Here is a 71,298-nt window from a genome sequence, read left to right as displayed (position 1 = left end):
TTGAATAAAAGAAGTTAAGAAATAATAATAAGAGTAAAATGAATTTAATACTTTATGGCTTAAAACACAGGCAATTTTATTTACTTTTTTTAAATTAAATACATCCAGCAATGAATCATTCTTGCCGAACTGGCAAAGCAAAGAAGAACATGTTTTTGTTCTTCTGTATTCACAGTTGATCCTCAATTAGGTGATATTAAAATACCCGTCGTATCTCCGGTTATAATGTTATTAATTCTGTTATGCATTTCCTGTAAGAAAATCCAATTAACTCTTATAAGATGAAAAAAACAATAATACATTGCTTCTTTGAAACTCTCACTACTGTCTGAATCTTTTCATGGAAAGCTTAAATAAAGAATTGTAAGCGGTTCGCTTTTCATCGACTCAGCTGCACCCAGGTACCCAGGTTTAAGATCAAATAAATTACAGCAATATTTCTGGAAGAAAGTCGCTATGTTTATAGCCGATTCAGTAGTCGGTAATGCATTAACGTATGGCTATCATGTTAATAATGGACCAATTTTTTGAAGCAAACAGGAAGAAATAAAAGTGCGTAAATGTAATCAGTAATTTTATGTACCATATTATAAAAAAGCAAATAAAATTTTTTAAGCATAAAATGAAATTATTTTTAAAAAACTAAAGGTTATTAAAAAAATTTACAAACATCAAGTAATTGTAATGTACGTCATGTTATCCTTTTGGATATTTTTATTGGAAAAGTTCAAGGGCGGTAACTGATTGAAATGAATACCCAACAATAATTCCATTTAATTCATCGTGAATGCCACTTCCTCCATGAATTCGTAGCCAACTCAACGCATTATACTCAGCCTCGCCAAAGTGTCAATTAGCCAAAGTAAAATGAGAGAAAGCAATAAAAGAAAAGACCATTTCTCCTATTTGTTTTGAAACCGCGAGCTTTCCGTATAAGGTAGTGACTGTTTATCCCGTTATACACCTTGCACAGGGATCCAATCAGATTCCCATCTTGTTGTGATTTTTGTTGCCCTTTCCTTTAAAGGCCAAGTAATACGGGCAACATTTTCTTGCTATTTATCGCGCAACAAATGCTGCTTTGCAAGTTGCGATTGTTTGTTGATCGTATTAAGGGACTATTATCACCTTCGCGCGCAACAAATTTTCATGTTGCAGAAACAAGGCATTGTTTCTACTTTCTAACACATGAAAATTTCAGCGCTGCACGTGGAGGCGGGTGATAATACGTGTAACAAACGATCGCAACTTGCAAAGCAGCATTTGTTGTGTGACAAATTGCAAGAAAATGTTGCCCGTATTACTTGGCCTTTACGAGATGTAGCCCTCCCTGCATTCTGTGGGTTGTTTTGTCTTGGCTGAAATTACTGTCTGTCTAGCTTTGGCCACATTTTTTCACTTGTAAGAATAGTCGCTCAAAAATCGTCTTTTTCTTCTTCGTTCAAATACATATTTCCTTGCGTAACATGGCTTGTAAACTGTCAGGATATTTGCTTTCACAGCGTACCCCGTCAAGATTCGTGCGTACAAACTGGATCTTATGCAGCAATTTAAATTGCTTTGGTAACCGCCAAATCTGCCGAGGGCTTTGTGGTCACTTCTTTATCTCACATTATAATATTTTATCAGGCAAGTCGTCGAATTTTCTTTTTCTGACAAAAAAGGAATTTTTGATAAACTAATCAATCAGGTACAGTAAACAACTTTAACTCGAGCGATTAATATAAGTTTCCCATAATTTATCCGAACCATGCCAAGCTACAAATAAGACGTAAGCGAACTCTTTGGAAAGTATTTCGGAAATAATTCCCGTAGTATTTTAGATACCAAGCTTGAGCTTAAAACTATATTATTTTACTGAATCAAAACTGACCTTTCTCTCTCTCCAGAAATAATATACCCAACATGGCCATTGAATTTTCCTTTTCAACGCATATATTTGTTATATGTTGGTGTCGACTTCAAAGCATGTACCGCAAGGAAGGGACTACCAGAATATCTTAGAGCTGGAATTGCCTTTTTTCTGTTATCGATTAAAACCGATCGATAGAAATCTTATGTTACCGTTATCAGGTCATTCGCTTCCGTCGAAATTCATTAACGTTTTGAAAGCTTTAACTTCCTCAAGATGCATTGATCGTGATGTGCCTGCATGTCTCTCTTTGAAATGTACTATGGGTCTATACTCAGTTCTGCTTAAACGGATTTTCGTTTGTTTTGAAATGCGGACTACGGCTCATATTCTGATATGAGCTGTATCGGCACTGGAAATGCGACTGTATGCTACATCACTCCGCAAATTATATGAGGAAAAATCTCCTGCCTACTACCTCACGCTTATACACGAAGTAAATATTCGAGAAATCCAACCTCTTTAACCGCCCCGTATTTGTGCACTTTACAAACTGGCGAAACGCCCAGAAATAATCCAGAGTTAACAACGTAAAAAAATATATATAGATGATTTGATCGAAAAATATATATTTTAAACACCGAAAGTTGAAGTCTTACCTGTAAATTAGAGACAAAAAACGCCTCAGTAAAGAGGAAAAAAATGATCCACAGCTATGAAAAAAACAACGCCGCTTACAGCAAAACCTATAGCTATCTGACGAATAAACGGGTTGAAAATCTCAAGCGGGTAAACAAATTGCGAATAAATCCCCTGCAGTTTACTTCCAGTTTGCTACAAAATGATTGATTTAATTCTCGCACAGTGGTTCGACTGTTCCTTGCAATACGTTTTTCAAGATGACTGCTGACATAGTTGCAAAACAGAATCGTGCTACCCGTTGCTAATCTCCCACTCAGATTTTCAAAGTTGATTGATTTGCCTTCAGCGGTCCCGTGCCAAGACACTCCACTAATTTAAAAGTGAAGATAAGCGGGCTTTTAGAAAATAGGTTTTACCTTGGTGTCAAGAAACTGAACAATATTGTACCGCATGTCAGAAAGAAAAAAAACGAATGTCAGATTGCCGTTTGTTGGTCCTTATATTCCCAAACTAAAACTAGAAATCTCGGAGCAGGTGTTTTTAAACCAGAAATCCAGCTGCCAACTTCGAAAACCGATCTCCTCATTATGCTGGGCTTTCTAATACTGTAAATCATAGGATTTCGGAACATAAGTATAGCATTGCCGTGTAATATCAATTGCATTTGTATTTTTGTGGGACTTTTGGTGTTAGTTTGTGAGCAATATAGTATTGATGCCATATTCCTGGGCGATATAAATATATTTTCATCATTGTAAACTAAACAACAGAGATCGCAGGAATATATTCTTATTTTCTTTTCTGCATAAGCGCCCCTTAAATCATTAAGCTGGCATTAAATACTAAGTAAATATACCAGATACGAATGAATTCAGTTACAAATATTTACCGTAGGATATAGACATTTGGACCATTTTAGCTCGTCGACGGTTAATCCCTCAGTGTGACGCAGTCCAAAATTCATTTTACGCGAGTTTCGTGAACTACGACCCACACTAAGAACCATACTTCACACTGGGCGTTATCTCTTTAATCAAACTTCCCTCTGTCCAACTTAATCCACAAATATAATTACACAACACATGAGTCTTTTGTCCTCACCGGGCTTGTCTTCTGATGAAATATAGGGTGGTGGTTTGTATGAAAGCTCGGGTTTATAATTTAGCAAGGACAAGGACCTCTAAATCGCTTATATTTATTTTTATCTCCATCTAATTACTTTTAGTAGAGAGCAGTTGGAGTTTTAGTTGGGTTACCCTATGGTTTGCTCGAGCAGTTTGTGTTGAATCCTACTGGGCACATTTTAAAGGACTTCCTTTCACTTTGGGGAATCGAGAAAGCCTTATTATAATTCTCCTACAAAACCTCGTGGATTTAGTGAAACATCTAGCCAATATTTTCTAAACCTTTTCTTCAATTTTCCACCTTTCTTTCTTTGTTTAGGTCAGCTCCATAAAGTTGTCTGTTTCCCATCGCTCGGCTATCCATCCCAAAATTGTCCCGATCAGTCGACTAAAACAAGATAAACCGAGGAAAGACCTGACTTTAAGTGTATATGACAAATTTGTTTATTTGCTTGATCAAATCTTCATGTTGTTCTCGTATGAAAATCGAAACAAAATTCGTTATCAATTTGTCTTACCCGCGTTTAAGGCGTATGTCAAATTTCACTTCTAGTGCGCACAAGACGAGAGACTGGGATTAGTAGGACCGTGACGTCAACACAGGAACGCTATTGTAGTCTCGCGATTTCTTAATTCCTCAGTTGTTTTTTCGTGTGTAGAGGACTGAAACTGTGTGAACGAAAATATGAATGGGATTATTGAATACTCAGAATTAAACAACTGAGGAATAGAGAAACTGCAGTCATTCCCCAGTCTCGACAATTATATCTTTCCTGTGAATTCCAATTTCCCGGCATAGTAAATCGAACGTTCGAAAATCGAACTCAATCGAACTCAATCGAACTCAATCCGTGGATTGAGTTCGATTGAGTTCGGCAATCGAACGAAATCGAACACCAGACTTTCAGTGAGTTCGATTTCCGAACAAATCGAATTCAATCGAACAAATCGAACTCAATCGAACTCAACCCATCTGATTGTGTTCGATTGAGTTCGGAAACCGAACTCAATCGAACACAATTTAATTGATTGAGTTGGATTGGCTGTGGTAAACCCATACAAAGCAAGCCCAAAGCAAGCCTTTCTCGCCTATTTTCTTTTAAACCTGGAAAGCTTCGCCATCCTTGACGTCAAAGCGACATTCCTGGTAGCTTTTTTGCTACGCATTTGAACCTTACAATCCACAGCGCATCTGAAGCCATTTCTGCGTAATTTCTTCGTTTACGAAAAACACGTGCGCTACACTCCGGACTGAAGTAACTCGAGCTCCCAAGATGATCTGGTTAGGGATTTTCAAAGCCTGTTTTACAGAAATCACGAATTCGAAAATCGAACGTTCGATTGGGTTCGATTGATTTTTTGTCTTTTCGGTGAGTTCGATTTCGTTCGATTGCCGAACTCAATCGAACTCAATCCACGGATTGAGTTCGATTGAGTTCGATTGGGTTCGATTGAAATTTAGTTCGATTGGGTTCGATTTACTATGCCGGGCAATTTGCACTGAATTAAATGTGTTCGCAGACGTCTGATTATGAGAGGTCATTTAGATAGGGCCAGTTTGAGATGTAAACAAAGCATATTAATCTTGGAAACAATCGAGAATAGAGGGTAGACAAATGGAATAAGAAATAACAGGGAAATGGGAACCAAATATTTTGTAGGGATGGCGTTAACGATTTCAAGAAAAGATCCTGAGATCTAAATCTCCTTTGTTCTTGTTTCGTGTGTGAGCGCCTTTCCTATTGAATAACAATACACAAAACCTTTGTAGCGGTTGGTGTTGGGCGAAGAGATCTTTTGGATTAGATGATTTTTTATATGGCCTTCTCTCATCGATTTCACCGGATCATAACAAAATATTAACTAATCCGTCTGGAAATTCCATGTATCTGATCATCAAAGCTTCCTATTTTTTTTTTTGAGAAAAATTTTATACAATTTGCCCGTCAGACTCCTGCCAGACTCTCCGGATTAACATGTTAGAACAAGACCACAAGTTTACTATACAATACACAATCAGCTGGCTATAAGTTTAGCTATTTCTTCGGCTAAAAAGGCAAGCCCTAATTAGCTCAAATGTTGATCACTGTCAAATTGACGTATATGCCATAGTGACAAGTTATTTTACCTTATTGGTCACGCCATGCTTTACATCAGTAACCGTAGTCACACATCACTGGATGTTGCTGTCAAAACAACGCAAGGAAGACTATAAATTTGCGATAGTTCGCTGCAATGTAATTCTCAGTAGAGCAGAGGATAAGCTCCCAACTTCGGATTGACAACTGACACCGGCTGTGATTGTCTTCCTGTCACAAGTACAATCAGGATTTTGGTCACGCCAGTTGATTCGTGCCGCCCTTGATACAGTATACTGTCTACCCACCCATCCGGTGACCGAATCAAAAGGTCATGGGAGCATTACTAGTGGAGTAGTTTGAACCATTTTCCTCCTCATTGGTACGTTTTTTTGGCGAGGGCTTGGTTTCTTGATGCAATATTTCTTCATGCGGTCTATAAAAATACAACAGGATCTCGTCGGAAAGGCAAGGCGGGGGTGGGAGGGCTGGATAATCGCAATTACTCCTTATAATTAAGAAGAGTTAAAAATCCCTTATTCCCAAAATAACAAGGCTGTTACATGTTATCCCTAAAATGTCAAGTTATCCGTAGAAAAATTAAAACTATCGCTACGTGCATTCGCGGTCGCTTCCGGTCGCCAAACAATACGCTTTTGCTGTTGATTAAAATGCTTTGTTAGTGTTGCTTTATTTTATACCTAAGTTATATTGTAACACGGATCCCTTTTGCTTTCGGGGGAAAAAATGGCGTGTAGAGAGTAAACTGAATAAGGGCGAGCTGCCGTTCGCTTTTCGAAAATCCTAGCCGAAAATGAGAGATTCCGAAGATAAAATTCCGTTCGCAATAAATTTCCCACTTACTGCTGTATTAGATGTATTAACTTGTTCAAACATCTCTTGTAACTGAGCTCCAAAAAGAAAACGGCATTTTCCCCGTTATAATTAGGTTAGGTGACCTCGAGTGTTGGCCTTTGTCTCAGCTTATTTTATTGCTGTTTTTAAACCCAATTATAAACAGTGAATGTGCATTTTCAAATAGTTAAATGCTGATAAAATCGGCTTCTAACTGTCTGAAGTCACTTGAAATTAATTTTAGTTAGAAATTAAAATTTTGTGTTTACTCACCTCTCGTGACTAATTTAGCTGCTGTGCCATACTCCAGGCCATACTTTACTCGGTTTTAGTTGGATCAGTGCCTAGTCTAGCAAGGAAACAAACTTTGACCTCCCGTGAAAGACAGGATCCACAAGTCCAATAATAAAGGGGTGGTTATAAAAACCTTAGCAAATGTGGCGAAACCAAGAACATTCCCTGCGCTGGCACAGTAAATACTTACAGTAACCAGTGGAGTCATTGCACTGTACTTATCAATATGAGGGTCCATATTATGATCAATGCTCATATCGATTTTGTGACCTCTGAGTTGACTCGTCTCAAGTCATCTCTAGCTCTCTTGTCTTTGAGGAGAAGCACGCGCGAGGGAAATGCGCGTTCGAGGGAAGAGAAGCACGTTGGAGTGAAAGGCCGAGTGACCGGTTAGCTCAGTTGGTAGAGTGCCGGACTACCGTGCGGGAGGTCGCGGGTTCAAACCCCGGCCGGACCACCACTCAGGGTCTTTAAAAAGTGCTGCCTTTGTTCTGACATCTGCAAATGGTTAGACTTTCTAGTCTTCTCGGATAAGGACGGTAAACCGTAGGCCCCGTCTCACAAACCTTATTTGTAAATAACTCTGTGGGACGTTAAAGAACCCACTAACTATTCGCAAAGAGTAGGGGACGTAGTTTCCGGTGTTGTGGTCTGGTCTTTGTGCGTATATTCCGTATATTCCGGGTCCGCAGTAATTGGCTTTAGCTGTTGCGGTATCCCTGTTCATATTGGACAAAGCTAAATAAATAAATAAATAAATAAATAAATAAATAAATAAATAAATAAATAAATAAATAAATAAATAAATCAATAAATAAATAAATCAATAAATCAATAAATAAAAAGCCTTGCATGACGATTGCGTGACACCTTGCCCAACCTACAGGGGGCGAGAAGATGAGAGACCCTGGGAACGAGGTTGCCTCATTGTCTTTTCCTGTGGTTGCTCTATCTGGGAACGAGGCTACCAACGGCGCCCCTTGGTCCGCCCCTTACATTAGAGTCCAAGCTACTCGGCCGAGGAAGGAACGCCTGGCTGTTATCTCACATGATCTCACATAAGGTCATCATTTTCGGGTGGGTATACAGACCTCTTTCAAGTATTGATCGCTTCCTGTCAACAACCAGGAGTTTATTTGGGACTTCCTTTATTTGTGTTTGGTTTCTTTGCTATGTCTTACGCACCTTTTGTTCGGCTGTGTCGTGGTTTTGTTAGCAGGCGAGTTGTAAACCCCATAGTCGCGCGAAACATGGCAAGTGAACGAAGACATAAGGTTCTTGTCACTCGAACAGTCCCACAAGCTGCTATTGAAATTCTCAAATCTTCTCAAAGGTAAACAATAATATTGGTGACTGAAGTTTTTCAATATCTTATATCAGGTGCAATTTTTAAATACCATTGTTATAAAACACACGTGTACTGTACGATCTGGCATACTGGTATTGTCAGCATACATGTACATCCTAATCACTGAATCAGACAAAATTCCAGACAGACAATAAGATAAACGTTACTCCCTTCAACGATTTATTTATTGTAGTTTTTCTTTTCTACTCTTTTTTTTACATTCTACTAGTTATTGAATATCAAAGGTCCAAATGCACTACTGATCCACACCATTCGTTTTCTTATTTTACTCAATATTATTTTGCTATAGTCTAGTCAGTGCAGCACATCAAATCAATAGAATCAGTCACTGAATAATACAGTGAATTTATTTATTTACCAGTGGATCCTATCCCTCAAATTTGAGGATTATTGGCTAGGGTCAGTATTACGTACAAATATTAATTAATATCAATTAGGATTAATGAGCAGGTATATGGTTTATACAACAACAACAACAACAACAACAACAACAACAACAGCAACTTTATTTGTACCCATTTTATACTGCTTATCTGTTGCTTGAATGACTCTAGATAATGCGCCGATCAAATCGAAACTTCAACATTCCCCGCCCGGGCAAACCCCGGGCATTTGACTATTTTCTGTGCCCGGGAGTGGGGAATTTGACGGGTAAGGCCTTCCCGGGGGTGGGAAATTTGACCTTGCCTGGGTGGGGTGGGGAAAATTGAACCGGAAGTGTCAGGTTTTAAATCGCTTTTTGGGGGGTTGCCGAAGTCGCTAACAGCTATAAACACGTGTTTGGACGAGATGGAAGAGTTTAAAGGAAGAGATACAGCATTAAAAAAAAAGCTTCAAAAAAAGGTCTTCAAAAGTGAGAGTGATTAAATTTTAATTATTTTTATAGATTGTATATAAACGATGTAGATTTTTTATACAATGAGTCAAGCTGCGGCTTTGTCCCGCAGTGAATAGTGAAAGAAATAAACACTGTCGAATGAAAAACCGCTTTGGCTTAAATTGCAGAATATCCTGCCACTCGAACAACATTCTACGTAGCCGGCTAACTAATTATTAACAACCTTTGCCGTTTTTTCGGAGTTAGAACAGCTTACACTTGCTGATTGACATTGTCCGACTTAATAAATTCAATTTCCAATCATTAGTTTCAATGTTAAAGTTGTGGTTTTTGTAGTAACTCATGACAGGAGCCGACAACGATTGTTCTTTAGGAGGGGCATTTGACAGACAAATCCGACGATAAGGTAGGGCATTTGAACACCATTTTGGCCCAAGGGGGCGGGAATTTGAACGATCTAATCTTCAAAAGTTCAAATGCCCGGGGTTTGCCCGGGGGGGGGGGGGGGGGGGATGTTGAAGTTTCGAGTTGATCGGCGCATAACAGTGATCATTGAAAACCAAAGCAAGTAGATTGTTCCACTGGATGACAATTTTGGGGGGAAAAGAGAGTTGCTCAGAAGTTCACCAGTGAACATGTAACATTAATAGATCTGAGTGGAGCAAAATTTGATGAGTTGCTAACCAAGCAGTTTAAAAACAGTTGAAATTACTATCACCCCTGGTGGGGTACTCCTCCGAGTTTTGGTGGGTGTGTGTGGCTCCATTCTTTCTCAGACAATTTTCAGATCTGGTTTCTAGACTCTACACCTGTCTCTGTAAAATCCATACCAATTTTCCGATTTTCAGACAAAAATGGTTAAAATCTACAATTAACACTATATAATTTCTGGGCATGAACAAGATTGTTGTTGTTGTTGTTGTTGTTGTCTGAACCCTATTTCAGGCCAAAATGGCTCAAAAACCCTTCTGTGGTGCCGCACATACCTATATGACAAGGAAAGGCCTGTTAATACCTTTAAAAAGTAGAATATTAACCAAACTTTTCAACTTCTCATTATTTAAAAGCTGTGATTTAGATCACTGGGACTCAGATGATCCTATCCCAAGAGATGAACTTTTGAAGCGAGTTTCTGGCCTGGATGGACTGTACTGTCTTCTTACTGAAAAAATAGACGCAGAGTTACTTGATGCAGCTGGTGAGTAACTGGTTAGGAAGAGTTTTCGGGGAAATTATACATTGTAAAGGTCAATGTAACTTTTCGTCTTTTTCATTTCCTTCATGACAAATTATTACTGCTTGAAAATCTCTGGTAGTTTCTAAGCAGAAATGAAAGCCACCAAAATTGGAGGGCCTGGTGGACTGAATTGACAGTGCACAATAGCCTTAGAATCCTGTTAGCTCTAGATTTGATATTTTAGCAGACAGACTGGTTATCATATTTGAGATGCATTTCTTTCTTTCCTTTTTATCAATGAAAAGACTTGAATATGAGGAATAAGCATTATTACAACACAAAATTATGATTAATTTCTTTAATTTGTTTTCTGTTCCCATAAAAAAAAATGAACAAAGCATCCGAGGTCCTCTATTGTTGTTAGTAGCTTTTTAAGTTTTTAGCAGAAGTCATCAGCTTACAATGTGAATTCATTGAATTCAGGCCTTCAGACCAAAAAAATAAATTATAGTCTAGAACTGCATTTCTTACAAACATGTAATAGCCATTCTGTGTGAAAAATAAAGCTACATGTAGTTTGAGGAAATTTGGAGGCTAATACCAAATCAGCACTTCAAGTGCACCCTTTTTCACCTAACTTTTTCAACTTGTGCTGGAGATCATTGGACAGGAGAATGAGTGTAACATGGGGTCACATTACTGGGGTGAGTTGCATAAAATGTAATGTTGGGCATTTGCTAATGCCAGACCTTCATCCCAGTCACATTCAGTATTTTAACGTCTGATGATAGCATTTACACCTGGGTTTAAGTTTTATGCAACTCATCCCCTGGAGTCTCGCACCTCCCTAATGCACCTCACGTGGGAGAAGGCAGTCCATTGAATGATAACAGAGGATAAGTTAATGTCAAATATATCTCCTACTCTGTGTATACTCTCGCCATCTCTTCAGAAACTCATCATTTCTTCCTCCCATCCTCGATTATTTTCGCTAACTGACACTCAAACATCTTCCATTTGATTTCTACCTGGTACAGTCAGTTTTGGTCCCATTCACTTAATAGTACTTTCAGGAAGACTACAAACTTTTTTTTACCTGCAGCACTGAGAAAAAGAGAGAAAACATTAAACCATTCCTATCACCTCTCATGCCTTCTCCCTTCCCTGTGTTTCCTCATCCCAGGGGAAGTTTGAGGAGTAACTTCAACAAACAGCCTACCAAAAATGAAACCTTTGCAAGTAGCTTTTCAACTAATTTTCAGTCAGTTGTGAAAATGGCTCTCACTGCCCATATTCTTTCATTAAAAAGTAAAGTTATTTATTGAACAACTCTCTTTTAATATAGTTTTGTAGATTATTTTAAAGGGTGCAAAGCATGACAAACACTACCCATTGCAACTTATTTTTATGTTAAAAATTATTCAGAATTGGACATTAAGATGCCTTGCCAGTTTGGTCTCAATATTTCATCCTTTTTTGTATAATTTGAACAGGTCCTCAGCTTAAAGTTGTAAGCACAATGTCGGTTGGGTTTGATCATGTCAGGTTGCCAGAAGCTGCAAAAAGGTGTGAATTTTATTCCAAATTGTTTAAATGTTGTGGTATTTCTTTAAGTTTGTTATTTGTTGCAAAAGGCTCAAATGGTATGATCGAATGTAACTATGCTAGCACTGCAATATTTCATGGCATATACAATGTAGTTTGCAATATGCAATTTGACAACATGTAATTTTCGGGAAATAATGTGATGGAACATGTCACATTTATTCCATTGCGCATATGCCACACATGACACTCCAATCCTAGCAGTATGCAGGATGTTTGTCCCATGAACCTAGTTTAATAGCCTTTAAGCTCCCACAAGTCTCCTGTAGCTCAGTGGTAGAGTATCCAAACTAGTAATCGGAAGGTCTTAGGTTCAACTCCTGATAGGAGCACTCAGATATTTTTTCCGAGTATGCCTGTGTCATTTGTTGAATAATATATCATTCTCATGTAATTTTCTGTTGTACTGTAGAGGAGTCACTGTTGGCCACACTCCAGGAGTGTTAACAGATGCCACTGTAAGTCATTCGTTACTTGTTGCTTCTAAAAGATGAATAAGTAAATATCCAACGTGAGGAAGAATGTATGATCTGATATCCAAACACTCTGAAAAGTGGGTAAAAAATGTGAGGCACGAATTCAGCTGAGTTTTTTTTAACCAACCTTGAGTTCTTTGGAAACTTGACTAAAGCACTCTTTTGGGTCTTTGATGTTAGTAGCTTCTCAAACCATTAATAGTTCTTGGAGAAATTCAGAGCAAAAGTTCACCAAATTTTTTGAGAACTAAGATCACATTTCCAAACCTTCATGGTAGTGATTTAAATTCCTTTGCTTTCTCTTCGTGAATTATTAATCAGTTTGAGAAGCGAGTTTCATTGCGTGCCCTTCTTCTGACATCGAAAGTGATTATGTTTTTGATAAACTCTTTATAATTATGTGACACAAGGTTGAATGTAATGCAAAACATGATTTTTTTTTGTAGGCCACTTTAACAGTAGGATTACTGTTGACAGTTCAGCGACGATTGGTTGAAGCAGCTGCAGAAGTCAAAAAGTAATTTTCAAGATAATCTTTTAATAATATTGCCTTTAAGTCATACATGTAGGTTAAACTATTCTTACATGTACGTAATACTTCTGATAAATTTCAATGCTGTCAATTTATTTTGATGACAGAGATACCGGTAATACTGAATACAGTGAAACATTAAACAGCAGCGGGATATGAGAGCCATGACAACCAGCATTGTAGGGGTCATGGGTTTGAATCCCATTTAAGTCTGAAGTTATTTTTCCTTGACATGGGCTTTCCTTTCACAAATGCTTTTACCCTATCTAGTCAGGAGGACGGGATTTTGCCCGCGGTGACTTTGAACCTGAATTCTTAAGTTTTTAATATTTGTGTTAGCACCATGAAACTTATTAGTAACTTTTTCAAAAATTTATCTGGGAAGAATTTAATGTGGTTGGTTAGTGTTCATTGACTTTGATATTACCATGGCAATCAGTCAAAATCAAAGTGATAAAAATTTTTATATCCCTAAGGGGTATAATGTTAAACTATTAAGGAGGCTCGAGGCAGTTTTTTTGGACTCAGGGTGGAAGTTTTGAAATTACAATCTCGCATACAAGATAAACTTTGATCTCCTTCATACTGCATCATCATTTCAACATATGATCAAAGTTAATTTTCTCATCGGTTTCCAAGCAACAGCTATTACCATAGCAACGGAAGCGCAGAGCCTCTCATTTTAAACATTGTCGATTATCTCGAAATCTAGTCAGACACTTTATGACGAAACTTTAGGGATTTAACCTACTCAATCTAGACAACTTGTAGGCGAAATTAGAAAAAAATCTGTAAGAATGTTTTCAAGTAAATAATGAATCAATTTTTACGGGGTGATTTTGTTTATTCCAGCATTTTTCAGCAATATCTTTGGCAAAATGAAACTTGACACTTTGTCTTTTCAGTCAAAGGGTCTTTCCTGATAGCAAAACATTCTGAATTTTTATTGAGCTTCATGGGTGTCTCTGATTTTAAGATATTTATGTTTGAAAACAGTGAAAATAAAGCGCATATGAATGAAAAAGTTCATACTTTGCAAAAATCGAGATATCTTTTAAATGCCCCCACAGATTTTTCTGTTAAATTACATGTAATTCTTTTCGATATCTACGCAAGTTTTAGGCTCAGGAACCGAAATTGGTGTTAGATAAGAAGGCTGAATCTTGGTCAAGTTTCAGTTGTTATTCGCTTTCTCCGAACAAGAATTTTATTTTTTTGTCCCGGTCTATTTCACTGCTATTCATGTGCAAAAAGTAACATTTACCTAAATATATGCTCCTGCTTCTCAAGTCTTCCATTGTAAATTCCAAGTCCAAAAAAACTGCCGTGAGCCTACATAATTATTATGTTTCCACTACCCTCTCCCCTCCCCTCCAGTTTTGGATGCAGGGCAACCCTAGTTTTCTGGGCCCCTCCACACAATCCATACATGTCATACATAAGTTCTGAAGGGATAATTTATCAATTCTTTAATCAATTTTGACAGTAAACTTGTTAGACCTGGTGAAAAACAATAAGTACACAAAGTTACTTAGTTTGAGTCGGATGCGCTAGTTAGGTTTAGCCCCATATCACAAAACACTGCTTGTTTGTTTTATTTGTTTTCAGTGGTGGGTGGGGCACATGGAAACCTCTGTGGATGTGCGGACCAACACTAATGGGAAGTACTGTTGGAATTGTGGGATTTGGAAGAATTGGTCAGTATTTTATTACAATAATTTGTATGAATTCGGCACAAAGAGCTCCAAAATGTGCTACAGTAAATATGATGTAGTGGTACATAGTTACCTAATACTTAACAATTATCCTGTGAAAATAACCATGCAAAATATCGCCTGATACTTAGCTGACAAGAACAACCAGAACAACTTCCACTTTAAATACCCATATAATTTTTGAAATACACTAATCATTATAGTTTCAAATGAGATAAATTATACGCAGGCAGTTTGTGTTAACTGATTTGAAAAAAACAATTGCTGTTTGCCGTAGGTTATAAAGGCCTGTGGCGTCACTGAAAATTATGTACTTATCAATTTATATTCCTTCAGGAGTGGCAGTGGCTCAAAGATTGGCTCCATTTGGTGTATCAAGATTCATTTATTGTGATACCCACAAAAAAACAGAGAGTGGTGAGTAAACATATTAGTTTGTAGAATGGAATGGATCACAGCGTGGACAGGGGTAACCCACTATAAAAGCTAAGTACATATGTGCAGCACCAAAGGGTATGGGTTTTTGAGCTGTTTTTGTCTGAAATAGGGTATCAATTTTAACCATTTTGGTCTGAAAGTCCCAAATAAAATGGGTAACTGGATTTGAGAAACGAGATCTGAACATGGGTGTGAATTTTAGAGGCCAGTTTTAAATGAAGGGTACGGCAAAAATACATATTTTGATCTGAAATAGGGTCAAGGTTTGGAGAACCAAGCCTCACGTCCCCACCCATGATTCCAAGGAGTTCACCCCTCCCCCGCCAGTAACAATAGCTACTTGGTTGATTCAATAGGGAGCTTAAGCAACGATGACGGCGACGACAACGACAACGCCACAAAACAATAGGTTTAATGAGCAAAAACAATCGCTCTGCACGTGCGTTTTACATTTTGGTACATTTCTTCACTGTCCTCTGCAAAACAACATCATGAAATGACTAAATTCTAGGTTTTTTGGAGAACGGAGCACGGAGAATTTTTCATTTTCTTTCTTCATGTTTCTTAACTTGAATGCCACTCCTACCAATTTGATTCCTGGATAGTTCGCCATTTCTGTAGAAGTTGAGCGAGTTGAAATAATCGCGAAGTAGCACAAATGAAATAAAGTTATATTTTCAGGTGACGTTTTCGTTGCCGTTACCGCCGTCGCATCCCATGAATGATTGTGAATAAGCAGGGTTTTCATTAATTTTTGTGGTGGGAGGGGTTTTAACAGTGACTAGAATGTCACCATTCATTAATGTGTCTTGTTCAGACTGGCTTTAAATCTCCCCAAAGGTAGGTACCATGTTCAGAGTGAATGGACGCTAGTACCTGGGTCTGATATTAAGACTCCTGGATAGGCCAGCCTACAACATCACAGACCAACTAAACTAACCAGAAATAGTCTTTATAATATTTAGCTCCTTAAAACGTTGTTTAATTTTGTTCCAGAGGAGAGAAAAGTGACACCAAAGGCACAACACGGTAGGATTTCCATCTTTCTTCCACTGTCAGAGTACGCAGTAGTCTAGTACACATGAAATTCAAATAATTATTAGCGTCACCCCATGGTTCATTTTGGTGGATATCTGTTCAGAAGGTCTTAACTGACTCTGAAATTCAGATTTAGTCGTAATTAATGAAAAGCTATTGTCCTGACGCTTTAAAATCGCGTTCAAAACGCGTTTCAAACGCGTTCAAAACACGTTTAAAGCACGTTTAAAACGGATTAAAAACGCATTTTAAAAGCGTACAAAACGCGGTCAAATCGGGTTCGAAACGCGTACAGACAACGCGTTCAAAACCTGTTTAAAACGTGTACACAAAACGTGTTTAAAACGCCTACCAAAAACGTTTAACACGCGTTTAAAACGCGTCAAAAAAAGAATTACCCCTTTAGCAAGATGTTGGCTGAAAATTTCGTAACACTGGAAACCTAATTCCTTTCGATTTCAGAGGGGCAAATATCTGACCAGTCTCGTTAAAAATGCAAAATAAGGTCAGCTAGCATTTTCGTAACAGCTCATAAATTCGGGAAATAAGATTCCGTTTCCTAAGTGTAACATGATCAGAATTGAACATGTCTCGCAATCTTTTTGTTCTCGCAGCCATAGTGAGAAACAGAAGTCGGTTCTACTTCGTGCAACGGTGGCTGCAAACAAAAACGTTGCGAGGCATGTTCATTTCAGGACATGTTACACTAGGCAACGATTCATGCAACTTGTGTCGCAACAAAACTGCGAAACAAGTTGCAAGAAAAATTGCCTTGTGTAACAGCGCCTTAATGACCCAACGCGTAAACTGCAAGTGTAAAAGTGTTTTTAACTTCGTTGACCCCCTGGATTACCTAAATCCTATTTGATCACCCATGTTGGGTAACTAATTGTATCTGTGCATTCCCATATTCCATATTCCTACTTGAAAGGCCTTGTGAACAAATATTTTATCTTGTGTTTTGTAGTTGATATGGACACACTTTTTAAGGAGTCAGACTTCGTGACCGCGCATACTGCTCTAACACCTGAAACAGCTGGTAAGAGAAAAGATGGGTCAACATTCACAATCTCCCAGAGCATGAACGTACAGCCAATATCCTAGGCCTGCGTAGCTGGCGGTATTGTCCGCGCGTGAACATAACGTTTTTGCGCGTCAACGAGCGAGTAAATAAAAGAAAGTCAAATCGCCTTTTCCCCATGTCTCTCGCGGCTTCACTGTTCCTTCACCCAATTTTCGTCTGTGCCGAACACCCCGCCAGCTACGGAGGCCAGGTGGCTGGTGGAATTTGAAGGAGAGGGCATGCAAAAAGAAATTGTCTTCTAAAGAGGGAATGGGGAGTTACCTAAAACAAAGCTGGGTGATTTTTCTCTGAGAGAAATGCAACAAAAAGTTAAATACATGAAATATCATATATTTGAACTGCAGATGAAAGATTTATGAATGAAAAGCTGAGTAAAAAGTATTTTAAACGGACAACTTGATTCCACCCTCCCCCAACTCCCTTTTACCTCCCTTTTATATTATTATAGATTCAAGCTCATCTACTGTCATGCACTTGGTATAATTTGGGGAGTGGATACTTCCGTCTGTGGAATGCAATGTCGTGTAATATTAGAGGATTAACAAGTTTAGAGATTTTTATAAACGAGTGAATAATTTACAATCAATAATATTAATCAACTGACAGATATTATTTAATCTGACAGAAAGGTCTAGAGAAATTTCTGACAGAGAATGAAATCTATCGGTTATCGTTAGCTGTGAATGAAAAGGGTGAATTTGAGATTCTGACGCGTTTGACGAAATATATCTTTTTGTTTTAGAAATGTTCAACAAGGATGCATTCTCAAAGATGAAAAGTAATGCAGTATTTGTAAATACCAGCAGGTAATCAATTTTCCGGGAATCATTTAATCACAACTGATTAAAATGGTTCTACATTCATCTGTAAATGCATTAAAAAAACAGCGTTTACTTCATAAAGCAAAACAATCTCCTCCAAAATTGACTCTCTTGCGTTTGGCTTCCCTCTTAATTGGATTGGAAGAACTTAAGTTCAGGAAGAGGGTGTTTTTCTTGTTTGTTTGTTTGTTTGTTTGTTTTGTGTCTGGCTGCCATCTTGTATTGGATTGGAACACTTTAGGGGAAGGAGTGTTCGTTGTTTTCGCCAGCATTTCCAAGCTAGTAAACAGAGCTCCAAGACGCTTAGCCTTCTTCTTAGAAGACTCGAGGTTTCCCACGCTACGTTGGGTCACGTGACTACATTTCCGTAAACATGCAAGCAATCCGTTATGGAAAAAATAATTTTATCAGGAATGGAAAGAGCATGGCTAGTATGCAAATTTTCAGGCCGATATCCCAACAGGGGAATTTCTATTTGCCGTTTGAATTTGAAAGGATTTGTATGGGAAGACGAAACCTCGCCCTCGATCGCTTCAATGCTTTTCCGTACAAATTCTTGTAAACCTTCAAATTGCCATAAAATCTCACCCTTGTGGTATAATGGCTTAAAATTTTCTCGTATAGTTAATTTTCTCACACTATTTTTTATTTCTTGCGGTAACAGCGCACCCGTTTCTCGTTTAGACGATGAATTACGGAAAATTTATTTGGAAAGAGCATATAGAAACGCAAGTATTCAAAGCGTCCCAAATAGCGCCTTTGTACGGCACTGGTCTGAATTGAAATGTGTTTTCTCGCTAATTGAAACATGCTCTTTCCATTACTGGAATTCATTTAGCTCCAGCTTCAAGTTTTACGGTAATTGATCACATGACCAATTGTTGACGTCATTTTGATTGTTTTAGGGGAGGAGTGGTAAACCAGAATGATTTATACGAAGCTCTCAAGACTGGCCAAATATGGGTAAGTTGGTATTGCTGTGACTCATTTGGAAGAAGAATTCTTGTAATCACAACCGGTATCTTTCTTGACTGTATTCGATGTTACTGAAAGGAAGAACAGACCTGTAATTACCATAGTAAATTGAGGGACTGGTTATAAAACTTTGCCATGAAAACAATGGTGCTGCAATTTATGTTGGAAGGGCCATGACAGTGCACAATCCTTGTTTGAATGTTCAAACTACAGTTGAATATTTTAACACGAACGTTTCTACTGGTCAGTTGCTCCAACACATTTCAAAATCTGGTGTCCTCTGTGCACTGTCAAGGCCAAAAATGCTAATAAAAACATACAACAAAGAAATTTGTCAGGCTTCATAACCATTGCTTTTTGTTAACTATGTTGTAACCCATCCCTTTGGCGCTGTGCAGCTATGGAAACTTTCAGAAAAAAAGAATCAAAAACTTTTATTTCGAGTGCTGATTTTACACCTTTTTTCGTTTTCTTTTGTCAAGTCTCTCTCGTTATGTTTCTTGACCATGGGCGGTCCTTCTTTGCTGTTCAATAGTAATGGTTCTGTGGGTGAGTAACGAGTGAATACGCGTGTAATGGTCCACCGCGTAGACACGGTGACGCACGTTGTCGCGAGAAGAGCAATTTCCATGTGTTCACAGTGTCTGTTCTTTGCTGCCCCGCCACTTTAGCGGAGAGAGAGAGACTGCTTCCGCTTGTAGTCAAACTTTGTCCCTCAAGACTTATTTTGCTAAACGGACACTGTACTCTAAACTGGAACTTTTACACTTGTTAGTTTGCAAGCTGAGCTACTGGATTGACACGCGGAGACAAAAAGAAACTCAATGAAGAATTTAGAAACTTGTTCAATAATCCTCGTTAAAGACTCCTTGCAATGTTTATTGGGCTCGTTTTCCGCGTAAGCGTGTAAGAACAAGGGTCGAGACTGTTAGTTACAGGTGTAAACTCTATTAAAGCGGCACCTGGTTAAAACTATTGTGCTCCTACTTCACTTTTTTAGGATGAAAAATGCGAGTATATGTGTTTTTTTTCTGTAATTTGTTTATTTTACCATTATTATTTTTTTTTATCGTTGTTACTGCTGTTTTCCTCTATTTTTTTCTTATTCTTTATTTTATGTAAACCACAGTTGTAACTGAAGCATCTCTTAATAAAGATTATATTGACAAAATAATATTCCAAAGTATTATGTGACTGGTTTGTTTTCCAGGGCGCTGGTTTAGATGTCACTGTGCCTGAGCCGCTTCCATTAGACCATCCACTTCTAACTTTAAAGAACTGTGGTAAGATAATTAAGATACATGTATAACAATCAACGAAACTTGCTTCAACGCCTTCAGGCTTCAGGCACCATCAAAAAGATCCCTTTTTTATAGGGAATCTCCAATTTTACAACAAATTGCTGTTAAGGTTTTTTCGGAAATAATGTCTAAATTTCAAAGCTCAGTTTAAAAAGTGGAGCTAGCATTTTAGTGTTTTAAAAATTGAATTTTATTATCGTGTGTTTCTGCGCGCCGCCATTTTGTATTCATGACGTCATGCTGTCGCCCAGTTAGTCTACTTAACAATTAGACGGCGAGCTCGACGAGCTTGGCGAGGGGCGAAGCCCCGAGCCAACTATCAAAGGCGATAGAAACCGAGAGCGAGCCGTCTAATTGTTTTAGCATACCTCAGGGATCGATCTATGAAGCAAAAAAATCTTTATATTTCATAAATTTTAATATATTTGTGCAATGATGCATGCTAAATCGCGCGCGCTCTGACAAACTGCCGTCTATCGATCGATAGACGGCACCTGTGTAGCCAATCAGATTGCGCGTTACGCGATAGTCGGTCACTGAGGTATGCTAAATAACGATAGGAGCAACCGTATGACGCCATAAAATCCAAAATGGCGGCGCGCGGGAAATTTAGACGTTAAAATGGGCGATAAACTAAGCTTTGAAATTTATAATGGATAAGAGAATCGACTCTGCAGTGTGTGTTAAAGTGCTAAAGTAAACCCATGAATTTCCCACTGAGCGTTAGCCCTGGTAAGGAAATTTGAGAAAACAATCTTCGACCTCGGTGGCGATCAAATTTTCGTGAGATAGTTATTTCTCACCTTGTTTATCTTTTTACTCCGCAGTTGTACTCCCTCACATTGGCAGCGCCGAAGAATCTACACGCGAGGCTATGGCGATTCTTGCAGCGAAAAATCTTCTAGCAGGGCTGGCGGGAGAGAGTCTACCCGCTCAAGCAAAGCTTTGATATGTAGGACTTGAACTATCTTTTATCTAGACAAACCACTGATGGCTTTTCTGCAGTAAGGAACAAAATGATAGTTGCATGTAGTGTGGGTTCAGGTTTTGATATTATGAGAATTGGAATTGCGTGTGGTTAAGGTACCGTTTCTGTGCCATGGTTAAATCGCGTAGCGTATGGGTGTTATGGCCGTGTGGTTATTAAAGATAAATCTCATTTATCTTCAAACAACGAAAATAAGAGTTTTCAATTTTGAAGTGGCTTGGTTTTTATTTAATAACGGCTTTGTTGTATTCCTGGGATAAGTATTAAGCAATTGTAATAGTTCATATATTCACTGCAATATTTCAGGAGAATATGTATTACACGGCCGGAATGCAATAACTATCATATCTGTAATAATATTGTCACATTGCAAAAGATATGCCCAGGTAATCAATAAGAAACTTAAGGTAAAAAGTGATAACATTATCTACGTGACTGATAAGAAATGTATTCTAGAGATACCGGTTAATATATGACCTGGCGGTATATACGTTGAGGTAATGTACTTTAACCACTTCAAAGATATAAATTAATATTTTGCATGTTAAATAAGATGATGATGCAGCATTGAATAAACTGCCTGATACCCTGATATTGTTGCAGTCGTTTCTTTTGTGAAAGTAAGAGGTCAAAAAAATGATTTATAACTCTGTGTTATTTGGTAATTAACTTAAGGATTCCTTTGCACTTGTCGCTGCATTTTACCCTAAATAGTTCTGATGTTTCGAATCAAAATTTTCAGGTATTCACCCAGAACGATGGAGAAGGATTTCATTTCTTGTAAAAGTGTAAAATGACAAAAACAAACAAACAAACAACGACTACGTATACCGCAAACAAAAACACGGAGAGCTTTTAAAAGGTTTTGGATTTTACTTATTCATTATAACTACATCATTAAGGGAACTTTCTTTAGCTACTCAATTGTGTTTTTTCACTTTTCAGTCACTGGTTATGAGCATGGCCAATATCCGCGTCATCTTGCCGCTCTTTACTGAAAGGTCTACGCCGACCCCCTTTTGATGAGAAGAGTTTTGTGTCTTGGAAACGAATAAACAAACAAATCACAAAACCACAGTCTTGGTATTAAAACCGACCGAGTTCTTCCTTGAGTGCTTTTTGTGGTTGTTAATTTTCGCATGCAATGCCCAGTTAGTTATGGAACAAATCGCTCGAAATCTTAAGCAATATGAATGTTTACGTAAAAATTTTTTAGGATAGTTCACAACCCACATAGACAAGCGCTCCACCTTCTGCCAAACGATTCTTAATGTTAAAAACTATCCGTTGAGTTTCCAGAGCACAATATGGGTCAGTAATCACGGTATGCTGGAGATCATTAGCGCAAGGCACTCGGAAGTCAATTGGCCATGAATTTCAGTCGGCATAACTGCTAATGGGGTATTACCGACAATCAAAGAAGACCTAATCTGGGTATATAGTTAACGATATCTATAAACTAATTATTACAACCATCGATGTGTGCGAGGCGGAAAAAGAATAGCATTGATTAGCGTGCTTTCTGGTAATGTCTATACACAGTTGAAATCCATTTTACCAGTATTAAAAGCCGCTAGCATACAAACTAACATGTTAATATCGCAACGCAAGCTAACTCTTTGAATTTGCGTGCTGATGCCAAAGAATAGACGGATCTGCTTGAGCAAGTGATTTCTAGACCATATTGGCGCCCTTAATTGCATGACTCTTCAAAATCAACTTGAGGTGGTCTTATCGATTGATAATTGAAAGCTTCCAATTGTGCATTGAGTGTATCACTGTATGCCTAATGACTCACGGTTTGCTGCGCTCGCTTGTGGGACACAATATCATGAGTCATCATGACAAGGCATTAAGTGTCGCACGCGTGCTCCACTAAGCATTTCTATTTCTCAACTTCTTTATTTCTTAATTGATACCCAAGCCGCCATCTTATGAATCTCTGGGAGTAAGCGAAACCATCGGAGAGAACACAAATTTTCAGGATCTGCTCCAAGCAAATCGACATGGTAGGCAAAAGACAATGACTATGTTTTTCTCTTGTTCATCCATTCACGTAAAGAGAGCCGGCATTATCTTTAACCAGGATAGAGTTTTAAAAACCCAGCGTTAGTCCTGTAGGATATAGAATACATTACGCATAGCTGCATTTGGCCTAAAAGGTTGCCTTTCTGGAAATGAAAAGCATTGTGGAAGTTTGCATGCAGTTGTGTCTATGAGTGCATGTACAGTATTTTATACCACAGCAAGCTGCTTCTGCTGTCATGCCTTAGTCTTAAAGCTGAGTTTTATTTTGGAGCGGCTGCATGCTCCAGAAATTGCAAAATCAGAAAAGCTCGAAATACTATGTATTACACAGCTGAAATCTTCTAACGGGATCAGAATCAGAAATTCTGGTAATATTATCCACTCCTTAATTTCGTGTAAAATTCGCCGTTTAGGGAACATGTTAACTGAAGATATCAGGTAAAAGATTTTACTGCTTGACTACAAACCTTGTAATCCTCCGCACATTTGTCTAGCAGTTGGCCGTGGGCTTTAAGTACAGGATTTCAATTTATAGACAAACGTGTGGACAAAGTGAAAAACAGCACTTTGCAACTCAACGTTATCTTTCACTGAGGAATGTTATATTTTTTGTCTGTTATTTAATTTTGTTTTATTATTTTACTTTTTTAGATTTCATTTTTAACGAAATGTTTTGACATATTTAATATCTATGCTTTTCAAACAAACATCATACTATTCGGTTTGTCGTATGTCCAAGACCACCGCAAAAAGGTCTATCGAAACATTCCGAATGTGAGTCCTTCAAGGATCGACTTTTGGGCTTTACTCGGGGAAGTTTACCATAGGAAGGAAACGGGAGTGAAGCGTTTCAGAAAGGGTTAGGCTTCTTAATTGAAGGTCCGATTAAGACCCTCGAAAGCTGACAAGAACATTTAAAACATGCCCGGCTTTCTTTCAACGGTAGCTATGTTGCTCTGCGTCTTAAAAAAATTCTCTGTGGGCGAAAGGATTATTGTCCTTCGAAATATGGCCAGAGGGTAGAACGGACCCCTGGAACGAAGGCAAAAAGCCAAAAAATACAAGTTCAACAGTTGCTGCTTTACGAACCAATCTGAGTAGGACTGCCCATTAATTAATTCAGAGGGCTTAGTTTGTGAAGGGAGTTTTGTGTTTGATGGTGTGCTTATTTTGCGAGGGCGTACAGTTTCGTTTGGAATTTTACGGTATTCCTCCCAAAAATGTTCCGATTTAGATACTTCAATTGTACTATTGCCGTTTGAATCAGTTTTTTGGTACACCGGCGCTAATATCAACAAGGTTTCCAACGTGCTTTTAAATTTTTTTTCCATCTCGATGTTGTATATTTTACAGTTTTTTCTTGTGTGTACTATCTGTCGTAAGGATATAAATGTTTTTAATATTTTTCAAGTAGGTTATTAAACAAATTCAGATAAGGGAAAAACACCTGTCTGAAAGCGAAAGATAAGAAATACAATCAGCTCGGTTAGTGGAATTTTATTCAGGACTAAAGTAAAACGAAAAATTCATATCGGTAATAGCTAAAGAGCCTTGCCAAGTAAGCGTTTATCGATCGTGATATTAAAAAAATCAGTATATTATCAGTTGAAGAGGGTTTTAATTTACGTAAACAATACTAGTGTTTTCTAATAACACGGAATGAGTTTAGAATAAACATTATGTTTAAAGAAACGTTTACTTTTAAAATATCGATTTCAAATTGTACACAAGGGTATTCCAGGGTTTTCGTTCAGTAAGAACTTTTTGACCGAGTTCAAATTTTAACGTAAGTTCTCCTTCGAGCTAACATTGTCATGATCGCACTGACTACAAATAGTCGTAAAATTGCAATTGTCCGCTGTTTTCGTGTGTTTTGTTAGTCACTCAAATAGGGCCTCTACAACTGAAATCTATAAATAACTTATCTCACAATATTGACCCATTCCGAACCATGTCACGCTCATGCTCAATCAGAAGTGTGCGAAATCATTCCAAAAACAGGACCTAATATTCTTGTGGTTCCACAGTGACAGCATTTCCTGAGGAACTTCCTTCCTACTTCAGAACCACCGAAAAGTCTTAGCCATAGGAAGCGGCTGGAGACTGAAAATATGTTTTGAAAGCGGTCATTTTCCTTCACACCTGTATATACGAGTTTTCAATGACAACAGCAAGTTTCCCATTTCAATTTGTGTGTGTTTTCCTAACGCACGAAGAAACTCTTTTTACTGACATTCGGAGTACGTTTGCAGTTGCATAAATTGGATTTTTCGTCAATCGAAACGTCAGAGGTGAGTTACCTTTACACTGAGGAGAAATTTAGATAATCCTGGTAATTTTTGCCCAGCTATGCCATGCGTTGTCACCAAAATCTAGCACCGTCTGAGGTTTCGATGCGTAGGCCATTATGTTTCCAAGAATATTAAGACCCGAAATTTTGGCAGCAGGTATGTGCGCGCTTAGGCGCTCCAGACAGCGAAAGATGTTCACGCGACAGACAGACAGCAGTCCAAGCGAAAAGTGTAAACAAAATACTGTATGTAAAAGTGCAAACTAAAGGCGTTTTAATGTAGAACCATGCAAATTTTGGCAAGGAATTGAACCAAAATGGATCCAAACATTTCCTTTAAAGCTCGGTGCTACAAATGAACACGGTCTTGACATGGTCTTCTCTGGAGAAAAAGCGAAATTCCCCACCAGAAGATATTACAAAAGCAACGAAAAAACATAGTTTGAAATGCAACACGCCGGTTGGAGATCAGTATTGAGCACCGCAGTTGAAGCTTTCGGCTTCATTTTCTTCCTCAGTCGGGTTTATTTAAACACCTCAAGCATTATAAAAACGAAATAATTTCTGATAAACTAGATTTATAGTTCAAACGAGCCTGAACTTATTAATGGTCTGGGCTCATAATATTTTGGGACTGATTTTGAATTTTTCGCGGAGGCATGTCGTGACGCCCACGAAACGGCAATGAACACTTGCACGTGGGTACTAGCGCTGACGACGCGTAACAGTTTTGAAAAATTATGCCGTCCCTGATCTGTAACAGCAATGAAAACTAAACACCTGTATGCTTTAGCCTTGGTCTTTAAAATAAAGGTCACAATGAGTGTAATTTTTTTTAATTCCATTCGAATCACTGGATTCTAATGTGAAAGTCTCTGACGCAAAGTATGGAATTAACCCGGCTAGAAACCACATTCTGCTCAGCACGAAAACTCTACTACATGTAAATTTACTTACTTCGCCCTTGTCTCTCAACATAGCCAGCAAGGTTATCAGCAAATAAGCATTTGTGGTATTTTCTCTAGCATCAATATTTGTTAACAATGATTCAAATGACTTTGACAGTAAGATCTCGATTTCACTCTCATAAAGTAAAACACTTGACACTTTTTTCCGAGGTGAAAACGTTAACGCTTTAAAAATGGAGAAAACAGGTGTTTCAGTCGTAAGCCGGGTTTTATTGATGAGGTCAGTTTCCCTTGCCAAGTCCTTTACAGAATTCAACTGTGAGATTTTGATCTAACATCCTTTAAAATGGCTGCCATGCAAGCTTGGCTTGATGATCGATGTTGGTTGTTGGACGGAGTTTGCCAGGGATTACTGAAACATTTCGTATAAAAGCGTCCAAGGTTTGTTATAAGGTTTGTTTTAAGTTAGCAAGATGTTTTTCCGAGTTGTTTTCCTGTTGAACTTCTTGCATTTGTCGGCGGGTAAAGGTTTGTTCTCTGACATCAGCGTCAACAACAAGATTCGTTCGAGTGGTTCGGCCAGTTTGCTCTTTTTCGGGTGGGTCTATGCAGAGAAGATTACCGACCGAGAGCTGAATATACGAGTTCATAGGAAATTCGAGCTGAAATTTGTAATAATAAATGGGGACGAGTGAATCAAGTGAATCAGGCGATCAGCTAAGGCCCTGTTCAGACTAGCTTCCCGTGCCAGGACCCTGTGCCCGAGCACTGAGAACGACTTTGATCGGACTCCTTGGTGCCCAAGGAACAATTGTAATTTCCTCGTTCGTCAATTAAGCGTCCGCAATTTTGTTTAATGTGTGCAGGGAGGCATGGGGAAAAAGCGCGGGAAAATACAAAATCCTGTTCAGACCAGTACCCGTGCCAAGGACCTGTGCCCGAGTACTACCCTTTGAGGAAGTCCCCGTGCCCGGAGACCAAAACAAAAGCCCTGTTCAGACCAGTGTCCGTACCCAAGAACCGAACTAAGGTACCTAGTCTGAACGCGACCTAAGGCGGCTTCAAACTCAATTTCTTTCAATAAGTAACAAGAGTAAGACAATAGATACGTTTGATTTTAATTTGATCGTAAACAATGTTTTCATTTGTTTATTGTTTATAACTGAATTGGTCAGTAATTATACTGTTAGGTTCCGGCACATTCTCGCACTGCATGAAATAACAATTTTAGGTGGTATAGCGAGTCCGTATCTGATAACGCATGCGTACAAGAATGTTGACGACCAAACTGTGCAATGAGCAGTACACAATTGATCGCTTATAGCTGCTCATACTTGTGTATGCGCAATACGCAACCTTGTTACCCGCAGGAGCCCATTACCATGGGCTCCTGTTACCCGTTACTGTAAGGTTGTTGACATCAAACTAGGTTTTTCCACTTTGAAGTTCATAAGAAATCTCTTTATATCTCTTTTTAATAACGAGGACGTTGTCTCAAGAAGGCTTCGTTCACACGTTGTGTACAAATTTTCCTGTGCAGGCTGTAATACCTCCTTCGTCGACATTTTTCTACGTCCCTAACCTCTCCAGATTGTTTTTAAATCATACATACTACCTTGACCAAACTTAAGGAGGCGATGCACTTTTAGTTGGACAAAACCCAACTTAAATCAACAGGCCAAACATATTAATTTAACACTTTCGCATGTAACCCTATTACTCATTTTCATATCTCCTCGTTGTTATTCAGCATTTGTCATCTTGGTTAATTGTGCATGTAAATTTTTGTTGCTCTTTATTCTAACGGTTTTCATAATCTTTTTACAACTGAGGATGACATGAGCCACATCAAAACGTGTATTGGATTAAAAGCTGTCCTGCTATCCCGACCATTCATGATACTTGTGTCTACTTTCGGAATCTTGTTTTCATCATACATCACTAATTACTAAAAACTGGATCATTGTATAATGCAAGTCCAGGGCCGGATTTGATTGGTTTAGCGGCCATGGTATACGAGCCATTTTACCATGCCCGAGAAATGGCGACCATTAAATTGTCTTCTGGTTGTTCTTGCAAAGAGAAATCATCAAGCGCTACCAATATTTCTTGATTGTGGAATAATTGTTAAATCTAGCTTTCAGTGACGGGGAAGCCTGAATTTTGGAGCCAGAGGCTTATAAGGTCTAGGCTCCCCCTATAGCTTAGGATATTACAAAAACAGTGACAAGAAGCCAAATTTATGATACGAGCTAACTACAAGGAAGGACGATATATGTGATTTTCTTGGCATGGCCTGAAGGCGAATACTTATCCCTCAGACTCAAACGTACTGCCTGAGTCAAGGTCCATACTCAGAACGTCACAGTCACCCTTTGCTCTCTTTCACTGAACTACAAACCGAGAACCAACTCGATGTATAGGTACGGCAGCTTGCCAAGGTCAACATTTTTTATTGCACGTATTATTTTGATGAGATTGGTATTTCTTTCATTTCTCTGTGATTGTTTTTTAAACTTTTTTTTTTGGTGGTCATTTTATCTGTAAAGCAAAAGGTGATTATTCTATTACTGATTTTCACTGAAGCATGAACAAAAGAAAGGTCACCACAGGAGTTATTTATCCCAAAGTGCACCTACGTCAATGAGTGCTTTCTATTCGACCAAAAATTCCGGTAATTCCTGATGAGGAATCCAATGGAACAGAAATGTCTTCAATTATTCCTCAACCACTGAAAATGTAGATTCGTAAATTTGGGTATATACCTCGCGAGGTTGTCCTGGCGTTACGGAAAATCGAAATTCATACTAAGACCAAGTTTCTACGACATAAGATGCATTGTGTTGTTCCGGATTGGGCAGAAAACTCTGGAAAGGTCCGTTTTTTTTTTTTTTTTCAACCATTGTCGTATGCGGTTAACCGTAATGCTATTCCATTCTGCAGCTAAATGTTTAAGACCTCAAACGCTGTTTGCATGTCCTAGAGTAACAGTAGGCAGTGTAGTAGACATTGAAAGTATTTAGTTCTTGCAATGATCAGTTTTCCGATCATGGCCGGTAAGACCATATGTTCTTTTAATAACAAATTTGCTCAGTTATCGCTCCTGACTGATCTCAATACTGTAAATTCAGAGATTGAGCGAATTAATCTACTGCTTTGTAGTCATCAGGTAATCGGTTCAGTTTCATTAATCAAAACGATCGCCCCGACGAGAACTAAACTCTTCGTAACCGCTCGATATGATGGCGCTAGTGAGAGGTTTCCGTCTGTTTCAGCGATCGTCATGGCCTTCTTTTGTTTTTCCTTTTTTTTTTTTTTTTTTTTTTCAGCAGGCTTAATTAACGTAGTGGTCAGTTCCGACAACCATTTAGAAAAAAAATCTGCCCTTTCAATTTCAATGCTAAAAGTCAATTTAGTTTCGCCATCGAGACGTAAACAAAATTTCAAAGGATAGGGCTCAATTGTGTTATAACGCCGTATCGATGATATTATGTTATTTGGAACAACGCAAAAACGCTGCAGGCAATATATCAGTTAGATTAAGACCAAAAATAGGATGTCTTGTTACTTACAAGCAGTGCATTTTGCTCGTTGCCAGGGAAGCGACCTAAAATATCATCAGTGATACATTAGTTTTAGTTTTAATATGAAGCTATGTAACAATTAGTTGTACACGCTGATGTACGGTACAATAACCATAAAATGTATCACTATGGGCGTGGTTATGGCCGGTGAAAAAGTAATGAGGCGATACAAGCGTGCCGTTTTAATTTTCATAATTGCTTCTACGTTGTAATCATCTCGATCCGACGAAATTAGATTTTAAATCTACTGAAGTGGGTACGTGAAAGATAACGCTAAACGTTAACTTTACAAGAAATAAACAACAATCTCCTATCTGTGTACTCTAGGTTTGTCGTTCTCTCCCGCGCTGCTTCGTTAGAGATGAATCGTGTTTTTAAGTTGGTGATGACAACCGCCACCGCGTGCGTCAATGGCGGGAAAATGACGTGTTTCGTTGTCTTGTGTCGGTCATGTTTGAATTCCTTACGTTTTTTGTAACTTTCTACCAAGAATTGAACTCAAAGAACTTGGGAAAATCATGTTTTACTGTCTCCCTGATGTCAAGGCGCTAAAATCTTTCTCACCGAGAAAACTATACAACAACGAACTCGTTTGCAAGTGTGAAACGGCTTAACCCGGATTAATGGGATAGCAGCATTGGTAAATAAAGTGACATAGCCCTCTAACGTGACGGAAAGCAGTCTTTTGAAAGTCGTAAAATCCCCAAGTACATTACTGTCTTCGTCAGCTGCGAAAATGTGAAATGTGGGAAAAAATTGAAATACTTTTGTTTCAAACGATACAATTTTATTTGTCGTGGAAAACAAAAAAAAAAACGTTGCACAATCGCTTTTCGAGCAAAGCCGATGCCTAAACAAAAGCGGGCATTGAAAGTGCAGTAAACTTATTTACAATAGAATAAAAGGCAAGGAGCATAGCTATTTCCAGTTTCTTTGTTTCGGCCGTAGTTGCCTGGAAACAAATATCCTTTTGTCATACGAGGCAAGAGTTCAATTAGCAGCAGGACTGTGATTGGTTATTTGAGCACGAGAGAAAGAGATACGTATAATTATTTAATTAACAGAAAACTGCGTGGGCCCGTGATTAATTCGTGACGTAATAAATTTACTTTTTACACCCAGTCAACGTTAATAATTTATGAAGCAATTGACTGAATGTCAGCTACCAATAACAATTCTTTTGTTTAACCGCAACACCAATTTGAATTATTCACCTCTGCTGATGGCTAGAGATGCTTTCACAGAAATAATCCAGCTGTGATATTTACCGCTGGAAGGTCGCTTGTCCCGTTTCTGGACAAACTTATTTATTTCTGTGTTATTTTACTTTCGAGTGCCAGGTTTTGTTTTTCATCACAACAGGACGCTGAGAAGCCCGCACTTGCAGAATTCAAACCACAGCGAAGAAATCAAAATGCCGAGTACAAGGAATAGGAGTCGGTCATCAGAGCACTCGGTCAATACTGACTTTGCAACAAGCGATTTTGTGAAGAAAGGTCATTCAACGCGCGTGAAAAGGTGTAAGCTTAAGTCGAAGAAACCGGTGCACAGCAAGAAACTAACGGAACAATTAGATGAACAGAATGAAGGTATGCTTTGAACATGTTTTTCCACTGTAACACATTAAGCTTTTGTCTTGGATTAATAATTTTCAATAGGCGAGGAACAAAGGTAAATTTAATTCAGACAGCTTAAGTTAAGACATTTTGTACCGAGGAATATTCTTGCTTTCTATCATTTCCTCATCAAGTAAAAATTCTTCCTGGCCGCAACGGCTTTGGAAAAAATAATTACATAAAGAGGTTTTCAATTATGCATAAGTATTCCCAAAACACCAAAGTTGCTGTTGGTGTTTTACGTGTACATTGAAGCAGCCTCTGGGTGAAGGAACTGGTGTTCCAGTATTTCTGGTACGTCACTTTTTAGCCTACAGCAAAACACTGTTCACGGTGTATTTTCTTGAATGCTTTACATGTAAGCCTCCATTATGCTAGCTCTTAGTGGTACGCTCAATAAAAGCTCTTTGGGTCATACATAATCCTAGCAATTGTCGATAATTGCTCTCGGGAGGGTTACGGCTCACTGACCCAAAATTCCCTAGCACGAAAAGTTTCCATCAGGCGTTCAAGTTGGCTGCTTGGCGAGCGTCAACAGAGCGATGTTTTGAAAATGTTAGCCGCGCAAACAACAGTCCAGGGTCAATTTTACGACAAAGCAAAAAGCGTGGAAACAATTGCGACCACTTCGACGCATGGGTTAAAGCAAGAAGCATAGAGTTTATGCGAATGAAACAGTGAATTTGATCATTTAGCATGAAGGATTAGCTGACAGAACGAAAGGACTTTACGATAAATGACCTATCATTGTCTCAGCCTAATATCGGAACTGTTTATACGGGTGTATGGTTGCACTGAATTAGCAAGTCCGTTTAAGACTGAAAATCTGCGTAGTAAGCCGTTTAAATTTCATTCACGGACACGGCAACATTTATAAAGGGCAAAATGGCTAAGACACGACGCTTCAACAAGAACAAGGAGAACGAAGTTTGTAAGTCGCGCGCGTTGAAAGCAGAGATGTGCTTGTTTCCGTTTTTGTTGACAGATGTGTTGTCCTTTTTTTGCAGGCGTTGAGTTCATAATGAGAGATAGCAAGACGAGAATATCTAACAGCAATTCAACCGTTTCAAAAAGCAAGAAAGAGCAACTCACGGAAACACTTCTGTGGTGAGCGCTTTATTTATTTCCTGTTCGTAGCTTTCTGGCGCAGTTTCCCGCCTAAACAGCTCAAAGGAGTTTTAATTTCAACGTGCCGCTTAGAAGATTACTTCACACTTCTAGTCCTTGTATAATTTGCACAGTTAGAGCCGCTTTCTTTCATACAGTGTCAGTGCATTTTAACAAATAAAGGTGCAAAAATAAGGGGAATTAAAAACCGCTTGTCCATAAGATAAATCTGCGCGCAGAAAAGTTTACGTATTCCTTCGGTGCACTTATCTCTCGCACTGCAACTTGGCTTAACCCTTTCAACACAAGTACCTACTTTAATACCCGTTTAGTGATAATCGACAGAAGCAATCGGCACCGGTTTTTCCCTAATATTTCGCGTTTCTTCTGCCCGTGTTTTCCGTAAAACACAATTTTCGTATCCAATTTGCATGTTACGCTCTTATACCACTGTTCGTATATAATCTTGAACATGACATTTTCTCCAACGCGCTTTTACGGTAAAATCGCATTTTAGATATTCCGTTTTAGCTATATAAAACTTAAACGCGTATTAACACGTCTTGAAAGTTATTCCTCTGAAAGCGTCCGGAAATTCGGCGGAAGAAATAATTTTTTAAAAAAGGACAATGGACCACCAGAGAAACCGGCGTGAACGTCAAACAACACCAAATTCGAGTTTTGATATTTATTGACCGCTCGTAACTGCTAATTAGCTTCTTGAAATCAGAGATAGTCTTAAAAATTCTATTTTGGTCATTTCAGCAAACTTCAGCTCTTTAACTGTCAACTCTTGTCAGCTGCAAACTAAATGAATTTTTTCTCTTCTTAACAGCGGGTAAGGCGAAATGTAAACATTGTTTGTAACGAGTGCGTAACCTTTTCATGGTGTGACGTGATTCATTGATCTGATCACAAAAGGCTTCATTTGTTGTGCAGATTCGTTTGACGCACTCGAGTCTTGGCAGTGATATCAGCTGATATCACCCTACCATAGAATACAGGAAATATTTTAAACAGCTCGGCCACCTTGAATTTTCACAACAGCTATTAACGTGTATTTCCTAATTGAAAAAGGCTTTTAAGATACAAAAGGAAAATACCATTAGTGATCTCAAATTTCCAAACTGTTTTAAATCGTTCTAAACACGTTTTAAATGTTCCTTTACATTGGAGACCAAAATCAAATGTGCAATAATGTAACTTGTTTCTTATCGCACTAAACATTATCGCATTATCGCCTAAACATTTTGGAGTTAAGCCGATCGAAAAGTTTATTGCAAGCATAATTTGTGAGCTTGGATTGTTGAATTGTTACTGAAACGTGACAATTTTATAAATTCAGACGAGTTTTCGCTTAGAACAGGAAAATGTCAAGAGTACACTTCTGACGGCTCGGTCTGCCGGTATGTAGTTAGAGCCGACGTTTAATTGTGCGGTCTTGCAAATTGTCAGATTGGTGGACTTGTTTAAAGGACCGGAAAGCGCTTTTGAGCCCCTTAGAGGGATACAAATTGGACACTTAAAATGTTAATTGTGCTACCTGAATTTCAATGTTTAGCGTTTTTTAAACTTAAACGCATGACTTCACGAAAATTGGGAGTCGTAGTATTCGCTTGATGGGAGGAAAGTTGTAGAGACTAAACATAAATTGTCTTGAGGAATTGAAGCCACTGTTTTATTGATATGATTTTCCTTCTGAAACCTTTTTTTCTAACTCTTTTTCCGGTGACTCAGCTTAAAATTAAAATCATCAAAAGAATATTCAATCATCCATTCTGCGGTTTTTACCATAAGGCAGAGTGAATATTACTGATGAATCACATAACATTGATTCTGACACAATAACATTGTCAAGACCAAATTAGGTAAAACAAAAAAACTATTTCACTTTTATTGCAAGAGTTACGGTACGTGATATTATGTCGTCACTTGTCAAACCAAAACGCTATTAAGCTATCTTGCAAGTTAAATGTCAACTGAATTAGACATCGACTGAAAAGATCGTTTTAAAAGCATGGCCCCATTACTCAATTATGCTTTAAACTGTTTTGTCAAAAAATTGGCAAGACTTCATTTTATAAATAAATAATTACATAGCCCCTTAACATGTTCGGTGTTCACCTTAGCGTAATTGTCGACTCATCTTGCTTGTTTTACTCAGGCTGACAGAAATATCAACCATGAAACAAAATGCAAACAATGCCTCATCAACGAAATTGAATAAGCGGCGTTTAATTCCATAATTCTACGGAGCAGTTCAGAGAACACTGGATCCGTAGACCGTCCCTACCCTTAGTGAGAACAACTGAGAGCCGAATAGCTTATTACAAACTGTGAATTTGTTATTTAGAGGCCTTACATCGAAAATTGAATGATCGAAGCAAGAAAAAAAAACGTTTCAAAAGATTGGTCTTATGCAAACTCAGCACCTTATGTCAAGAACGTATGCTTTAAAATCCATTTAATTCAGTCATAGCTCCTGTTCAGATGTAATTATTCAAAAGCTCGTCTGCAGTATTACATTGCTTACAAATAAGTGTTTCTATCAAGCGTGACAATCCAGAAATATCTTGCTAGGAAGGTGCTAACCGACACGTCCAAAAATAAAAGACCTGCTTCCAGTTCCTTCTAAACAAATTTCTCAAATCCGAAACAAATTCATAAGTTGTTGCTCAAAGAACAAGCGATATATGTTTCATTTCTTACAAGAAAATGGTCGGGATAGGTCAGTAAACAGATCGCGAATTTAAGACATATGATGAGGGTTTAATCCGTAAGACATGTTTGGATGGGAGCCTCCCATCATCATCAGTTACTCAAAGTTGTTATAAATTCATTACAGTTTTTCAATCTTCGTTGCTACTGACGATAATAAAGTTTGCCGTTTTGAATCATGTGTTAAAGATTAGCTTGTGTTCTCGATAAAGTTGCCTATAATTTCAGTATACCTCGATATTCTGTTTTCAACTTAAAACTCTTTTTTAAACATACGTCTCTGTTATGTCTCAGTTGAGCTTAATGTAATGTTTTTTTTTTGTTTTCTTTTTTTCAGGCTGGAAGAAAACTATGTGATGTGTGAAGGCGTTTGCCTTCCTCGCTGCATTCTGTACGCTCATTACCTGGACTTTTGCCGAAGACACAATGTTGAAGCGGCGTGTGCAGCAACATTTGGAAAGGTTGTTACATTTATACAAATATCTTCGAAAGAAAAAACATATTCTCGAAAATAACTTTGAAATTCCCTAGTCCTAGTCCCACTCAAGTATCAGTTACACTCGCTCCAGTCCTTTTCTTCTATGACCGCCAACACCCCCATAGCACAGGACTGTCTGCTTTACAATCTCTTTCACATCCTCCTGCTGAACATGGAAGTCCTTTTTTCTCATATATAGGTTCTTGTTCCTAGTTGCTTTATTGATTGTTTATTGAAATGAAACTGAACCAGTACTAGTGATGTATTGCTCTTGATACCTCGATCATCTATCAGAGAGAAAATGATCTTTTACCGCAAACAGCAAACCAGTACTAGTTGTCAATCGTCGCTTCAGTGGAAACGCTTAATATCTAAAACTTTATCCTCTAAATAAATTAAACAAACAGAAGGTTACACTTACTCAAGGTTTCGACTTTTCGTTTACCGCGAAAATTCATAGAAATTCCACTCAACTAAATCCTTTCTAAAAATCGCGGTACTGGTTTGTATAACTAGATTAACCAGATTTTCCAAAATGCCATCGATTAGGGCAATCAATAAAAGGGATAAATAGGACTAAAACATCTGCTTTTTCTTTGTCCTCGTCAGTTCTTTTTGATTTTGTCCGTTAATATCTTTCTCGTTTTATTTCAGGATAAGCATTTTTTTTCTTGTTTCTACGCCAGTTGGTATCCCTTTTTATACGTTTTTCTCGTGGGAAACGTTTCTGGCTGTTAATGGAATACTTCTCTATGAAAAACACTCTAACACAATGAGCAATCGATCACATGCCGATTCAGTTTTGTTTTTTCTTTAAATTTCATCCCATTTTGATGATTTGCAAACTGAATTGTGTTCTTATTTATAATATATGCTAAGAATACGCCTTTGCACACTTTGTTTTCAGACGATACGGCTTAAGTTTCCACAACTTACAACAAGAAGACTTGGAACTCGAGGTCATTCAAAGTAAGATACCGCAACAACTAAAACTATTAGTATGTTTTGTCAGAGCAAATGGCTAACGCTCAAAACGGTGGCCTTCTTGCTGAAATCAAACATTTGTTTCTACTTCCCACGTACCGACACAACACCACAGTTTCTTTAGCAACTAAACCCATTAAAACTTATTAGACTTGTGTCTGAATTGCTAATAAGCTCCAACAGTTGGTTTGTTTAAACGAGAACTTCACTAAATATACAACAACAACTGCCTCCACGCTCTGAAGTTAATCCTGCTTTTCTGTCTTTTTTTTTTAGATATCACTACTATGGCATTGGAATAAAGGAATCTTCAGCTTATTATCACTCTGTATACTCAGGGAAAGGTTTAACAAGGTGAGAGAAATAATTCTCGTATCGCCTTTACGCTATGAAATATCAAGCGATATTTTAATGGCATTTCGTTGCTTGTTTTGAGCAGTGTAATTAAATGGACCTCCATCGAAGAATAGGTTTGTTTATTGAAGAGACAATAGAAATGCCGGTCTTTTCTTATTGAAAATTTGTGAGGGATAAAAAACGGAAGTCGGGAAATGTCGATTGTAGACAAAGTGATTTATAAATGCTTTAAATATGCTTCCATGAATTTTTTTTATCACCTCACGTACGAATAACAATGATGTGACTTTGTTAAGAAGTAAGAAATAAGTTCCTTCACATCTTTCAAGTCTAACTATTTCTTTTGACACCTTTTAAATTGAGGAAACTATGAATCAAAGATAATTGTTTTGAAGAACAATGGGCTACTAACTTTGGAGGCACAACGAATTAAATAGAGAAGCTTACAAATTAATGGAAAATGAAATTGAAAGTTAAAATATTTAAAAGTATATTAATGAACACACATTTGGGATACATAGTTAAATAGCAGCTATTTTAAAGAGTTTGGGTTTTTTTCTTATGTCAATAATAGTTTGTCCCGTTTTAATTTGTATAAGCAGCTCGATCAACATAGAGAAAGATTAGCTCAGCAGAATGAAAGAGCCACAAATCTTTAAGTAAAAAGTGAAGGTTTCATGACGTTTTCTGTGAAAGCGAGTTAGTAGAAACTGAAAATTTTGTTATGGAAGTCATAAGCCTGGGTTTGTTTAAGCGGCAAAGTTCAGTTCGGTACTTGCAAGATACCCAAAGCAAGGTAAAGAGTGTCGTAAAAAAATACATTTGTAGTGGAATAAAAAGAAGTGAAATAAATGGTAGTTGTGATAAATATAACGAGAAAAAAATTACGAATTAGAGTTTTCACGTCACGTCGAGTGTTTTTCTGGCGTTGAAAGCATCGTTTGGTGTAACCTCAAGATAAACAACTCAGCGAGCAGAACAAAAAAAAAATCGACATACAAACATCCAACGACATTTTTTAGACGAGGAATACTTGTAAAAAAGGAAACTGAGAAACTTAAGCAAACAACTCAACACGCAATGCAAAAATAATCTCATTAAAATATATTTTGGCATGATGATCAGTGAATAGGAGAGACCACGTAACCACATAAAGGAAGGTACAATTGATTTTCACTAAGTTGTCGCCCAAGTAGTTATAAATCAATAAATTTTCGGAAAGATTAAACTTGTGATCGATTTTATATTCTTTTTTCGTCTGTTTCTATCATAGTAGGAACCAGGCAACCTTTCCGGGTTATTTGTCGATTTTGGAAACTTTCACTCATCAAGTTAGGGATTGTTTACAGTGATTAACAATTTTGAAGGTTTCCTTTTAGTTGACTTTTGTTTTTATTTATCTTATTCCAAAACAGATTTTCTGGGTCAAAAGTCAAAAATGAGGTGAGTTAACCAAAGGTATTGCCCCCGAAGTGAAAAGCAAACCTCACTGTAATACTGAAAAAAATTAACTTGTGAAAATGTTCTTGCGACGTTTTCGGTAAAGAGCTTAAGCACAGACGTTCGTCAGCCGCGGACGACAGCCGGAAGTAAAATGTTTCCTTTTTGGCGTGGGTTTGCTCCTTACCACGGACAGGAAAAGCTCTTGTTGATGGCTGTGGCTTGACGTTACAAACGCGAAGGCGTGAAAACGCTCCAAAAAGGGAAAAATGATTCAATTTCCGGTTGCCGTCCGTGGCTCAAAAACGTCTGTGCTTCATAAAACCAAAACCAAGGTTTATTACTCTGGCCAATCACAGCAGAGGCAAACATCGTAATGAACCAATCAGAACTTGAAGCAAATATGTGTAACCGGCGCTAAGCGCGGGAAAAGGTGTCCGAACAAGGCATGATTGGTTTTGATTTGCTTTTTATTGGTTGAGAAAGTACGTGGCTTATATTTTGCCAATCATGCAATCACAGACCACAGTAAAGTACGAGAAATAGGTGACTCGCAAAACCTCTCGAAGCTAGGGCTGGGTGGACGGTTGATTCGAAGTGATGTTGTCTTTTGTCAGTTGTTCTGTGGTTTCCTGATGTTTCCTTCATCTTCGCTGCTCGCGCTGAGTTTCGTTGTTTAGTCTCCCTCAGCAAATCTGTCTTGTCCCTTGTGCGTCCTCTTGTGATCGTTTGCAGCACAATTTGGTCGTGTTTCACCAATAACAAACATTTTTCACTGCTCGATGGATAAACGCGTTCAGCCCTCAATGAATAAACAGGAGTTACGTCTGAACGAAAGCTTTCAACACTCAGTTTAAGAACCCCTCTGGAAAAGAAGGGGAGTCAGACAAAAGCGAGCTCTAACCACGTGGTTAAAGCCGGTTTGAATTTAAATGTTAAAACGTACGGGTACAGTAAAAAGCTTCTTCAAACCTCTGCTCCCTGTCCAAAATTGGAAAGTTCCACTTTCCTTGGTAACCTAGAACAATTTGTTAGAGGCAGCTGAAAGCTAAGCATTTCATCTATTTATTTATGCGTAAAAAATTCTACTTAGGCAACAACCAATCAATTAATCAACAACTTCAACGTCATTTGAAAGTGCTTGCAATAAGGATATAATCTGCACCTGAAGTATTTCTTTACTCCTGGAAGTTTATCTTAACGTTTAAGTAAATGTCTATCTCTTATCTCTTCACGCAGGGTTCATTTTCAGCTCGAAAATATTCTCTAAGCTCCAAGACTGGCACCTTATTACCGGACTTTCCAAACCCAAGATTACTGGAGCTACCGGCGAAGATTTCACTAGAAAAGGTTAGAGGATATAAAAATGTCTAAGATAATTATACACTCTAACAGTTCCTTTAATTTCTTTGAAATGTTTGAGTGACGCGCGCGATTTCTATCGCTATTTTGCTAAATAAACTCTCTATCAGTGAAACAGGAATTCTCCATTGTCTACTCCATCTATTGAAAAGAAAGTTGAAAGTTGTCTTCTCCCTGTGGCCACCGTTGTGAACGATGTTATAACAGAAAGAAAGATAACGCGACTGGACGGCAGAGATAAGAGGAGGGTGTTTTTGTGTGATCAACGTGACAAATAATTCTCTATTCATTTTGACGCAATCTGTTGTGTTTAATTGCCTTCGTTCAGCCCGGCCGTTGTGGTTGTGTCGTGAATACAAGTCGACTCGGTGATTTAAACAGAAGTCACATCCTTTTTCTCCTCCTTCCTGCTGTGTCATTAATAATAAAATAGGTAGCATTCTGTTGCTTAGCTTCATTACTGATTATAGTGGATTCTTTGGTTGTGTTGTATCAGGTGGAGACGTTCGTTGTGATGTACAAGACTCATTGCCAGTGTATTTTGGACACTGCGATCAACGCTAATTTTGACGAGGTAAGCTTGTGTTAAGCACGTGTAACTCTCTTGCTTTGGTAAAATATGTCATCGGCTCTAAACATGGAGCTGAGAAGGTGTAAATTGCTCAGAACAAATTCAAAAAAGTGCCGTACAAGAAATGAGGCCATAGATATATCTTTGCAACTTTCCGAAACTTCAACTCGTATTTGTTTGTTCAAGCGGCTGATTGGCAAAATGTGGTAATGTAAGGAAAAGTCGCATTCGAGAAAAAAGTGGCCCACACGGCCGGAGCCAGTTAACCCGGTTGCTGTAGCATGAAACAAATAGGCGTATTGCTACTCCCTCTGGATGGAATGCTAGTCCATTACAGGGTTACCCCCAGCAGTATGTCACTGGTGTCCACTTATACACCTGGGAGAAGAGAGACAATGTGGAGCAGAGTTTCTTGTCTCAGGAAACAACACAGCAATGAAGAGACCAACCTGGCCTCGAACCACCGACCCTCCGACCTTCCGACCGTCAGATTGAAAGTACAACGCATTAACCACTAGACCAGCGCGCCTCCAAATTGACAAAATTTTCTTCAGGAAAACTACAGACATCAAGACTTAGGCACATTGTTAACACTCCTCAGTAGGGCTATGCCATTCTGATGAGTCGTAACAAGGATGAAGCAGCTGCCCATGGCTGCCACGTGCACTATCCGGGTAATATGGCTTTGCGCATGCTTAGAAGGTATTGGCTATACCGCGGAGTTGGTGAAGTGTTTACAGTTTTCCAAAAAACAATTCCTGTGACTGGAGCAAGAGGACGGTAAAGGGCAATTTTTTTGAGCTGCGAATCGTCATACTTGTGGTTGTTGTTGTTGTTTTTGGAGAAGGGGGAAATGTAAAAAGTGATCTGGACTCTTCAACAACGAATGTGTTGTCGCCAATCCAAAACACTTGGTTAATAGCAAATTCTAGGTGTTATATCGATATGAATGTAATATACTAAAGAAAACTATTCTTAAGTCTTTCACTAAATTTTTCATGTATCGGCTTTCATTTCAGATCAAAAACTTTCTTCTCCACTTTTGGCAAGGCATGCCCGATCATCTGTTACCGCTGATGAACACAGAAGTCGTGGCGGATGTCATTTGTGTCTGTGATTCCATCCTCTACAAGGTACCACACAAGTGTTAATTTTGTCTTCATTAAAACACTTGCACATCTTTGACATCAGGGCGACAGACAAACAAGTTTTAACAAACTCTTTAGCACACGTGCATGTAGGGCGTCGATCTATCCACACTGCGTTCCACCACTGGACCTGTTTTTTCCGTCTACTTTGATTTTTAAAGTTTTGAAAAAGCCACGAAAATGTCGCCCATCTTTGCTTACTCCTTTGAATTATTTGTCAGGTGTTAATGGATGTTCTTGTTCCTTCAACGATGCAAGACGTCCCGGAAGGGTAAGCAAACAAAATGTGCTGCAAAACATGGACTTTTCACACCTTTCGCTGATTGCAGCTAACAATGGCTGTGATTTCTCTTTCCAGTCTACTCGCTGACATCAGGACGTTTGCGAGACACTTGGAGTCCTGGGTACTAGCTGCAACTGTTGAACTGCCAGATTATCTAAAAATGGGGAAAATCCAAGGTGGGTTCTTTTGACAATTTGGCTTTAAATTCTTCCTATGAAACATGTTGGAATCTGTTTTTTTTTTTTTTTTGAAGCTCCATTTTTCTTTGGCTAGTTTTTAACCCTCCTCATTTCCCTGTGGTAAATACGTTTTGGGTCACGTGGTTCGGTCATTCATCTCAGATACGTCACTAAATAAATAAATTAATAAATCGATTTTGTTTGACTGTTAAAACAGTCTGTTGCGACTGACAAACCTGTTGCCCTCAGATTCCGGATCGAATTGGAGTTTGGAAATGTTGATTTTTGAGGAGAAGTGAAAACCGGAGTACCCGGAGCAAAACCTCTTGGAGCAAGGACGAGAACCAACAATAAACTCAACCCACATATGACGCCGAGTCCGGGAATCGAACCCGAGCCACATTGGTGGGAGGCGAGTGCTCTCACCACTGCGCCATCTCTGCTTCCCCTTCAGCTCACGCCTGAACTGATCGTAAGGGCCTGCGTGGCCATGATCTGTTTGCATCGATCCATTTCTCATCATTGGGGGACTAAATTCCTTTTTCAGTGGTTTTCCTGTGTCCAGGAATGAGCCATCTTGCTAAGAACAATGGATTGTTTTATTGATTCGGACTCTGCGTTAATGTGACTGCTTTCAGAGAGCTCACTCTTCAGTTTTTATTGGATAAAGGCAGCGAGAAAAACATTTCCAGGATTTCTGAAAACGACAGTATCACTGTTTATTATAGTTGTTTCTTGCCTTCATTCAAACATTTAATTCCATATATTTCCCTTTCCTTTCCCAGTTCTTTCTGCCTTTTTATAGATTGAAATAATGATTCGTGCAACTCAAAGCTTTTCATGATTTTTTCAACCTAAATTGTTCATAAATTTCCCTCAAAGTAATTATTTTTCTGTCTTTCTCATTAAAAGCTGTTAGACGATTTGTCCAATCGCTGAGAAGACAAACATCCTTCCTCCACCTTGCACAGGTAAGGTTCATGATAATCCTGAGAAACGAATGCAGTAGCTTACAAACGACGAAGTACTTCCATATTATAGTATTGAAAAACGTGTCTTTTCCACCTCCGATGTGAATTGAAGTATGTAGGCTAAATATCGAGAATCTCCAATCAACCCGTGCATTTTCTCTTTTCCTATACTTTATTGTATTGTAATTTTCTTTTCCTTTTTCTGCTAAAATGACCACCGGTTTTATGGAACCTAAATACCACTAGAATAAGCCTCTGTCATAGCAAATCATTATCTATTTTCCTATACTGTATTGTATATTTTTCTTTTCCTATATTATATTGTCCTGCTATTTTCTTTTCCTTTCTCTGAATTTGAAGGTCTTGGTGTATTTATCTTTTTGCTCCCACCCGACACGATTAGCTTAGCTACTTTCGGGTGGGAACTGTACTGTACTTCAACTTTTTGAAAAGACCACCTATATATTACTCCTGCACTTTCCCTAACTCAAATACTACTTCTGATAACTAAGGATTTGGAAAAACATTTCAGAATAAAAAGTAGCGATATTAAAACATGACGATTCGGCGACGACATGTCACCATTATCAAATGTAAATTATAATTACGTTACCGATCTTATTATAATTTACCTTTGATAATGGTGACATGTCGTCGCCGAAACGTCATGTTTTAATATCACTACTTTTTATTCTCAAATACTACTCCTTTTGTTAATATTATAATAAATGATTAAATGATTAGCTATTGATCCCGATGATTTTACACACCTAACCGGCTCCTTAGATAATTTTTCTGATACACTACCAAATACTGCTCATCCTCGGAGATCCAGAGGTAGATAATTGGGTCAGAAGGAAGTCAAAACGGGTAAGCTTACAATTTTGACATCCCTCTGACCCAGCAACCTGCGCCTGGGTATCTGAGGATGAATACTACTCAGAACTAACATTTAACGAAAGAGAGAATAAATGTTTTGATTCTAGAACTGACATTGCTGGCTAAACTAGTTGATTTTAAAACTAACTTACTTTGAATTCCTTTTAAGACTTCCCGCCCCGTTTTGGCGAATCAAGAAATAGTGGACCACATGGTAAAAGATATAGAGAAGCTTGAAAACGGGAACAGTGGAAGGCAAACAGTACAAACAAAGACAGAAAAGGATTGTGATGACGGCTTTGACAATGAATGTAAGAAAAGAGCACCTTTAAATTACTCCTGCATTTTTTCGTAACTTAACCAGATTACGTCACGGTGTCACACAACACCTACGTTATCCTCTATGTGATGTAGGGGGCTTAACGAACAACCTAACGATCGTTTGAACAAGCTTATCATGGGTGTGTTTTGATTTGCAGTTCTTCAAGATTTTGTTGAACTGTTGCGGGAGCAAGCGCCATTAGAGTCGTATGTTGAATGGTTGGACAAGCTCGTGGAAACCAAACTCATAAGGGTAAGTAGTTGTCACGTGATGTCCAAGTGATAAAGCGTCAGCTGCAAGTCTGCGTTTGCATAGGTCTTTCCCCGCCTCGTTCCCAGGGAAAAGCTCTGGAAACGAGGGATAAACTGTGTTTGCAAGGACCACCGTGACAAAATAAAAGTACCGGATCCTGTAGTGAAGGATCTAATCAGCAAAAAAATTGTAAAGCAAATAATCTAAAAAAAGAGCAAGGCTGATTTCACGGTCAGGGAAGTATATTTCCCTGACCGTGAAATCAGCCTTGCTCCTTTTTTAGATTATCTGGAAACGAGGTTGGGTCTTTCCCTGCCTCATCACTTGTTGCTTGTTTGGTGCTCATTCCCAAGCCTCTCCAGTTCTCCATTTTGGAAGAGACTGTGGAGGAGGCGTGGCCTTTCCTGTAAATAATCGTTTTACATGAATCTTCATCTTTTTACAGCCATGCGAGGTAGCTGGTGACGACTTCAAAGGCAGAGCCCAGGAATTCCTCTTGAGATGGTCATTTTTGGGAGCGAGGCTAATGCATAACTTGACTCTCAACGCCTCATCGTATTTCGGTTAGTTCATGTAACATGTTGCCCTTCATTGGAAACCATGATTACTATTACTCTTATCACCTAACGTTTCTATCTTTTCCTTTTTAAAAAGTAAATCGAAAACTATTGTTGTTCGCTCGTATAACTTGGAGCAAATATATGTACTACTTTTTATATTCTGTTTTCTATTCTAAATGTAGAACTCAGTAGATCGAAATGATTAATGAACAACATGCAAAGTTATTTTTACCAGTCCCTCGTGCTAAGCTTTGATCTAACCACCAGTTAGACAGTGATAGTAATAACCATCACCATCATCATCACAGTATAGTAATTCGCGCGTGTCGTTTGGTTCATTAATAAATGAAAGACCCTCGCTGTTATTTACGCAACTTAACCAATTGCGAAAAGAAAGCCTGAAAAATTCAGACTTGGACGGAATTCGAACCCATGTCCTCTGCGATACCGGAGCAGTGCTCTACCAACTGAGCTATGAAGCTAACTGGGAATTGGTCATTTTTTAAATCCCTAACATGGTATTCGTAGAGTTGAAGACATGGTTGTGAAAATTCATATGTTGTCGTTTGATTCGTCAGCTGATTTGGTGGTCTTCACTGTCTTGTATTTTACAGGTTCATTTCATCTAATCAGAATGCTTCTTGATGAATACATGTTGCTCGTTATCGAAACAAAATTCTACAACGAGACAGAAGAGAAGTTACAGGAAATGCTGGATCGGCATTTGAAAATGGGTAAGGGATTTTACCTTGTCGTCCTTGCGTGTCATTGTTGGTTTCCTGTATCTAGAAGGTTTCGTTTTCAGCAGTGTTTTGGCGTCATTTCATTAATGGTAATGTATTTATATACCGCACATATCACATTTACAATTCATCAGTGAGGTGAGATCGGACGTCAGCATGTCAAGGCGCCACTGGCAGCCGCTATCAGTCCATATTTTGTATCTCACGAACTACAATGCTTACATGTCATATTTCTTTGTTTTTCTGCTTATCAGGGGAAGGTGTTGACAAAGACAACTCTCCTCTTCGAGTGCAGACTGTTGTAACAAAAACAAAGTTCACAGTTCCCGACAGCGTGCTTCTAAATGGCGGCAAACTGCCTCCTAAAGTGGAAATCATAGGGCCTGAGCAGAACAGTAAACCATCCAATCGGATCAAACGAACAAAGTCACGTGACCAGCCAAATGGCTTTAAACCGAGGCCTAAGAAACTATCGACACATCGCCTGAGCGCATGCTCGATGATGAGCGAGCAGCTTTCCGCAATGAATGGCTTTCCTCCCACGCCACTCGAATCTTCTGCTTTCATCATGCCTTCACCCAAGGAGAATTTCTTTCCTGGACACAATGGTATGCCACAAGCGCCCCTGCTCACACCTCCAGTGTCGCCAGCGGTCGCTACAGGGCTGCCTAGAAACGCAATGGGGAACAACAACCTTTCTCAAGTGACGTATACAGCACTGGGTGAGAAGAAGCAGCAGCAGTGGGGTTATGCCATGAATGGTGAGGTAAACCCTTCATCTGAAGTGATTGACAGCTTGGTGGCGCAGCACTTTAACAACTGTGGATTGGGTGGCTTCGTGGCACCCACTCGGTACCAGGCTCCAACGACTAACGAAAGCTGTTACATGAATAACGTAAGAGCAGCGCAGTTTTTGTGCGCATCTTGTTTTTATCTTTTATCTTGTGAAGCTCGGCGTTTTTGGCATGGCATCAACGTTTTGCTTTGTTAAATTACCTAGACGTCTGAACTTTCAAGGAAGTGGGAGGGGTGAACGCAAGAGAGGTCGCGAGTTGGCCTGTCTTTAAGGATAGTCTTGTTTCCAGTTTACAATAAACTGCTAAGTCTTTCTGACTTCAGCTGATGACCACAAAGCTCACAATGCTTAAATTTATAGCTTCAGAGTTTCTTATGTACTTCTGATAGTTTTGAGTTTTCACATAAGGTTTCCATTGTCTTGGCTCAATAAGTTATTACAAAATAAACAACTACTCCTGCTACACTAGAACGTCCACCACATTTTACTTCCTCGACATTTATCTCAACACTGAAACTTACCCTTTCCCGCAATCTGACCGGTGTTTTGCATGTTTGAATTTTCACAGTCATCTTTTCTGCCATCATAATGTGATCTTTCTGAGGGGTGTGGATTTGCTCAACGTTGTTCCTACGTAGTGTGGGGTACTAGGTGTTGATTGGTGACTGATGGTTAGAATAGTAATTCTCTTTAATGAAATTCTTGCGTTTACTTTTCTAGGGCTTTGATCGGAATCCAGACTACGTTCAAAACGGCACAGCCACTTCGGGTTCCTTACCTTACCATCCCATGATGACCTCTACAAACACACCATACACGCACGTAACGCAAGGCTACTACATCCCTGTCACACAACCAGGGTCACGCAACCACATTGACCACGTTACCACCAGCGCGGAAGTCCCGATGATGTCGTGCAGCATGGCTTACACAGAAGCACCCGGAATGATTGATGAGGGGGTGGGGGTGGGGGAGCACGCAGACGAAAACGATGAATACATAAACATGACTGTTCATAAGCTGTTCAATGGCGATTGTGAGTTAGAGAAGATGGATTGTGTCGACGAACCGGGGATACTTCCCTCCATAAACTCGCTTCTTACAGAAGCAGCCATATAGGTAATACATAAGAACGTATTTTTATGTAACTGTACAGAGACAACGGAAAATATTTTTTGCAACTAGTCATAGTAATTTACTGTAAAAAGTATCGTATTGTCTTTCACTCGATCAAACGTTTCTTCTAAGTTATTCACCAACTGTCTGTTGGCTTTCCAAATTGCAAAACACCATTAGCTTCATTTTATCAACGCATGGCTTCTTTAGCTTCTCCCATTCTCGAAGTCTTCATTTCCGTTTGTCCAAACAACTCTTAAGTCACATCCCCATGAAATGCCTCGTTTGCTGTCACCCGGCTCTGCCTCGTGAAGGTGGGTCCATCAGCCAGGCAAGGAAAAGATTTGGAAAGAAATAAGTCCTACACTTAGTTGATCCAAAACCGAATTAAAAAAAAAAAAAAAAGTGTATGAAGCACAGATTAACGTATACCAAGAGTAATTAAGAGTTTCAGTTTGGATGCAACCGAGTGAAAACTGCTTAAAGGGATAGATGGAATAGGGTTTTTATAATTCATCTTCGGGAGATGGTAAACGAACAACTGGGATATAATTTCCAAATACTGAATATGAACTTTGAAATTTTGGCATCTTGCGTTCGACACAGGAAAATCGCATAAGAAAACATAACACGATGAAGTATTAAAGGATTATCCACGTCAGTTTTTGCGTACAAAATGAGACAGCTAGACATTTAGAAACGAAACTAAGTTCTTTTTTCTTCAAAAATAAAGTTGGAGTTTCGTTTCTGTTCATTCGTTTCTTTTTTTATTCATTTTTTGTCGTCTTTGGCTATACTCAAAATGTAAAAAGCATCTGCTAACACCGCTTTCCCGATGATTACTGAATTTCTAACCGTTTAGACATTCATCTCTAGACCAGCATTTGCTCCGCTCTTGATTAGTGCGGCCGCTTCATTAATTACAAGCTGTGGAGAAATTTTAAGAAGCATTTTGCATGGCTTGGTTCTTACATAAAAGAATGGACAACTTTTATTTGCTTACGTGCCAAATGAAAATATTTTCTGTACATTACTAATTTTTGCCCCATCACGTCTTTTTGGGTGCTGAATGCTGTTTAATCTCATTAAACACCCATGCCCCATTATCAACCAATGTACGTGTTATTGGTAAAGCTAGGGCATGCTGGACATGAGATTGATCACGGCCAACATTCAAGCTGTAAGAGTTTTACTTATCTATATACTATATATACTTATACTTTTCTATATTTTTTCATGACAGTAATATACTGAAATGTTATTATTATTATTATTATTATTATTATTATTATTATTATTATTACTATTATTATTATTATTACTATTTTTATATGTAGCGACGTGATTTTATAGTAGAAATTAGAGGTTATAATTGAGAAGAGATAATTAATTAATTTCGAAAACAAATAGTCCAAAGTGCAAATAATTTTTTAATTGGTCCGTTTAATGCACATTTGTAAAATAGAGAGTAAAATGAAGTTATATATTTTCTTAATTTAGGTTAACGTTGTAAAGATTTTTTTATGGCAACTTAGTATATATGAAACTGTTTCAGTTGTAAACACTTTTGTTTTGCGCAGGCTTAAACTAACGAAAGTAGGTTCTATTTTGTTGTAAGAGAAATCAAGAAATATTTTGTTAATAAAGTTGATTAGAAATTTCCGCGTTTAAATTCATTTGCGTTTTTACGATGACTCTATTAGATTTATTTGTTTATAAGGAATGGACAAACATTTTGTTCAAAGCCGGCGATGTTACCCAGAACAATTTTAAACCCAACATTGTTCAAAACACAAAAAGGGAATCGGCTAGGTAAATTACAGCTCTACCCGGAAATAGCAAAGGGTAATCGAGGCTGGAAGAGCTTACTAAATTAAAATTATACGAGTCCACCATGAAATTAAGAGTAAGATTGAAAGAATTGTGCCATTAGTATAATATTAAGATATTGGTAAATATTAGTAATACTAAGATACTGATATTTTGAGTCCAACAGACGCCCAATCTATATTTCACGCCCCCAGAAACAGGTATTTTGTGATAAACGCCCGTCCTAATAGACGCCTGTCACCTAACTGAAACGCCTCTTCAAAAAGTGGTGCAGGAAATCCAACAAATTTGCCCTCCATAGGTCCTTTCTGTTTGTAACCGAATATAAAGTAAATCCACTCATGCAGATGTGAGGACATGTATGTGATCAGACTTTAAAGGGGAAGTATCATGGGGTTTTTGGTATCTGTTGTTAAAAATGATGAAATAAGACCTTCAATCAGCTGCCAAATAATTCTAGAATGACGAGAAGAAAGAAATCAACTCAATTCTCTAAAGGAACAACTCGTGGTCTGTTCTAGCGCATTTTGGAAACAAAATGCGAGAACTTGAAAAACATTAGCCTAAAATTTCTAAAGTTTCAATCCATACTGGCCTACTATGTCTCGGGTCAGAGGCACTAATCAACAGTTTTATTGCACTGGGGTGATAATTTATAACGAACTTGACAATTATTTCGTTGTTTCAGCTGACAGACAAACATTTTTGGGTTTGGAAATGACATCAAATTTGCGCGATACTTCTCCTTTAAGGTCTGTCTGTGTTCCGCTCGAACACAAGTTACCAGGCTAGAGGGCCCACGCAATATCGTTGCATGTAAGGATTCTTGTACTCGCCCTCAGTTTTCATTCGGATAACGCTTCGCTACTTCCTGGCCATGGTGTTGTTTTTCTTCATTTGGAAGATTGAAATGTTTGGTAGAACTTTGCTGTACAGCAAGTTTAAATTTGCTTTAGCAACTCCAAATGTTGCTCAAGAAAAGTCATAAACACCTCTCTCCTCAAATAAATGTCTGCTATCTAATAAACGCCTCGATCGCCCTCGGCGTTAGATCATTTGCCGGTAGACTCAAGGTGGGAACGGCTTTCAAGTTGCGGACAGAAAATGAAAAATTTACCGGCATGTACTCACGTTCTGTACAAAACCTTGAATTTGGTCATTTCACGATGTGGTTTGGCCGAGTACGGCTAATTAAGAAACTGTACCAAAATTTATAAGGCACGTGCAGGGCGTTTGTTTTTCTCATTAAATTTGTATAATTTTATTAAAATTAAAATTAAAATTTCCATGTAAAAGGTGGTATCTAATAAGGTAAAATAGGTAGCACGTAGAAAATTTTTAAAATTCTAAAAAAATTCTTAAATTCTTGCCGTCACCAGGGTAGCTTTTTAGACTCCCTATTCTGGGATGTTTATGAAAAAAAAAAGGAAGAAATAAGCGCTTCGTTTTTAAATAAGTGTCCTCACGCGGCAAATCGAATGATCATTGACGCCGTATTTTGATATCAGCAATATTATTGAGCCGGCAATCATCTGGTTGTAAATGAGTCCCATGCGCGTGGCTCATGCGCACTAGTTGTGAAATGACATAGTATGACAGTCGAAGGAAGTTGGGCAACAGAGCGAGTTTTTATACACACCAAATATACGAGTTGGTTGCTTTAATTTCTCCTCACCTCCGGAGATTTATCAGCTTCTTGGAAGACGACAGCAGCGTAGGACCTCTTGTTCGTTGAACTGTTATCTCTTTCCGCTAACATTGACTGTTTCCGGTGCCGTGTTAGCAAATTGTCTTGGTGCATCTTTACCCGCCAAGAAAACTCGCTTTGAGGTTGCGAACAACGTATTCGTCTCGTTACACGTTTTTTACTTCGTCTGTATAGCTTCACGCCCATAATTATCATCATGCAAGCTTCAGATGCCGAGGTAAAAGTGCTAGTGAATTTATTGGCTGTTTTCAAAATGATCTGTTACAACTTTATTGGCGGGAGTTTATGCTAAACAAAATGTCTGTTCTTTTCTTGTTTGATGAAATGCAACCTACGTAGTGTCCCTTGTGCATGGAACAGTTGGAAATCGATGATGTTAATTTCTTCCCTTGCACCTGTGGATATCAGGTAATGAAATATTCAGTTTTAAGGTAGAAATTATTTGACAATTGTGTTTCATACATAAATTCACTGCTGAACCGAAAAGTACTGTACAGCAATTCAATTAAATTTGAATACGTTCAATTCGAATTATGGGAGTTTTTGTTAAATAGCTGAATTAAGGACACATCGAGTGTTATCAGTGAAATGGTTAAGAATTTGTACTGTGTTTAAAGTGATTTCAACGATAAATTTGTAGCTTCTGTAGGTAGATTCGAACGCAATGAACTGTCTGTGCAAAATATTATTTACGCCCACATCGCGTTTCAAGATTAATAGTTCCTAAACTATTAATTCCTACCTGGAAAAATATTATGCTGCTAGCGTTTAAATTTTGATATGCTAGTTTGATTTGCAAGTTAAACTTGTTCAGTGACTGGGAAGAGAAGTTTATTTTAGTACATACATCTCTCTTTGCGTTAAACGTAATTAATTTGTTTACATAACATCTGTGCTGAGGCTAATTTCTGTGAGGTCTCAGAGCTCTTGTATGTTCTGATCTCAGAGCACCCATTAACCTCTGGCATCTACGTTACAAGTAATTCACATGAACATGTGTATTACTACCTGAAGTTGCTGGATTAGTTACTGCAGAAACTTGATCCATGGAACTGAAAATTTAGCAGAGGCTTACCAGGCAAATCGACATGCCTAGTAAGTCGTCAAGAGTTTCAAGAACTGGGATTTTGTTTTATACATTAATGTTATTTTATGGATGTTAAAAATTCCAGTTTCTTCCTATATCTTGTGATAGACAAAACTACGAACTAAGTCATTGTCTTTAGTTAACTATTTTTGTTTCTTCAAATCATCAAAATCTTTTATATACTTTAGCTACTAGTAATATAAAGTATTTGCACTTCCAATACAAAAGCAATGGAAGATTTTTTAAGGTACAAGTCTTATTTTACAGAATCAAAATCGTGTGTTGATTCTTGTTCGTTGAAGCAAAGATAAAAGAATTTAAACTACCAAAGCTGATGTTACAGTCAATTCATGTCACGCGTGACCAGTTTTTCTGATAATGAAATGAACATTGGAATTTCTCTTGGTAATGTCCGACATGTGAATGGAATGTGGAACATTTCTCTGGAAATCTTCCCGAAAAAGACGTATTAACAGAAAAAAAAAAGATTGAAAATACTTGGGACACAATTGTTATTCTTGAAATACGTAATGCTGTAATGCAGAGAAAAATTCAGAGCTTTATACCGTCATTAAACTAGGGAAATTTCTATGGGAACTCTGAAATCTTGTTGGCGATGTTCAAACTGACATGTAAATTTAAAAACTTCGTTCAAATTTCAAAAATACCGGTCACGCGTGACGTGAATTGACTGTAAAAGCACTCTGAATCACAATTCTGAAGGTGTTGTGTTTATCCACATTGGTCTATAGCTAATTGTCACTTTTTTTCTGCAGATCTGTAGGTTTTGCTGGCATCGTATCAGAACAGATGAAAATGGATTGTGTCCTGCATGTAGAAAGGTATGATTGTTAAAGTTGTTTAACCATGATTAGCAGACCATACACTTTCTTCAGACAGTCATTCCTAAGGGAACACTTAAGGAAGGTCTTTGTTAGAGTGGTTTTCAACTGAGTGTTGAAAGTAATAACATTTGCTTTGGTTTTGCATTGTTATGCTCTGTGATTGGTGGGCCAGTTGTTTACTTGCACCACTTATTCAACCAATGTGAAACAAACGAAAACCAATTGTGGCTTGCTTACATGTTAAATTTTCTGTGCTTGGCACTGCTATCATGTATTTGCCTCAAATTCTCATTGGTTTACATCTGTTATGATAAGTTAGAGCGGTTATGTGGTTTTCATTTATGACGCTCAACTGGTACTAGACTTAATAGAGGTTCAATTGGTAACTAGCTTTGGGTGGTCAGCATGTTACCAGCATTCCTTGCTGACTTGATTTTATTTTCTGTAATCCTCATGGTAGAGTTTGTTTTGATTTGAGACATCCTATCTAAGATGATTGATCAGGTTCTAAGTTCTTTTGTCCTGTCTAAAAGACTTTTTACAGTAACTGTCCAAATTCCCGTGTGCTGATTGGCTTGTAGCTATTGTCTATAAGAGTACAGACACTAAAAATGACGCCAGATGTAACGTGCGTGCTTTCTCAACGAAAAAAATAGCCAATTCTGCTCATACTTTTTCCATGTTATTGTAAAAAACAAATAGACAGCAGTTTTCTATGGTCTATACTCTTATAGACCATAAAATGACGTCATAACTTGGCAATGAAACCATTCGCTTGCGGCTCGTGGTTCCACTTGAGTTTTGAACATTTTTTTACGTCATTTTATGGTCTATAAGAGTATAGACCATAGAAAACTGCCGTTGATTTGTTAATAGTAAAGATTAGAAAAGGAAGGAGCTAGATAGAGAAGACAGAGATGGTCTGGGCCACTTCTTGATAAAACTTGAATTTAAGTGAGTCTGACCATATTGATGTTTGTTTAATTATTGTAATAAGAGGAAAATTCCATCCCCTGTTAATCGTATTAAGATTACAATGTTATTACAATCCAGTGACTGAGCATCCATGAGACTCCCAGATGCTCATGTCTGTTTTTTTTTTATTTTATTTTTTAAATAAATAAATAAATAAATATCTGGTGAAAAAAAATTACAAGTTCTTGGTCTTGCAGTGGTTATTATAATAAATTATTGTCAGTATAGGAACATTTATCTCAAAACAGAATAGAGTGGATTTAGCGCATATGGTTTATTTTGATCTTGTACAATGTATAAATTCTTAAGCATAATAATATTAGATATGAATTTTTCTATGTTGTTACATCTATTTCCACAGCCATACAGTGAGGATCCTGCAGTTTACACACCATTATCACAAGACGAGTAAGAAATCCTCATCTGCTTATTATTGAATTTATTCAAATTAACCCAGATGTAGAAGCAAACTCCCAATCTGATTGACCATGCTGAGAGCATGTTCAAGGAAAATTGTACAAACCAACTAGCTCCAGACATAACTGACCCTTCACCATGTTTCTTTCATCAATCTAGATCAGTCACTGGGTTTTGCTAAAACAGTGCTAATGACTATGATAGTTGGCCCAGGGTAGTCATTGGTTCAAATGTATTGCGCATACCAGCCAAAAGCCTTGGTTGGCTGTCTGTCCTGGGCTTTCAGGCTGCTGTAATAAGCACTTGTCCCAGTATTGGCAGATCATAACTTTTCCACTCAATAAATTAAAGTAATTTGAGTGGATTTTGTTGTTCATCAGAATACAAAGAATTCTAAAAGAAAGAAAACAAAAAGATGTACAAAGAAAACAGAAAGTCACTGAAAACAGAAAACATTTGGCAAATGTGAGGTACGTCAAACTTGTGAGATAATAATGCACATTAGTTACTAATGTAAGATGTCTTGCAAGTGTTTCTTGGAAGGTACGTACATGTAGAAAATAGTGATCTGGTGTTCTGATCCTCTCCTTCAAGCTATATGCAATAATAATATTATTGTCATAATTTAGTAACATTCTTCCACAACATTTGTTTTTACAAGTAAATATAAGTTACTTTTGTCACTCTTGGTTGCATTATTTTCAAACAGTGTAATTAACATTTAGACTGAAGTGATCAAAACTGAGGACAATCTGTTGTTTTTGGCTTGTGTTTTTGCTAAGTAGCTCACATTATCATGTATTAATTTTCCCCTGTATGCAAAGTACTCTCAGGGTGTGGGGTTGGAGTAGAAGGGAAGAATGTCAGGAACAAACTTTTAGATTTTAGATATACAGAGATTGCAGGCATCTCTACCATATGTATGACAATACTGCCGTTTCAATGAACTGTGTTGCTGGTTATTCAAAGCCTCAATAATTGAGGATTAATTATTAAACTTGTAAAAAACGTTCCTTTGAAACCTGTTGAAAGTGACCACATTTTGCTGCAGCAAAGCATTTTAAACTGTCCTGAAATTCATACCCTGTTTCTGAATAACATGAACTGTACACTGCTGGCAGCGAATTAATATTGTTTTAATATATTTAATTTTTTAGAGTCGTGCAGAAAAACTTGGTATTTGTAGTTGGTTTGACTCAGAGATTAGCAGACCCTGAGGTGAGACTAATGCGTGGTTCCATTGAGCCCACACATAGTTTGTTTATTATACTAGAGTACTATTATTTCCTTTATTAGTTTGTGAAAGTAGAACTTTTTGTAAAAGACCTAGTGTTGGCATCTTCAGAGTTGCCTGTCACGTGTGTTTTCAGTTGAATTGCTTAAATCCTTGCTTGTGATCTCAGTGATGTTGTGAGCTTCTAATATTTAAAACTGTGGTTCACCAGTTACAGGGGTTTCTATAAGAGCAGGCAACCAGCGAAATTTGCCATCTATATCAAGCAAATTGACCTAAATTCGCTGCCTACTTTCTCCGAAATTAATAAAATTAGAATGAAATTGAACTTCTATTAGCCGCCTACTTTGCAGTTTTTGCCATCTGTTTAAAAACTTATTGAAACCTCTGCAGTTAATCTTACTTTTGGTTGAGCTGTTATTGGTGGCTGCTGAGAGAAACATTTAATATTTATCATGTCATGAGCATGGAAGAAAGAATCTGAGATTTCAATTGGAAATGGACCCATGACACTCTCTGCTCTGCTTGGATGCCAAGGCTACTTGGAGTAATGAGTTTACAAGGTTTGCTAGCTGTTTGGTGATTGTGATGCATGTGAAAGCTGTCTTCACTAGCTGGCTGCCATTGGCATTACTCATTTTAGGGCTGCTATTGATAAAGCCGGACATTCGAAAATCAAATCAAACTGGGTATCAAAAGCATGCAACTTTAAATCAAAAGCAACTTTAAACCACAACTTATACATCTCTCACATAGCTTGATTCAAATCAAATGTTGAGTTTTTGTTTCTCCTGCAGCTTCTTAAGAGACCAGAGTACTTTAGCAAGTTTGGTAAAATACACAAGATAGTTGTGAACAATAGCACAAACTATGCAGGGCCCCAGGTGAGTCGACACAAACATTTAACACTTTTAACTTAATTGTTAAAATTTGGTGATGACATCTAAAAACAAATAAAAGAATTTTAATTCAATCAAATCAATAGATTTATTTACCTAAAGTAATTGACTGATTTTGTTCCAGGGGCCAAGCGCAAGTGCGTACATTACTTATGTTAAGGAGGAGGTAAGCTGCTGTTGCGACAGGATAAATGTCTGTATGAACCTTGTAATTATTTGAATTTTAATCAAGCCAGAAGCTGAATGATTTAAAGTTTGCTATCTTTCTGTTTTTTTTTTATCTGCAGGATGCGATTAAAGCCATCATAGCAGTGTGTAATACTCATCTGGATGGGAGAACACTCAAGTAAGGTTCTGATAAACCTCCCATCTCTAAAAAGCCACTGTTGGGTCTGAAATTAAATAGGTGTCCAGAACACATAATATAACTTTTTCTTGTACAGAGTGGAATTCTAACACAAAGCATTTCTTACACAAAGGAAGAAAGTACATGAGATTCAAATATCTCTCGATACACCCAATGCAAAAATGGCTGACATTTTAATATTCTTTTGTCTGTATTCAAATTAGCCTCACTAGCCTCGTCCAAGGTAAAATATTCTTTTGATATTTGAACTCAAGAACGAGGTTAGTGAGGCCAATTTCAATGCAGACAAAAGAATATTAAAATGTCAGCCATTTTTGCATTGGGTGTATATTTTCTCATTATGGGACTTAGGATGAAAAAAGGGGCAACCCCTCCAGCAGACCATTGGTTAATGCAATGCTTTATGGGACAGGCAAAAATTGTTTTATCAAAAGAACAAAAAAATTGCACACCATCTGAAGCCACCCACCTCCCCCACCCCCAACTGCCACCCTCCTGTTCTTAGTATATAATATGAACCTGGAATAGCCTTGAAGTGTTGTATTTAAAGTAACGCTGTTGCACTACAGTATTTCCATTACAGAGCAAGCTAAATTCATTTTGTAATCATTGTGCTTTCCTGCTTCACAGGGCATCTTTAGGAACAACAAAATACTGTAGTTACTTCCTCAGAAACATTCCTTGTCCTAAAACGGTAAGCATCGGCATCACCGGCCAATAATAATTAAAGCTTTCTCTGAGAGTGAACTACGAAATGAAAATTAGGTAACTAATGAAAGAGATAAGGGATAAAAAAATTCATTCACCAATTGCATAGCTTATTCATTGTCGATTATGGCCATAATGAAATTTAGAATTGAATTTTAAATGCATTAATTTTGCAAAATCTAGATGGAAAACAAAATTTTCAATTTCAAATTTTAACATTTTTAGAATATTGTAAATAAATTTCTTTTATGTTATTTGTAATTTATTTGAATGTAAATTTTTTTCTAATCAATTTATTGATTTTCTTATTTATTCAATTTGTAATTGTCAGTTTGTGTCTTCAATTAGCACCCTGATTCTCCAGGGAGCTAGATCCCCTGTTGACATAGCGTAATTATTATTAGTTATATTATTGTTATTATTATATTATTATTACTATTAATAATTATTGTTGTTGTTGTTGTTGTTGTTATTACGTAGGAGTGTAAAATATAAGTTCAAACTAAAAATTATATTATTTGAAGGTATGTAGGGATTTTAAACTTAATTTCAAACGATTACACTAGTAAAACAAAGTATGTAAAAGCTAATATTATTTAAATGCTTAATGATAATATCAACTGTTTATTTATTTTCCATTTCCATTATTTTACAGGATTGTATGTATCTTCATGAGTTAGGTGATGGTGCAGGAAGCTTTACAAAAGATGACATGCAAGCTGGGTTGGTATTCCTTTATTCCCTGCTCTTCCTGTCCTTTGGGAAATGTTTTATAACCAGTATGTTTCCTTCAGTTGCCATCATACACATATCACCTGAAATTGATATTTTTATGTCTTTTTTCAGGAAACATCAAGAATATGAACAACAGTTAATTGCTTTTTATTCCAAGAAAATGTGAGTTTCAATATTACTTGTTTGTTATGGGGTAAACTTCTGCTTACCACTTCCTCAATTCAGTTGGTTGGAACAAACAAATGTTATTTTTATGTATTGCTATTTTCTTTGAAGAAGATGGAGATGGAAAATGATCAATTTTGACTTAAGCCAATATATAGATGTTGAAGGATGTACAGCAAAAACCATTAAACAAGAGAGAGCTAGTTCAAAATCCCTCTTGGCTTATTTGTCTAATGAAAATTCAACAGGAGTTTTACATCCAACCTTACCAAAATAAGTGTTAAGTGGTTAGATATGTTTGAGGCGAATCGTCTCATACTTTTCCAGATTCATGTCATAGTTTTAGTCAGATGGAGACAAGTTTCTGATCCAGTTAGGTGTTTGTCTGTAATATGAATTATAATATGTAATATGAAATGTTTAAAACACGTGTAGCAGTGATTTATCGGGATTAAAACCACAAGGCGCAGCCGAGTGATTTTAGACCCCATAAAACACATGCTGTCAGTTTTTGGAATGGCTTCAAAAACATTCCTGGAAAAGTGTGCGTCAAGAGAGTTCAAAACAATGAATGCTTTTGTGAACGTTGGAAATTAGGATACGAGAAAAACATTAAACACCGCACACTAATAAGGAGGAGGTTTTCTCCGGTTTTAAAACCACTGCATGTGATGTTTTATCAACCATTTTATAGGTCAATGGGCTTATGAATTATTAATGAGTTTTTGAATGCTGTAAAACACACTTTTTTATTAGAAAACTTGACTAAGCATGTTTTTACTTTTATGTTGTTTCCATTACAGGGGTCTTAATAGTGATAAGGTATGTTGGTCCATTTTGGTAAAATGGTTTATTCAGCCATTGATGTGATGAAGGAATACATGTAAAACAACAGACTAAGGATAAGGCTTACCAACCAAAGTAAAACCAGATAGTTTTGGCTCATATTATTGGCTAAATATGCTGATGATTCAATATTATGTTAGACTAACATGCTAGCATGCAAGATGCCAAGTGTGTCCAACATCAACATCTTTCTTGTCATTTCAGATTTATTTGAATGATTTATTTATTTGATTTGGATTTTTATGATGGAATGTTGTACAGTAAAAGTGCATGTATCCGGTGTGATAATGCAATAACTCCCCAACTTGTTTTTTAGGATTCAAAAGAGGATTGGCCTGTTGAAGACAGCAGTGAAAACAGAGCATCACCTTGTCTTCCTTCTGGAGCAGCTTGGTATGATCTCAACTTCAAAATGTTTCCCAGGGCTGTCATGGGTAGTCATCAATTTAAATTGGTTAAACTTTCATTCAACATCCATACAACATTTCCTTTGTTCTTGAAACTGTTCAATGGCTTTGAAGCTGTTAGAACACTCCATTCATCCAACATTTACCCAACATCTGTTCAACTTTTGTTGAACGAACGTTGGTCAAATGTCAAAACCGTTTAAATGGGCCCTTAGTGTTAGACAAAAGACAACAAATTTACTTGGTAGTCGTTCTTTATTTTATGACCAGCTTCTTTCACTGTGGAGTGGGCTTCTCCAAAGCTTGATGACAACCCAGGTCTCTTTGTCTTTCATGACCAACATGCAGTACTTCCATCTGGCTTCAACTGCTAACTGTGTTAATTTTGTTGTTTGTTGAAGGGCTGGCAAAAATGAGTATGGTGATAATACAAATCAACCTGTTATAGAGAATGAAGATAATTTAATTCCACAATGTAAAGAGGACTGGGAAGGTTCATGGACGCCTCCTGCCGTCGTACCTGATCACGTCCCACCTGCTACAGTAACACAGGAACAAACGACAAAGCCTTCACAGACAGCATACACAAACACAAACACAGGTATGTCACGCGCAGTTGGCAATGTGTTTTCAATCCTTTTTTTCCACATCCACGCACCAGTGCATTTATACTGTTGTGTGACGTTGAGTCACTTGCTCCGTACACAATCCCCACACCAGAGGATCAGGGTTTGGTTTTGTCAGAGTCTCCCCCACCCCCCTTCTTTCTCCCAGACCAATCCGGTATGTTCAGAATGTTTGGTTTATCAACAGATTTGATAACTTAAGGTAAGTTGGCCACTGTATGTAATGAGATTTGAGTGCTGACATTTTGAGTATTAGCACTTCTTCAAAGCGGGTCTGAACCTCAGATCTGCCAGGAGCACCATCACCACAGCTCTGGAGATCAATGTGGCACACAAGCCAGGGCTGGAAATATGGCTGTCTTGTTTTGTTTTGCTTTAGCTCTCATTCCATAAGGCATGCACAAACTTTGTAGTTGTAGAATATGTTACATACCACTGTATCTCCTTTTTTATCTACAGGTTGGGGAAGTACAGAAAACACTCCCCGTGTTTTAGAGTAAGAGTCATTCATGTTTTTATTTCTTTTGTGGTTTTTGATTTTTGTTTTGTTTTTAAATTTCATTTTCAAGCTTCGTGAAATCTTAATTTTCTGTTTAGCAATGCCTCATTTCTCAAGCTGAACGTGATTTTTTTTAAAGGAAAAGCTTGTTTCTTTAACCACAGTTATAGCGGTACAAGTAACTTTCAAATGGGGGCCTTGTTTGGATTGGGCCATTTAATTGAACCTCCCATCCTGGTCTCCTTCAGTTACTTCCCTCAGTGCTATTTGTCATGAGATATGTATACTTGACTATAAGTTGTTAAACTGAGATGTGAATTATATTTTTCTTTCCACGGCAGTACATCTGGCCTGTTCTCTGCTGATCTCTGTAGTGGTTTGGGCCTGGCTAATCTTCACCTTAAAGTTTATGGAGAGGATGATTTAGGTATGAGATGCCAACCAGAGTTCCTATTAATTTTTATATGCGACTTGAACCCCCTAATATCAATATGTATGTTCTTCCTGCCCCCTCCTCCTCATATATTTCTTTATGTTACTGGTTGGGAGAGTTTGTTTAAACATCCAGACATGTTCTCTTTGGTGATCAATTCCTTTATTCTCATGACCGGTTTGTTTGAGCAATCAGTAATATTGTAAGGATAAATTGCTGGTCACTATTGGGTTTTAAGAGTTTCTTTGTTTTTCTCTAGCAATTTGTTAGGTTGTGTGCTATAGTGTGTGTTCACGGCAACCATATTGGAGGAATGAAACAATAGAATGATTTTCCTTTGGGAAATAAATTTTACTTTTATGCAAACATCTTTATTGTTTGGCTCCTTCAACATGGCCGACATGAAAACACACTATTGGGACCAACCATTTTTGCTTGGATTTTTTCGAGTTCTATTGAAAAAGTGTTTGGTTGAGTTTTTTTCATGTGCTTATATTAGGAAGAAACTGTTTTCGGTTGGTTTGCTTGATCAGCTTTGTCAACCAGCCCAGAACTTGGTCAAAACAGTTCATATTGATGGATAGAAATTGTCCCACGAAATGGACCAAAACCAGGAAAACGGAATCTTGCAACAGAAATTGACTGTTTGAACAATAGAATGATTTTTTTGTGGCCCAGGATGATAGCAAGGTGGTGCATTTGATTTATTAATAATGAAATGTACAGTTACGTAAATCCCAACCATGACTATAAACTTTTTTTCCATACATTGTGTACATACGTTTAAGATGTCTTAACGACAACAACAAACAAGATTGGCTTGGTTCTGGTTTTTCTTCCTTTATTTTTTGACGTAGCATTTTTAACTTAGGAATTGCCATTTATTATCAATTCTTCAAATCACCGACAAACTGTTATTTGCAGGGAGTTTTTACCAGACATGAAAATTCCCAACTCTCGTATTATTAATTTTACTTAACTGATTCTGTATTCTGTTTTTAGGGTTTGATCCATGGAATGAATGTAGTAAAGGTTTAGCAGATCTCCTCCAAGAGGAAGAGCAAACCCCCAAACCTGGCTCAACACAACACATTTCTACAGCTTCACATACACACAACTTCCTGTCAGCATTTCCAAGAGATGTAAGATCAATTTTATACATTTTTTTCTTGGGGTGGGACTGGTGGGGAACAGGGATGCCGCAGTTGTGTGAGCATGCACTTGCCTCCCACCAGTGCAGACCAGGTTTGATTCCCAGACTAAGAGTTGTGTGGGTTGAGTTTGTTGCTGGTTCTTGTCCTTTCTCCGAGAGGTTTTTCCCAAGTACTCCGGTTTTCCCCTCTCCTCAAAAACCAAGATTTCTAAATTCCAATTCAATCTGGAAAGTGTCTTAAATTAGTGCTCTGCACTAAATACAATGACACGTAATCAGTGAAAGCCCAAAACAGCAACATATAAGATTAAACAATAATCCAGGTTTCTATTTCCCGTAGTGAATGAGTAAGGTGTACATGCAGTTAGAAAGATTCATTGAGGTTATTGCCTGATTTCATTCCGTGGGGGTCTGGGTACGAGTCTGTGTATTATGGGTTATGGGACACCCACATAGCCGGAAAGAGCACATCGAACTTTACAACATCCTCAAGTTTGGTGTCAATCAAGCTAATATTAGGCGAGATACAGCCATTCAAAAACTTAAAAATTTACTAAGAAATGTATGGAACGCCGGACACATGTCCGGCGTTCCATACATTTCTTAGTAAAATTTGGAGTTTTTGAATGGCTGTATCTTTCCTAATATTAGCTTGATTAACACCAAACTTGGAAATGTTGTAAAGTGCGGTGTGCTCTTTCCGGCTATGTGGGTGTTGAGTCCCATAACCCATAATACACAGACTCGTACCCAGACCCCCACGGTATGAAATCAGGCAATGTTTCATCCTGCCTACATTTTGACCTCGAAAACCTAAAACCATATAATTTGTTTGTAAACATTCAAATGTTGTTTATCAATGTGATGCTTGATTTTATTGGTGAAGTATGTTAAAAATGATTCCAGGCAGAAGTATTTGAATAATGACCAAGGAATGAAAGTATGGAACGTCAGAAACAATGTATTGTTTTTTTTGTTAGCCTGATGACATCAGAAACTGGCAAGATGGGCTTAGAGCACTACTACCAAATATAAACATCAGCTTTTCAGGTACAGTTGCATGTAGAGGCATTGAGTAATACACAAGCACACTCTTAAGTCTGAGAACGCATTATAAGCACCAAACCAAATTGATTTTCACAACTCTGTGCTTCATGCTCACTTCTTTGATTAAAGGCACCTCATTAATTAATGCATCTGAGTTGACAATATGATGTTGATTTCTACTGGTGTTAGGCAATAATTCCAAGAAAAATGACAAACAATAAAAACAACTAAAAGTGACAAATTTCCAGATGATATTTTTCTCTATCTGGCATTGTAAAACTAAACATTTTGTAATACTTTTCCAATCACATGTAAAGACTGAACAAACTTAAATTACAAAATCTAATCACAGTAGAATCACATGATGTCAAGATGTATTGTAAGGACTGTTTCTTGACAAAAGTGTATCGTTGGATTACAATGGGGTATTGTTAAGACAATACTTTAGATATATCTTAACTGAGCAGGGCTTAGTGAATCTGGCCCCAGGTCTACAGTCAACTTTCTCTAAGGCGGACACCCTCGGTACCAGATTAACTGTCCGCCTTAGAGAGGTGTCCGCTTTAGAGAGAGTTCATGTAAACTGATACCCAAACATCAAAACTGAAAATAGTGCTTTATTACTTTAATTACAGTGCACAATGTAGTCATGACGGGCCGGCTGTGTCTCTTTCATATATTCCTTACGGAATCCAACACTTACACAGTTCATACACACTTTGAGCATTTGTGAATCAACCTTAACAAAACTTGTTTGTGTCGCTTGGTATTTGACAGTACGTGGAGTCGGGGTTCATAACTCCTATTCACTACGAAAAAAACTTTGTAATGCTGCACTGTAGTTTCAAGGTGTTCCAAAGGTCATGGTCTGGATAGCAAAGTGCATAGGTATTTAAAGAAAACGAGAAGATTACAACTGCGGTTGATCTAAACGGAGACGCGAAAAAGCGAAAGAAGAATACTGCAAGTGATTCAACTGATTCCAGTAAATGGCAGCGCAAATGAGTTATTGTAAAATGACATGACAAGTGACTTTAATATTGTGTTAAGACATATTGTAAGGTCTGGTATATTTTATTGAAACCACTGTTATCAGATTGCGCTAATTTTTCGGAATTTTGGACCTGTTATAAAATTTCAAAAACGTCCGGTGTCCGCTTTGAGAGGTTTTTTGAACCAACATGTTGGAAAAAAGTGTCCGCTGTCCGCCTTAGAGAGAGTTCAGTTACAGAGAAACAAGTGAAATTCGGCAGGGACAGGGATTTTCTGTCCGCCTTAAAGAGGTGTCCGCCTTAGAGAGGTGTCCGCTTAGAGAGAGTTGACTGTATATGTGCTAAAACAATAGAAAGAGATTTGATAATGCCTTAGAGGTGAAACTGGATTGACTAATGGTCAACACATAGCTTTTGCTGAGGCTAGCAACAGATAGAATGCTCATTTTTGGCATAATTTTTATGGTTTCAGATTCTCTTCTGGCACAACAACAAAACTCCTGGCCTCAGTCGTCATCTCTTCCTACAGAACCACCTTCTTCTAACTGGTCTTTTTCAACACAACCAGCAAGCTCACTACAAGGTCTGTATAACTCAAATTTAACTGCATATATAAAATTTTCTTACATACTTACAGTAACGTAAAGTTGTCAATTTTCTCCGAATTCTAGTTGCTCTGCTTTTATCCAGACCGTTTGGATGATTGATCGCCGATCGAAACATGTCTTGCAAACTCAAAAAAGTTGTCAATTTTCTCCAAATTACAGTAACCTCTTGTAGTTTTGTTTATTGGTAGATGTAATATGATGGTTCACAGATAGTATTTGTTTCCTTTACTGCACAGTTCGTCCCCCTCCTGGATTTGAATGTAAATCACCCCCTAGTCAGATGTCAGTCATTGATGATCCTAGTGTTGTATGGTCGAAAACACTTGATCCAGGTTAGTGATCCAGTCCTAAGTTATCCTTTAGCAAGGGTGAGGGCATCATGGTGCTCTGTGAGTGAGCGTCAACTTAGTGTAGAAGTTCGTGCTTCTTGCACAGTGTATTTTTAGTTTATTACTTTGAAAGTCTGGGTCCGGTTGTTCGAAAGCCGTTTAACGCTAATCGATGTTTTCATCTCGCTCGTTAATGTGTTTAAAGGTTAATGTCAAGCTAGAGGTAACAAACAAAAATCTTTTGGAAGAATCTTTATTGCTTAGTAATTAAACTCGCATCAAAGTTCACGTTAATCCCGGATTAGCTTAATCGAGCTTTGAACAACTGGGCCCTGGTTCTTATTTCTGTGAATAAACCTCAAAGTGTATTTAGATGAGTATTGCGATGGATTAGTGGTTCATCCTGTACGAAGATCTGTTGGGGGCTTAAATCTTCTTATTTACTTGTCTTAGTGGACTGAGGTGGGTTGTGTGAAGGCGTAACTGCTGAGGAAGTGACTGAGATTCGACTGGGTGAAACAGCTTAGATTAGCGTTTTATGTTACGCGTGATGCTAAGACTTAATGTAGCTCTCAGCCAATCTTTCTTGAGCAATTTATTTTATGCTCTCTCTTTCTCCCTCTGTCAGATTTTCTCTTCATTAATTCAAATCAAAAGTATGTACAGTAATTGTAATTTGCTGTAAGCGTAAACAGACATTAAATTTTATTATCTGTTTACGCTTAAGGCAAATTTTATTCTAAATTCCAGATAACAATTTACTAACTGTGACAATTCAGTGATAGAGCAGTTTTCAGTTAAGTGTCGTAAAACTAAAGCCAAAGTAATTACCCTGAGCTCGCTGGCCAACCACAAAAGACGTAAACATCGCAATGAACCAATCAGAATTCGAACCATGTAGCCGGCGGCAAGCGCGTGAAAATGCATGCGGGCAAGTCACGATCGGTTTTGGTTTTGTTTCTCATTGGTTGAGAAAGGAGCACAAGTTCTGCCAACCAATCACGGAGCGTAGTAAATCAAAACCAAAGCGAACGAGAAATTACTTCTGACACTCAATTGAAAACAGCTCTTTGGTACAATGTAGGTGGTTAGTGGTGATGACATTCGGTTGAACTGATCTAGTTACTTAGAAACTCTGCATCATTTCTAACCATGAAGTTATTTATCACCAGTTCATCCATTGTTTTACCTTCTTTAGCAGGCAACCCACAGATCGACAAACCCATCACCAAACCTGTTCCAAATGGATTCCCTGGAATGCACCCCTTAACAAGACCAGCAGATCTACAGAGCTCCGCGGTACGTTAATCATGCCGTGTTACACATACTGTGTCACGCCTTTTTTGCCTTTAATAGCTTCCCTTAAATAAATATTTGTCTGCTCCAGAATCTAAGTTTGTTATAAATGTCAGCCAAACAATACATGTTAGAATACCAATGTATGGTTTATCAACAGAGTTGATAACTAACGGTAAATTGGCCACAGTAAAGCGATTCGAGTGGATTCGCTCTGACTAAGGTCTAACGCTAGACTCTCCTCAAGACGTCTTCTTATGTACCCAAAGAGTGACCGTTTACCGCCCGACTGGACTCCCACTAAAACGAACTTTCGGAAAGTCTAAGTTAACGCTCGAAATGTCAGCGCTAGAATCTCTTTACGGTGGCCAATTTACCTTTAGTTATCGACTCTGTTGATAAACCAAACATTCGTTTCTACTCCCCATCGACGCAGCACCACAGTTTCTTTGCAAACTAACCTCCTTATCTACATACTGGAATAGTCTGCATGGAAAACCTTTTGATGGATGGACACTAAACAGTCCTGATTCACCTCTTAATCTGAAGAACTAGAACAGGCCACCTCTCACTGTAGGGCAAAATTTTATTTTTTCATGCGAACTTCCCACGCAAAGCGCGCTCATTTGCCAGTGTAATCTAGGTTATAGTATGATGTGTTTTGCTCTAGGCAGTCTCATCAAGAGAGAATTTAAAAGCGCAGTTGAATGAGGAATCCTTACGGAAACTCAACTCAAATACAAACATTAGTTCGCGCGGATTTGACGGTAACAGAGACAGAGAAGTAACATCGAGTGAAGAGCCTTCCACAGAAAATACCAAGAATGCGATAACGGAAGAAACTCAATGGGTAAATACCACGTCATCTGCGACACAAAATCCTGCTAAACAGCGCAAGACAAGAGTCAGTGAATTGTCTGTTATTGATGTGAATGATCCACTTCCTACAAAGTGCGTTCATTCGCCATTAGGAACAAAAAACACAGATGGTAACTTACAGGAGACTAGAACACAACGAGGAAAAGTCCAGGAAAATACTGGTAGAGACATACGGCAGGAACAAGGCGGCTATCCGAGTATTGGGAGGAAATTGCGACACAACAGACTTGATGAGAAAACAAACCCACGGTGGTCATGAAAGAGACAACTCTTACGAGAAGGCAGGTCCTTTGCAGTGCCATGATAAGAGAAGGAAAAATTAAATAAGCGAGTCGTATCTCGTATCACAGGAATGAAGTGACTGCAACGAGTAACAGGAAAGACAGATGGAGATGACAAAGTATATGGAGGGGAATGAATACAAATATTGTCACAGCCAACACTCAATTAGCCTCCAATTCAGACGTTCTTTAGCTCGTCACGTCACGCATTCCACCCCTTCGAGGATTGCGTGACGTGACCAGCCAGAGAACGTCTGTGTTGCAGGCAAATACACAATTTTCTGTTAGCGCAACATTTTTAAGTGTTGACAATCGAGTTCGGAAATCAATTTGCGATATTGAATGCAAAAAAAAAAAGAAGTAAAGTCTCCTTATGATCAGCGAGTAAAAATAGAGAAAAATTGAAAAAAGGAAAATTACGATTTTTCCAAAGAAATGTACGTGTAGGCAGTGATAGGCCGCTGATCACAGTAAAAATTGAAAAATTCAAACTTCTATTTGTCCTCAATTTCAAGCAGATCTCTACGAAACTTCACAGTTTACAAAATTTCACCATGACGAATCAATCAGTTTATCATCTAATTTCGCGTTTATAAATGTCACGCTAACGGCGCCAATTGTGCTTTAGCAACGTAATATAGGTTAGCTAGTCTACTGACTTTCTCAAGAGAAAAGTGCTCTGATATCCGCCATACAAAGGTTTGCAAGATTTACTTGGCGATAGTGCAAGTCAGCTTGTGCAAGCTGTTGTATGGCTGGTTGCAATATGCAATATGCTGGTTGCAGTCAACATTGGAACCTTCCCTCCTTTCGATAATGTCTTAATTTGAACGGTTTGCTTCGAGAGGCGTATGTGGCATTCTGGCCTTGAAATCCAAATTTCTCCAAATGAGTTATTTTTTGCATGCACACTGGAAATAGGACATTTCGAGTTCCTTTGAACCTCATTATGAAAGCGAGGCTTCATGCAAGTTGTAATATGAAAATTAGTTTTCAATTGATATTCAAACAAAACTAATTTTCACATGAAAGCTTTGCTCTTAGCCTTGCTTTTGTAGTGAGGTTCAAAGCAAATCGGAAATGGCCTATTCCATATTTACGTTACTTGAGAAAATAACACAAAAGAGAAGTGAATGATTAGTTCATCTCGTTTTGCATTCCTAAAACAGGCAAGGCAAATAAATACTGCATTGCTTGAGTAGGCCTCGGTTTTTAGGACAAAGTAATCGACTGATTTTTTTGTTAATATAAGCCTTACGATGAAGAACTTAACATGGAACTATGTTTATTGTGTGACAAAATGGCGCTGATTTGGAACAAATTCAGATTTGAGGTCTAAAATGCGCATAGGTCCCTCCTTTTGCTTTTTCCGGTTTTTATTTCCCCGGTTGAAACAAAAGCCGGAATAGGCATGTGCTCTCGCATGCTAGCCCTCTTGCAGCAATCCTTTCATACACCACCATAGACTTTTCAACACACGAAAACAGTAAAGTTGATAACACGGAGTATCACTCTCATTTTTTACAAACTAGAGACATGAGACTTGACTCTCCACTACAAAAATTATGATCAACTTACAGACTATCATTAGGATACATTTTTTTTTGTTGTACTGTGACTTCGTAAACTGAGTTGGCTGGTGCTCACATCTTTTGTCTGTGAAACAATAAGACGTGTCGAGATTTCCATGAGGAAATAGTCCGCAAATTTTGTTGGTTACTCCATTCCTTGATGTACTGAAAAAGACTTAAAACATGAACAAGTAGATACATAGAAGAGACGACTGTTGCTCATGGAACACTTAGTATGAAGGGACGTTGGGAATGAAACAGTGAAGGTTTCTGGGCCTACGCAATAACAAGTAATGGCTACTTTGGAGTAATGAAATTCTGAAACAAGGGTAGTGCAGTTCTATAACCGACATGATAAACAATGAGTATCGGGGGAGCTTTTTACAACTGCATTGACATTTCCAAACTCTTTATATGCCCAGTTTAGTATCTAAGCTTGGCCATAAGATTAGGTTTGCAGTGAAGAAACTCAATGTGCTCAACTTGTTAACTGTTGTGTGAAAGTCAATCTTATTTCTGTTGATAACAACATTTCGGGCAACAGTATGAAAAGTTGTTTTTTGGTTGTATACACAGTTAACGCTTGCTGTGTGTAAGGTTGTAGGACTGTATTACTAGGCACGGCCCGTCTGGTGGCAGGTTGTAACTGCCAGAATGTGAAGGATTCGCTGCGTGAATCGTGTAGCGTAACACCATTGTCAAATACGAACTTACTGATGAAACCAGAATTCCAAGTTTTTTTAAAAAAATATATAGTCAATACTATCTGCTCACTTGTCCTTTCCCGTTTATAAATATGTTCCTGGAATGTGCTGCCGGCGTCGCCTTTGACACATGCAGTATGTTCTTGTCTCCTGCCATAGTAAACTATAAAATAACAATAAACAATGACTGATCTATCTACTGATGTTGTTTGCTCTGTTGTATCTTTATTGAATCTCTTGTAAACGAACTGATCCAAGATGGTTATTACAGAGTTTGAGGTCTGGGCCTACCCTGCTGGCAGAGCGTTTGTTTCTGGCAAGTCTTTTAGCATGTACGATGTCGTTCGCGTCTGAAATATTTCGCACTAAAAGACTTGTCAGAAACGCTCTTCTAACAGGGGAGACTGGGCCAAAAAAAAAAAAAAGAACTCGCCAAACGCAGGTTCAGGGGCCCGTTTCTCGAAAGTCCCGGTAAGTTAATTTTTAAATGTTTTTTCGCCGGTTACACAGTGATTAGAAACATAATACTTGGCCAATGTTTTCATAGAATTATAAGGTTTTAAAATTTAGTATTCAAAGCTATCAAAAATGGACTTCTGCTAAGAAACATTTATCACCAAAGACACTTATCGAGCCCGATAAGTTACCGGGACGTTCGAGAAACGGGCCCCAGGAGCCCGTTTCTCGAAATTCCCGTTAACTTACCGGGCCCGATAAGTATATTTTTAAATGCTTTTTCGCTGATGACATGGCATGGTACTTG

At 38.0% G+C, this 71,298-nt stretch overlaps 4 protein-coding genes across 8 annotated transcripts in view; 3 read left to right on the top strand and 1 right to left on the bottom strand.

Annotated features, from left to right (window-relative positions):
* Window positions 1-5,907, bottom strand: part of LOC146456649 (gamma-aminobutyric acid type B receptor subunit 1-like) — a 66,970-nt gene extending 61,063 nt beyond the window's left edge. For both annotated transcript variants that reach the window (XM_085093140.1, XM_085093143.1), the window contains exon 1: window positions 5,747-5,907. The gene's annotated coding sequence lies outside the window, so the exon portion shown is untranslated. The remainder of the gene's footprint in view (window positions 1-5,746) is intronic.
* Window positions 5,908-7,892: 1,985 nt separating this feature from the next.
* Window positions 7,893-21,794, top strand: LOC146456648 (glyoxylate reductase/hydroxypyruvate reductase-like). Its single transcript, XM_085093096.1, has 13 exons — window positions 7,893-8,178; window positions 10,120-10,250; window positions 11,723-11,795; window positions 12,247-12,292; window positions 12,757-12,827; window positions 14,451-14,539; window positions 14,894-14,974; window positions 15,992-16,024; window positions 17,001-17,072; window positions 17,860-17,923; window positions 18,844-18,901; window positions 20,124-20,196; window positions 21,042-21,794. The coding sequence occupies exons 1-13, from the start codon at window positions 8,018-8,020 to the stop codon at window positions 21,161-21,163; spliced, it is 1,074 nt and encodes a 357-aa protein (XP_084949222.1). The 5' UTR covers window positions 7,893-8,017; the 3' UTR covers window positions 21,164-21,794.
* Window positions 21,795-25,345: 3,551 nt separating this feature from the next.
* Window positions 25,346-49,554, top strand: LOC146456647 (DNA-binding protein RFX6-like). Of its 3 annotated transcripts, XM_085092674.1 has the most exons (19): window positions 25,346-25,521; window positions 31,375-31,601; window positions 32,636-32,735; window positions 35,791-35,914; window positions 36,839-36,900; window positions 37,192-37,269; window positions 38,688-38,715; window positions 39,952-40,062; window positions 40,571-40,648; window positions 41,665-41,778; window positions 42,015-42,064; window positions 42,152-42,252; window positions 43,168-43,226; window positions 44,275-44,416; window positions 44,585-44,679; window positions 45,125-45,242; window positions 45,854-45,973; window positions 46,237-46,877; window positions 47,499-49,554. In XM_085092674.1, exons 2-19 carry the CDS (start codon window positions 31,427-31,429, stop codon window positions 47,895-47,897), a joined length of 2,595 nt encoding a protein of 864 aa, XP_084948800.1. In that variant the 5' UTR covers window positions 25,346-25,521; window positions 31,375-31,426; the 3' UTR covers window positions 47,898-49,554. The 3 variants fall into 3 exon arrangements, with proteins under 3 accessions (XP_084948800.1, XP_084948799.1, XP_084948801.1); XM_085092673.1 differs by lacking the exon at window positions 25,346-25,521 and having other exon boundaries at window positions 31,156-31,601; XM_085092675.1 differs by lacking the exons at window positions 25,346-25,521; window positions 31,375-31,601 and adding an exon at window positions 32,118-32,559.
* A 1,771-nt stretch (window positions 49,555-51,325) lies between these two features.
* On the top strand, window positions 51,326-68,374 carry LOC146456646 (CCR4-NOT transcription complex subunit 4-like). Of its 2 annotated transcripts, none has more exons than XM_085092633.1 (23): window positions 51,326-51,649; window positions 51,772-51,840; window positions 53,296-53,361; window positions 54,701-54,747; window positions 55,137-55,226; window positions 55,914-55,974; window positions 56,788-56,874; window positions 57,014-57,055; window positions 57,177-57,235; window positions 57,887-57,950; window positions 58,620-58,687; window positions 58,811-58,861; window positions 59,668-59,686; window positions 60,027-60,103; window positions 60,519-60,718; window positions 61,203-61,239; window positions 61,584-61,669; window positions 62,678-62,817; window positions 63,809-63,878; window positions 65,340-65,450; window positions 65,712-65,807; window positions 67,006-67,103; window positions 67,771-68,374. In XM_085092633.1, exons 1-23 carry the CDS (start codon window positions 51,629-51,631, stop codon window positions 68,236-68,238), a joined length of 2,127 nt encoding a protein of 708 aa, XP_084948759.1. In that variant the 5' UTR covers window positions 51,326-51,628; the 3' UTR covers window positions 68,239-68,374. The 2 variants fall into 2 exon arrangements, with proteins under 2 accessions (XP_084948759.1, XP_084948758.1); XM_085092632.1 differs by having other exon boundaries at window positions 67,003-67,103.
* The last annotated feature ends 2,924 nt before the right edge of the window (window positions 68,375-71,298 follow it).

Source organism: Pavona decussata, unplaced genomic scaffold (assembly GCF_977016875.1).
Source record: "Pavona decussata unplaced genomic scaffold, jaPavDecu1.1 SCAFFOLD_254, whole genome shotgun sequence".
Lineage (NCBI taxonomy): Eukaryota > Metazoa > Cnidaria > Anthozoa > Scleractinia > Agariciidae > Pavona > Pavona decussata.
The sequence above is the reverse complement of the archived record's forward strand: the minus strand, read 5'-3'. Positions and strand labels throughout refer to the sequence as shown.

Excerpts from the sequence above, each read along its gene's own strand:
- LOC146456648 (XM_085093096.1), top strand. The coding sequence starts at position 8,018 with ATGTCTTACGCACCTTTTGTTCGGCTGTGTCGTGGTTTTGTTAGCAGG. Across the intron at positions 12,828-14,450 it reads GCAGCTGCAGAAGTCAAAAA|TGGTGGGTGGGGCACATGGA; the intron begins GTAATTTTCAAG and ends ATTTGTTTTCAG. Across the intron at positions 18,902-20,123 it reads TCAAGACTGGCCAAATATGG|GGCGCTGGTTTAGATGTCAC; the intron begins GTAAGTTGGTAT and ends TTTGTTTTCCAG.
- LOC146456647 (XM_085092674.1), top strand. The coding sequence starts at position 31,427 with ATGCCGAGTACAAGGAATAGGAGTCGGTCATCAGAGCACTCGGTCAAT. Across the intron at positions 37,270-38,687 it reads TCAGGGAAAGGTTTAACAAG|ATTTTCTGGGTCAAAAGTCA; the intron begins GTGAGAGAAATA and ends ATTCCAAAACAG. Across the intron at positions 46,878-47,498 it reads AAAGCTGTTACATGAATAAC|GGCTTTGATCGGAATCCAGA; the intron begins GTAAGAGCAGCG and ends TTACTTTTCTAG.
- LOC146456646 (XM_085092632.1), top strand. The coding sequence starts at position 51,629 with ATGCAAGCTTCAGATGCCGAG. Across the intron at positions 62,818-63,808 it reads TGTCAGCATTTCCAAGAGAT|CCTGATGACATCAGAAACTG; the intron begins GTAAGATCAATT and ends TTTTTTTGTTAG. Across the intron at positions 65,808-67,002 it reads GTCGAAAACACTTGATCCAG|CAGGCAACCCACAGATCGAC; the intron begins GTTAGTGATCCA and ends TACCTTCTTTAG.